A 72,089-nucleotide genomic window follows, 5' to 3' on the forward strand; every position below is an offset into this window, starting at 1 on the left:
GGTGAGGTCTCTAAATAATTAAACCCTCATTCCTTATTACAAATAAATTAAAAGAAGAATAGTGAGTGGGGCAATTAAACTAAAAATAAAGAAATATACCAACACCTCCTATGTAAACAGCTGATGGGGGGGGGGGGGGAGTAGGTGGGGATGTGTTGTGGCTCCTAGTATGAGACCTTTTTGTAGACCAATTTAACCAGCTGTCTGTGGGTTCATGTGAGTTTGATGATAGGATTTCTTATTACTACAAACTACATGAATTGTTGTTCATATTATCCATGTAAATCTGTTGCTCCTAAGCTTCTTCTGGAATCCTCTTCCATGTCTCTCATTTGATGCATGGGTTGCATGTTGAGCCTGTTGACACCTCTGGGGCTCCATTTATACATTTACAGAGGGTAGGATGGTGGCATGTGGCACAGAGACAGCAGGAGGAGGAAAATACACTCCAAAAAGCAAAGGGTCTTGAATCTGGACATCTGGTGAGGTGTTTTGTATGATCAAAATGATCATCTTTTTTAAGTCTTTTTGAGGTTTGTTGTGACATAATATTCCTGGACGGATTATCTTTCCTCCCCATGTTCTGATTTTTCAAGAGAACACATACAGGTGATACTCGAAAAATTTGAATATCGTGCAAAAGTTCATTTATTTCAGTAATGCAACGTAAAAGGGGAAACTAATATATGAGATAGACACATTACATGCAAAGCAAGATAGTTCAAGCCGTGATTCATCATAAGTGCGATGATTATGGCTTACAGCTCATGAAAACCCCAAATCCACAATCTCAGTAAATTAGAATATTGTAAAAAGGTGCAATATTCTGGGGGCGGGGCCTGACTGGCAAACTAACAAGACGCACTCAGCACGAGCTCCTGCTGTTTGGGCTCGAATTCTGCTGAAATCCTGGGGTACAGTGACGAAAGTTGCCCACTAAACAACCCACTGGACTGGGGAAGCAAGCACTAACCTGCTGACACCTCACTCGACAACCAGCATGACCGGGAACCGCAGCTACAGAATGAGGCTTACCAGAGGAGACAGGGAGGAAGGACGGCCGCCTTCCTACCCAAGGCTGAATGTCTCTAGTAAACGCAAACCACCTCCCCCCCCCTATGGACCGGCGGGGGTTATCCCGGTCCCCGCCAGGCGGAGTGCCCCATACACCACACTACATGACGGGCCCTGCAACTGCACTGAGCAATGTGGAACCGAGGGCCTCCAAGATGGCAGATTTACACGCGGCAATGCAAAACAAGCGGCAACAGCAAAATGCTACAGTATATACCTGTGGACGTACAGTGGACCTCCTGGCAGCAATCTTCGACTGCTTTTGGGCCAAGCTGATGCTGAGCTTACAGCCAGTAGCACCTCGCCGCGAACTACCCAAGTGGGATGATTCCGAAGGCGAAAGGAGGTTTGGAACTCCTCTTCAGGGCACCACTAAGCCCCACGCTACCGTATCCCACATTACACGCCTTCCCGGGCCGAGAGGAACAGGGCACAAAACCCAAAGGTGGGGGGCAGCGAAACGAAGACCCAGCTCGACTACCAAGACTCACCGCACCACCGCACCATCCCGAAAGGGACGACCCTTGACCAAGACAGTTCCCAGGCTCGTGGCAGGAGGGCACCAGCTCTCGCAAGGCTCAGGGGCAGGAGAGGAGACCCGCCGCCAAGACACCACGCATCTCCACAGCTGGGTTTGAATTCCGGCGTACGTCCCAAGCCTGGCAGACACCATGTACATGGCAGGGAAGTAACAACTCCGGTGCAAACTAAGGACCGTAGCATCAATATACACCACACCGGGGTTGCCCGCCTCCATGGCCTGGGCCCACAGGAAAGCTTTGATCACTCCCCCGAGCATGCAGACCGGGCCTCCAGAGCAGGGATCGGTTGACACAGCCTGGACTAGCACGACGAGGGGCCCATGGCCGAAGACCCAGCTCACAATACCTGGACTCTCGTTCCACACCCAGGTGGCAATGAAAAATACTGGTTTATAATTAAAAACTGAGCATACATCAAGCTACACAGCCGACATATTGTTCGCTGCAGCTTATCTTTCACCAATCTTTTATTTTATATATTTTTTTCTCATTTTTATAATTTTCCCATTTATGTCCATGATTTGTCTGCCCACGCTCTCATCTATTGATGCTTAGACCATAACCTAACACGTAAAATGTGCATGTAAAATGTAAATACTCCTGCCTTGTTTAACCCCTTAATGACCAAACTTCTGGAATAAAAGGGAATCATGACATGTCACACATGTCATGTGTCCTTAAGGGGTTAAATTGCCACTCATGTCATCAGGTCTACAACCAAGTTTAGCAACTTCCCTTCACTAGTTACTCCAGACTTATACTGTCTAGCCTGCATGATATATAAATTAGCAATGTGCCCCTATTTTAACCAACTACTTTATCTTGACTAACTCATGTTTTTTCTACAAAAATGTTGTTAGGCTTAATCGTTATTACTAATTTACTAATATGTCTCACGAATGCCGAGATCATTTTTTACTTGCGGTGTATTTCAATCTATTTCTTATTTTTTTGCTATAATTTACTTTCAGTCTAGACAGAACATCCAATGGTAAATATGCAATATATGCGCAATCTAGACATATATTTCCAGCTAATAAAATAGTATCTAGATGTCATTATGTCAAATATCATTAATTACATCTAGATACTATCATTACAACGGAGAGTAATAATGTTTGCTGAGGTTTGTTTACTAATATCATTTGGTTTATGTGAATATTCCATTGCCTTGCCACAAGGGTAAGCACCTGTGGCTTAAAAAGGCTTTTAATTAGATTGGAATTCCTTCATTTAATCAATTTATATTGGATCTTTCTTGTGTATAATAAATCTATTAAAGAGTTGTGGGCTCGTTGATTAAAAAATTGTAAATTAATTGGCTGTGCTCATCCAGGCTCCTTGACATCCCTGATTTAGAAGTTGATGATTGGTGAGACAATTGTATTTTACTCAGATGTTTAACTTTGATGTTATCAATCAATTATTGTATCACATGTGTATTCACTGATTTAATATGTTATGCACCTATATATTGCATTATTTGTGTGTGCTTCAGTAGCTTGATAAAGACCCTTAGGGGTTGAAACGTCGCTTTGTAGCTGCTGGTTCCAATAAATTGCCTTTCTCTTGGAATTCATTTGGAGTGCCTGGATTCATTTTCTATTTTTTATAATCAGAAGTAATGACCTAAACAAATCACAATGCTTTCCCATAGGAAAGCATTGAATTGGTTGAGATTACAAACTAGGTGGGCCAGGGGGCGGAGGGAAAACACCACCCTGGCCAAAACTGCGCAGCATATTCGAGGTGTGATCTTACCATGAATTTATAAAGAGGCAGAATTATATTTTCATCCAGGAAATGAATGCCGCTTGTTATACATAACAGTACCTTACTTGACTTCGCAACTGCTGATTGACATTGCACTTTTTTACCTAGTTTGTTGTCTATAAAAATGTACAAATCCTTCTTGAGTGTTGTTATCCCTCATTCACTACCATTTAGGGTGCAAGTTGCTTGTGCATTATTTACCACAAAGTGCATAACTTTAAATTTAAACTGCCATTTGAGTGCCCAGTCTCACAATCTAAATCCCTCTGCAGCATAGTAATATCCTGCTCACATTATATTACTGTGACAGACAGCCTTGCACCCCGAACGGGTACCTCCGTCAATTGCTGCTTCCTAGTACTTGCGAGCACCATAAGCACTGTACTGGAACACCATAACCACCATAAACCCCACAAACCTCCAGAGCTTGGTTGGGATCTTGCTGTCCTCAACCCACCCTGGACCCAAGACTAGGATCCTGCTTCCAGTGGGTACACCTCTCCTAGTGCAGAGAGCGTAGCAGGAAAAGCTCTTATAAGAGCTAGTGATTATACTCAGAGGAGTATTGTGGTATAGCAATCCCCAGGGAAATGTTGTTCTCCAATCCCCCAAACATGAGCAAATACTTTATGAATGGGTAAACAAATCTCTCTTTAATGGGAGCCACACTTGGCCTTTTATGACAATTCCCATGCAAGGGGTACACCCTCATGAACCTTGTTGGGCACTCCAACACAAAGACACAGACCAATAAGAGCAGTGATTAAATGCACGACACTCCCATACACAGCACACAATCCCTCCCCTCTGCTTGGGAGATAATTGAATCAGTAACTGTACTAATTAAAGTTTTATGTCATCTACATACCATGAAACATGAGTTTTGATGCTTATTTCAAGATTCTTTATACATATGTTAAATAGAAGCTCTCCCACTGATGATGACTACTGTACCATTTATGTTAACTGCCCAGTCATGTTTCTCATAATTTTCACCATATTATAATTGTGTCTATTATGTCATGTTGCTTAGTGTATGCTATTGCCTCTAGTTCCCTCATTTGTTAAGCTCCTTAAATTAGTAAGCATGCATTTAATATTATCATGATTCCGTTATACTATATGTGAATTTGTATTACTATCACATACCTTCTCTGCTCTCATCTTGCAGCTCCCCTATCTTGACTTCCCTTGCGCAGAGTTAAAGCTCATCTCCTTTCTGTCCTACCTCCATTTTGTAGATTTCTGTGTCCCATGCCCCAACTACTAGTTTAATAGCAAAACAAAAACCTGAGCCTATCCTATAGGGCTCTACTACATCTGAGTGAGACCATATGGAACATTCACTCACTGTATTTATTACAAATGTTACTTGCACTATTTACACTTATATCTGTTTCAGATACACTGTATTGTGATACGTTCCCCATACATATGAATGTCAACCCATATGGGTGAGTCTGTATATACCTAAGCGCTCCACATACACACTAGTGGTGGTTTTTATTATTAATCTCCTACACTGTGTTTACACTTGGTTTTTGTATTGATTTATTGATTTTTCAGTGGTAGCTGCTACTATTGTTTATTTTATTATTGACCGTAAGCGCCTTGAATACACACGTCTCCAATAGCTTTTGTTAACTAATTTAATATCGTCTCCAACCAGTCATTGCACCACATAATGTCACATGTAATATGTAAGGCTATGTCTTGCCACCCCAGAGTCAATCATTTAATATCTAGAGTTTGTAAAGATCTTAACTTGAAAGAGTCTTCTAAAGAAGAACCTTCCACCTCCAGTCGCCATTTCTCTGACCTCAGGAGAAAAAGGACTACTTTCCCAGTACACTAAACTATAAGAGACCTTATTAAAGAGGAATGGTCCAGATAAGACAGAAAATCCTCTGCTAAAGGAAAATTTTCACAACTTTATCCAACAAGAACAAGAATTCTGAAACATGGGATTTTGCCCCCAAGGTAGATGCAGCGGTGGCTATACGTACCACTTTACCGGTAAATAATGTGGAGTCCTTTAAAGATCAGATGGATAAAAAGATGGACTTCAATCTTTCTAAAGCATATGATGCATCAGGAACATACTTTCATCCATCAGTAGCCCTTACGTCGGTGGCCAGAGCACTGAAAGTATAGATAGAGAATTTAGAGGAGGACATTAAAAATGCCAAAAGCAGATCTTCCCTATTGGACAGCTTGAAATACATGAAATTGGCTATTGATTTCTCATCAGAAGCAGCAGTAGATCTAGTCAGAACCCTAGCCAGGAATATGGCCTTTTTAATTTCTGCTAGAAGAGCAATATGGCTCAGTTTATGGGCCGCTGATGCTTCCTCCAAAATCATTTTGTGCTCCCTTCCATTCCATGGTGACATGTTATTTGGCAAAAACCTGGATGACTGTATCAAATGAGCTGCCGAAGATAAAAGAGGTTTTTTGCCTCAAGACCGTAGAGCCAAAGGACCCATGGGTGCAAAAAGAGAGTACTGTCCATTTCAAGATAGCAGATCCTATAGACCAGGAAGGGAGTATGGAAGAAATCAATCCTGGAGAACTGGGCAGTCTGGCACTAGTGGGGGGAAATCCTAGGGTCAGTGGCGTAGCGTGGGTTGTCAGCACCCGGGGCAAGGCAAGTCATTTGCGCCCCCTAACCCGTGGATTTTAGCATAGTGTGTGGAGAGAGTGCCGTTTGTGCGTGGAGAGAGTGCCGTTTGTGCGTGGAGGGGTGCTGTGTGCGTGGGGGGGTTCTGTGTGCGTGAAGGGATTCTGTGTGCGTGGAGGGGATCTGTGTGCGTGAAGGGGTTCTGTGTGCGTGGGGGGTTCTGCGTGCATGGGGGGTTCTGTGTGCGTGGACAGGTTCTGTGTGCGTGGACGGGTTCTGTGTGTGTGGAGGGGTGCTGTTTATGTGTGGAGGGGTGCTGTTTATGTGTGGAGGGGTTTTGTGTGCGTGGAGGGGTTTTGTGTGCGAAGGGGTTCTGTGTGTGTGGAGGGGTTCTGTTTATGTGTGGAGGGGTTCTGTGTGCGTGAAGGGGTTCTGTGTGTGGGGGGGTTCTATGTGTGTGAAGGGGTTGTGTGCGTGGAGGAATTCTGTGTGCGTGGGGGGTTCTGTGTGCGGGGGGGTTCTGTGTGCGGGGGGGTTCTGTGTGCGGGGGGAGTTCTGTGTGTGTGGGGGGTTCTGTGTGTGTGTGTGGGTTCTGTGTGTGTGGGGGGTCTGTGTGTGGGGGGGTTCTGTGTGTGTGGGGGGTTCTGTGTGTGGTGGGGGTTCTGTGTGTGGGGGGGTTCTGTGTGTGTGGGGGGGTGCTGTTGGTGAGGGGGAGGAGTGTAGTGTGTGTATGGGGGGTTAAAGCATTGACTGGTCAGGGTCCAGGGGAGAGGGGGAACAGCTTCAATTCAATCCCTGGTGGTCCAGTGGTGGCGCGTGCTGTTCAGCCTGCAGCTCCTCTGGCTGCAGGCTGACTTCGCTCTCCTCCCGCAAGAACAGCAGGCAGGTCGGAGCGTTGCCATGGTAACGCACGGCAACGCTCCAACCTGCCTGCTCGCGGGAGGAGCATTCTTGGCTCGCTTACTGCTTCCTGTTACACCGGGTAGGGGATCAGAAGCTCCCCTACCCGGTCTGCCTGCTCGGCCACGCTACATTCTGTGACCGGCAGGAGGGGAGCGCTTCCCCTCCTCCCGGTCACCCTGTAATTGCTGCCGGGGCTGGTGCACACTAGGCGGCCGCGCACCGGCCCCCTAGTGTGTCGGCCCACCGGGAAATTTCCCGGTTTCCCGGTGGGCCAGTCCGCGCCCCCCCAGATGTTGCGCCCGGTGCGGCCGGCCCCCCTGCACCCCCCACGCTACGCCTCTGCCTGAGGTACTTCATCCTCCAAAAACTTCAGGAATTTGTGATGGGATTATTTCTCAGTCAGAAGGAGTAGGAGCCCATTTACTTCAATTGCAAATGGCATGGGAGGAATTCACAAGCAACAACTGGGTTCTAGAAATCATCAGGAGAGGATGTTTTCTGGAATTGTACAAGAAACCCACACTAAGATCTTTTCAAATCACAAGATGTCCAGGAGACAAAGAGAAAAGAATCACCCTTCAGGACTTCATTTCCTCTTTACAAAAAGAAGGACTTATAATAAAGGTCCCAGCATCAGAAAGAACTAATGGGTTCTATTCACACCTTTTCCTAACAAGGAAATCCTAAGGAGGGTGGAGACCCATTATAGACATACAGAGACTGAATCAACACTTGCACATCTGCAGGTCCCTGCGATCTCTCATAAAAAAGTCTTCCCCAATAAATGGATGGTGTCAATAGACTTATTGGATGCCTTTTTCCATATTCACAGTGGAAGAGGGTCATTTCCAATTGAGAGTACTACCCTTTGGACTCAGCACAGCTCCAAGGACTTTCACAAAAGTACTAGTAGTACTAATTACGGAACTGAGGAAACAGGGCAAATTCATCTTCCATTATTTGGACGACATCCTGATTGTGGCGGACAACAAAGACATCTTGTCTTCCCACACCTTCAATTGCCTTCAGTTCTTACAACATTCTGGCTGGAAGATTAATGTCAAAAAGAGCTTCCCCCCCGCTAGAGGTGATTCCCTCGGCGCGGTGGATGCCCACCCCCTATAGCTCCTGGCGAATCGTAAGACCCGGAAAAACCTAGTGAAGGACATACTATAGTGAGCATACTGTGGACCTTGATTGTCCACGGGTGTGTGCCCACAATTAGGTATTCCTTATTTCTTGTTATTGTTGTTTATTCTATTTTTGCTTTCTTTGTTTTTCTTTTTTTTTTATCCTTGTGTTTTCTCTAAAAATTGTGATTTGTTCGCACTTGTACAGATAACAAATATATCTGCTCTCTCTCAGGTTGTACATCCTCCACAACCTATATATCTACCACTACCTATACCCCCCCCCCCCACCCTCTCCCACACCCCCTACCCCCTCTACCTTCCCTGAAGTCCTTCCCTCCCCCTCCACCCCCAGACCTCGGCCAGAACTAGGTGTAAAGGTCACATGACCAGGGGCGGACGGTGGTGATCGGATGGCGGGGGGGGGGGGGGGGGAATCCGAACGGCCTACATCCAGGTGGGTAACCAGCAACCACCACCACACCACGGGACATGGATCTCAAAATCACCTCACTGAACGTAAACGGACTAAACGTCCCAAACAAACGCAGACTAATGTTAAGGGAAATAAGACGACATAAAGCTGACATCATGTTCGTACAAGAGACACATTTACCACGTAACTCACGAGTGAGCCTAACTGACCATGTGTACACGAGAGCATACGCATCACGGGCCCCCTATAAAAAGAATGGGGTAGAAATACTAATACACAAGAAATGCCCCATACAAGTCACGGGGACACACACGGACACAGACGGCCGGTACGTGGTGCTGACGGGCACACTTCCCACTACCACCTACCACTTCATCAATGTATATGCACCAAACACCCCTACACCAGAGTTCTGGTCGGCCCTAGAAACCACAGTACAGAACCTACCGAGGGGAATTCTGATACTGGGAGGGGACCTGAACGCGACGCCGTGCCCGGCTGCAGATAGGGGAGGAGGGCAACACCTCCCGCAATCTCAACACAGGGGGGGGCCAGGACAAACTCCTACATAACTTCATCCTTAACACTGGCCTGCTAAACCCATGGAGAATCCAACACCCCAGTGAGCGTGACTTCACGTTCTATTCGGCCCCCCACACCACATACTCCAGGATAGATCTATTCCTCACTAATAAGCTAGGTATGCAAACCATGTGGATAGCACCCGGTGGGTGCTCCTTACAGGGGGGGTATTGTCATGCCCCAGCTACCGGTAATTCCCTGTCTCTTCCAGGTTGACGGAGTTTAGCCACACCCCCTCTCTGACGCGGTCTCTCCACGCTACATAATGCGACCGCGCCAGATACAAGACGCTGGATTAATGAGCAGCGTTACCGCGATATCAACCCAGCTGAAAGTTTTCTCTGCAAACCTACCTGTGTACCGAACCGGAATTGAACTAACCTCCTTCTCCTCTCCTCGACCCGGAACCTAAATTCCACCCTCTTGAAGCTAAGTTAATCGTTTCATCTGTGATACGAACTTCTTTCTCTCAAGACTGCTGAGCATTCCTTCCATAGTCTGCTCTCAAGTTCTCCAATAATTTCTGCTGCAGCCTGCTCTCAAGCCCGTTAAGCATTCAGGCACCAGCTGCTCCCTAACCTGCTAACTTCAAACCTAAAATGAATCTCTGCTGTTACAACTTCATTATAGCTTCCTTCATTAACCTAAAACTTGCAAACACCAAATGTGCTAGACTGCATGTATATAGGAAGCTGCTTACCAACAGCGAAGTATTTAAAGATACAGTACCTGTATTTTCCTATATTGAATAGACAATTCCTATTTTATTCTCTAATTTTCTAATCATCAATTTAAATCCTAAGAAATCTGCAGTTGCGCTCCATCTCAATCTATGTAAACGTGACAGATTAATCCAGCCTCTGTAATGGATCCAGCAGATTTAGATTCAAAATTTACTATGCTGAATCAAAGAGTCGATACACTTGCCCAAGGCATGCAAGACCTCCAGGTTACAAATGAACAAATTCTTACTTATGTCAGAGACTTACAAACCCATACTCCTCATACTGTTATGCACTCAGCTAGTGACCCTGCTGTCTGTAATCCCGAAAAGTTTTCTGGAGTTTTCAGGGAGTTTCTTAATTCCTGCAAGTTATTAATTGCTCTAAAACCTAGTTTGTTCAGTTATCTCCTTCCTAAGAGGTGAACCTATGGCCTGGGCCCACTCCTTCTTGGAAAATGACGATCCCATCTTAGACTCATTGGATGAATATTTTGAAGCTATGTCTCTTCTTTATGAAGATCCTAACAAACAGTCTACAGCTGATTTAACCATCAGAACCCTTCAGCAAAAACATAGGCCTGTCGAAGATTACATTGCTGAGTTTAAAAGATGGGCAATAGAAACTCAATGGAATGACATAACCCTGCGCAACCAGTTTCGAATTGGGTTATCCGAAGCAGTAAAGGATGAACTTTCTAGAACTGAACTTCCTACTACATTAAACGCGCTGATTAAACTATCAATCAGCATTGACAGAAGGCTTAGAGAAAGAAAGGCCGAAAAAGCTCTCTCGGGTTCATCATGGAAAAAACCATTTGGTCCTTCAAAAACAACTGAAAAAACATCATTACCAAATGAACCTATGGAAATAGGCACTATAAGAAGTCCTCTCACACTAGAAGAAAAAACTAGAAGACGTCTACTAAACCTCTGCATGTATTGTGCCTCACAAGATCACTTGATCCCAGATTGCCCCTTATTGAAACGGCCAAAGGGCGGTAAGCATGCTCATACCACTTCTATACTAAGTGCACTTCCTTCTAAATCAACCACTCAATTTTCCTCAATTTCTCTCATATTACAGTGGGACAAAGAAAGAATTACGACTGAAGGCATCATTGATTCTGGGGCAAACGGGGTGTTCATCGATTCATCCTTTGTAACAAAAAATAAAATTCCTTGTGTTCGCAAAAGCACTTCTGTTTCTGTCAGAGTGATTGACGACTCCCTCATAGCCTCGGGCCCTATAATAAATGAAACTATTCCTCATACTTATATCTTATATTCGATATTATCTCTTCTCCTCTTTATCCGATCATACTAGGAATCAACTGGTTAAGGGACCACAACCCACAAATTACTTGGTCTCCCTTCTCTCTCACCTTTAACTCTGCGTACTGTAAGGAGACATGCTTACAACATATTCCAATTTTTCAGACTATTGAAGAACCAACTATACCTTCCTGTTATTCTGAGTTCTCAGATGTATTCAGTAAAAAGGAAGCTGAAACACTTCCACCTCATCGTCCCTACGATTGTCCCATAGACCTCATACCTAGTGCCCCCATACCTTTTGGGCACATCTACCCTCTCTCTGAATCTGAATTAAAAATCCTCAAGGAATACTTGGATGAAAACCTCCGTAAGGGGTTCATTAGACCTTCCAGCTCACCTGCTGCCTCCAGTATGTTTTTTGTGAGAAATAAAGACCAGACCATACGTCCCATCATAGATTACAGAGCCTTAAACAAAATAACAGTTAAAAATTGTTACCCTCTTCCCCTGATAAATGAATTGATTGAACGGTTAAAAACTGCTACTATCTACACCAAGCTTGACCTCCGTGGGGCATATAACCTCATTAGAATCAAGGCTAATGATGAATGGAAAACTGCTTTCCGAACAAGATATGGCCTCTACGAGTATCTTGTGATGCCTTTCGGCCTCTGCAATGCCCCTGCAACCTTTCAACATTTTATAAATGACATCTTCAGGGATCTTCTAGACGTCTGTGTTATCATTTATTTAGATGACATTCTTATATATTCTAATACTCCTGAGGAACACAAAAAACACGTGAGATGGGTGTTGTCCAGATTTAGAACTCATAAATTATACGCTAAACCAGAAAAATGTCTTTTTAACGTCAATGAAATAACCTTTTTAGGTTACGTTATTACTCCTCATTCAATAAGCATGGATAGTTCTAAAATCAATTGTATCCTCAACTGGCCCATTCCTTCTAATGTAAAAGAATTACAACGTTTTCTGGGGTTTGCCAACTTCTACAGGAAATTTATTAAAAATTACTCTGACGTAGCTCATTCACTTAATTCACTTAACAGCAAAAAACATCCTTTCAATTGGAATGAAAAGGCTCAAAAAGCTTTCGATGAATTAAAAAGAAGATTTACAACTGCTCCTATCCTTCAACTTCCAAACCCCACATGTCTTTATGTCCTTGAAACAGATGCTTCAGAAACAGCCATCGGAGCTGTCCTCTCCCAACACAAAACTCCTCAAGATCCTCTTCATCCAGTTGCCTTTTTCTCACGTTCAATGTCTCCTGACGAAAAAAATTACCCTATAGGAGAAAAAGAATTATTGAGTATAAAAGCAGCCTTAGAAACCTGGCGACATCTTCTTGAAGGAACACAAGCTCCTATAATAGTTTATACTGACCATAAAAACCTTGAATATCTTCACTCCAACAAAACTCTCTCTGCTAGGCAAGTAAGATGGAATCTCTTCTTCTCCCGGGTTAATTTTCAAATTGTTTTTAGACCTGGATCTAGGAACAAAAAGGCGGATGCCCTTTCCAGAATTCACCAAGACCTTGAATTGGAACCCCCACATACAGTCATCGTAGTCTTAACGTCCCTTATAGATGACATAAAAGGCCTAAGTCTGGATGCTCTTGAACTTCCTAAATCAATTAAGTTATCACTGAAAGATGGTCTCTATTATTTCAATGACAGGATTTACATTCCTCCCGCATTCAGAAATAAAATACTCAAATTCATTCATGATTCTCCTCTGGCTGGTCATCCTGGTATAAAAAAAGACCCTAGAATTATCCAAAAGATATTATTGGTGGCCTCGCCAGGACACCACCATCGAATCCTATGTCAAAACTTGTTCAACCTGCCAAAGATCCAAATCTGAAAATCATCAACCCTTTGGTCAATTGTTGAATCTACCGATTGCGGAAAGACCTTGGCAATCCATTTCCATGGACTTCTTGGTGGAACTTCCCCCTTCTCAACATCATACTACCATTTTAGTAGTAGTGAACCGCTTCACAAAAATGTCCCATTTTATCCCTTTGAAGAAATTACCCTCATCATCTGAACTTTCAAAAGTATTCCTCGATAATATAGTGAAACTTCATGGACTTCCAGACGAAATCATATCGGACTGTGGAACCCAGTTTACCTCCAAATTCTGGAACGCATTGTGTGCTTCTCTTCGTATTCAACGTAAACTATCTTCCGCTTATCATCCCCAAACCAATGGGCAAACTGAAAGAGTTAACCAATGCTTAGAACAATATTTACGATGCTATTGTTCCCACCTACAGGATGATTGGATGACATGGTTGCCCATGTCCGAATTTGCATGTAACAACTCAGTTCATACAAGCAGCAAAATGACTCCCTTCTTCTCCAATTATGGGTTTCATCCCTCTTCATTTCCTGCTCATATAATTCCTTCATCTAACCCCACCGTTTCAAATCAAATCTCTTAAATTACATGAAAATCTTGAATTAGCATCCTCCAACCAAAAGAAGTTTTTTGATACTAAGAGACAACTTCCTCCCGCTTATAAAATTGGTGATCTTGTCTGGCTCTCCTCAAAAAACATATCCACCAACCGTCCTTCAAAGAAACTAAGTTCCCTTTTTCTTGGTCCTTTTCAAATCTTCTCTATTATCAACCGTAACGTTGTGAAATTGAAGCTCCCACCTACTTTAAGACTTCATCCAGTCTTCCATGACTCCTTGCTCAAACCCCATCTTCCTGACCCTTTCCATAGAGATGTAATCACTACTCCTGATCCTATTTTGGTACAAGGTGAAGAAGAATACGAGGTCCAAAAAATTCTGGAGGTAGAATAATGGTTGTGCATCACTCATTTCTTCCAACTGATGTGTAAATAACTCCTCTGACATACCAAGTGAAGCGGCTGTGGTGCAAGTGTTGGTGGTGGCGGAGAGCGGGCGAGTGGTAACTTGAGAGGTGCCCGAAGCTAAGCTGGAGGAGGATGGTGTGTCGAGGTTCCGAGCGGAAGCTGTAGAAATTTGGGTGTCCTGTGTTAGCCAGTCAACTATGTCCTCAGACCTTTTCAAGTTCAGGGTACGTGGCCTGTGAACACTGGGCATTATTCTAGGGCCAAAGGGAATCACAGAACCACGACTACGATGGCCCCTGCGGGGTGGCCTGCTTCTGCCTGTCATTTTTTTTTTTCGATTAGTGGTACTATGCGTGCAAGCTACTGTGACAACAGATATGCGTGGCACTGGTGTGACACTGTGCCCTGGCAGGCCCTGAAACACACACTCGTGAAGGAAACTGACTGCTATTATATTACAGTCCAAAAAGTTTTTTTTTGTTTTTTTTAAATGCAAGCTATTGTGACACCAGTGAGAGAGTGGTGGCACTGGGCAGGCCCTGAAATGCACACTAGTGAAGGAAACTGACTGCTAGTATATTACAGTCCAAAAAGTAAAGTTTTTTTTTAAATGCAAGCTATTGGGACACCAGATATGAGTGGTGGCACTGGGCAAGTGGGCACAGTATTCGCTGCGTACCTGACACACACGCTGGCAGACAACTAACTGCTATTCAATCTATTACAGTTAAAATTGTATTTTTTTTTTTAAATGTACACTACTGTTACACCAGATATGAGTTGCACTGGTGTGACACTGTGCCCTGGCAGGCCCTGAAACGCACACTCGTGAAGGAAACTGACTGCTATTATATTACAGTCCAAAAAGTTTTTTTTTTTTTTAAATGCAAGCTATTGTGACACCAGTGAGTGAGTGGTGGCACTGGGCAGGCCCTGAAATGCACACTAGTGAAGGAAACTGACTGCTAGTATATTACAGTCCAAAAAGTAAAGTTTTTTTTTAAATGCAAGCTATTGGGACACCAGTGAGGGAGTGGTGGCACTGGGCAAGTGTGCACAGTATATGCTGCGAGCCTGACACATACGCTGGCAGACAACTAACTGCTATTCAATCTATTACAGTCAAAATTGTATTTTTTTTTTAAATGTACACTACTGTTACACCAGATATAAGTTGCACTGGCGTGACACTGTGCCCTGGCAGGCCCTGAAACGCACACTAGTGAAGGAAACTGACCGCTATTATATTACAGTCCAAAAAGTTTTTTTTTTTTTTAAATGCAAGCTATTGGGACACCAGATATGAGTGAGTGGTGGCACTGGGCAGGCCCTGAAACGCACACTAGTGAAGGAAACTGACTTCTATTATATTACAGTCCAAAAAGTTTTTTTGTTGTTAAATGCAAGCTATTGTGACACCAGATATGAGTGGTGGCACTGGGAAAGTGGGCACAGTATACGCTGCGAGCCTGACACACACATTGGCAGACAACTAACTGCTATTCAATCTATTACAGTCAACATTTTTTTTTTTTTTTTTAAATGTTGTGACGAAATGCCTTTTGTCACTTGGTTTATTGGTGACAAGCTGCCCTTTACCCCTGGCTGTTGGAGGAGCCTGATTGCCAGCCTCTTATCTGTTGACTATGGTCCCTGGGAGATTTGGCCCTTCAGGTGCAACATATGGGCATATTGGATTTGCATGGTGCTGCTGCTGGCCCTTTAAAAAACATCCGTGGACATATTATGACTTTTAGGAACAATGTCCCTTTAAGACTGTGTAGCAAATTGCATTAAGGCTGTCTTCAATATTATGTATGCTATTATGTGTTCGGTAAATTGTAAATGTGTAGGTTCTATGTGATAAATGTAACAGTATGTATTTTTATGTCTTTTATTGTCCTTTGTCTGCCATGTGGCTAATGGAGTTTTGCCTCTGTCCTTGGAGATAATTGGATTACTTCCCAATTATCTCCAGGATAGAGACTCTGTGGAACTTGTTTTGGGAAGAAAAGCCATGCTTCATTTGGTCACAAAGGACTTTCCCTTAACTTTTGAACCACTGGTCTGATTCGTGCCATTTTTTTAATATGTTGTTCCCCTGAATGGATTGATTGTGAATATGTAATTTTTATGGAGATTGGATATATGGCTTTAGAGTTATGAAAGTTGGGTAAAAAGTATGTTTTAACTGTATGTGTAATTGGGTTACCTCCCAGGATAAGGGGACGGAATCTGTGGGTTGTAACTGAGATGTTATTGGTTGTTTTATACCTCCCTGTGGGCGGTCCTATATTGGCAAAGATTGTAATAAAAACCAGACTGGGTGTGCCAGCACCTCAGATCATCTTGTACCTTCATGAAGTTTCAGCTCATGTTTGGGTGATTGGAAAACTACACTCTGGGGATTGCTATTATTATTATTATTATTATTGCAATTTATATAGCGCCAACAGATTCCGTATCGCTTTACAATATTATGAGAAGGGATTTAACTATAAATAGGACAATTACAAATAAACTTACAGGAACAATAGGTTGAAGAGGACCCTGCTCGATCGAGCTTACATTCTATAGGAGGTGGGTGTAAAACACATTAGGACAGGAATTTGCAATCAAATAAGGTGCCCTTTAGGAGAGGGCAAGAGACAGGTATGTGAGGTAGGGGTTAGTCCTGGAGGCCATATGCTTTCCTAAAGAGATGGGTTTTAAGGCACTTCTTAAAAGATGCAAGACTAGGGGAGAGTCTGATGGCGGTAGGCAGGCTATTCCATAGGAAGGGAGCCGCCCGCGAGAAGTCCTGCAAGCGCGAGTTGGCCGTACGAGTGCGGACAACGGACAGGAGGTGGTCACGGGCAGAGCAGAGAGACCGAGAAGGGACATACCTATGGATCTGTGAGGAGATATAAGAGGGGCTAGAGTTGTTCAGTGCTTTATAGGTGTGAGTTAGTACCCTGAATTGACTCCTATAGCATACAGGAAGCCAATGTAAGGACTGGCAGAGGGGTGAGGTGTGAGAGAAACGACTAGAGAGGAAAATCAGTCTAGCAGCAGCGTTCATTACGGACTGTAGGGGTGCAGTACGGCTTTTGGGAAGACCAATCAGGAGAGGGTTACAGTAATCCATGCGGGAAATTACCAGAGCATGGACAAGCTCCTTGGTAGTATCTGGTGCAAGAAAGGGGCGGATGCGGGCTATGTTTTTAAGATGGAATCTACAGGATTTGGCAACATGCTGGATGTGAGGCTCAAAGGTGAGACCAGAGTCAAGTATGACGCCAAGACAGCGTGCTTGCAAAGATGGACTGATGTTGGTACCACAAACTTGAAGGGAGAGTGAAAGAGGAGGATCAGTATTAGGAGGAGGAAAGACAAGGAGCTCAGTTTTTGAGAGATTGAGTTTCAGAAAGCGGGAGGACATCCAGTCAGAGATGGAAGAAAGGCAAGCAGTGACACGTTGCAGGACGGCAGGGGAGAGGTCCGGGGAGGAGAGATATAGGTGGGTGTCATCAGCGTACAGGTGGTAGTGGAATCCAAAAGAGGTAATAAGTTTGCCAAGAGAGGCAGTATAAAGAGAAAATAGAAGGGGACCAAGGACGGGGCCTTGGGGGACTCCAACCGAGACAGGGCGAGGGGAGGAGGTATCATTAGAAAAGGAGACACTGAATGAGCGTTGGGAGAGATAAGAGGAAAACCACGAGAGGACAGAGTCACAGAGACCAAGCGATTGAAGAGTTTGAAGAAGGAGAGCATGATCAATGGTGTCAAAGGCCGCTGAGAGGTCAAGAAGAATTAGTATGGAGTAGTGGCCTTTGGATTTAGCTGCGATTAGGTCGTTAGTGACTTTGATAAGGGCAGTCTCTGTAGAGTGGAGAGGGCGGAAGCCAGATTGAAGGGGGTCAAGGAGAGAGTTGGAATTGAGGAAATGAGACACATGGGTAAAGACAAGCCTTTCCAGAAGCTTTGAGGAAAAAGGGAGCAGGGATATGGGACGGTGGTTAGAGAGGGTGGATGAGTCGAGGGATGTTTTTTTTAGTATAGGTACTACAGTGGCATGTTTAAGGTCAGCAGGGACGATGCCAGAAGAGAGCGAGCAGTTGAAGATGTGTGTTAGAGAAGGCACGAGACAAGTGGAGAGAGATCTGATAAGGTGAGATGGGACAGGATCGAGCGGGCAAGTGGTGGGGCGAGAGGAGCAAAGAAGAGCAGCCACCTCTTGGTCAGTAGCTGGGGGGAATGTCTGAAGGGTAGGAAAGGCATGATCTATGTGTGATTGAGAAACAGAAAGGCAAGGAGGGGAGAATTCTTTCCTTAGCTGTTAATCTTGTCATTGAAGTAACATGCAAAGTTATCAGAAGTAAGGTTAGTTTTGGGGGTGGCCACAGCAGGGCGAAGAAGAGAATTAAAGGTGTCAAAGAGACGCCTGGGGTTAATTACTAAGCTCTGCTAAGAGCTTGTTCCTGTTCCTGCTCTCTGGAATTCGGAGAGGTCCACCTACTGGAAGCTGGACCCTGGTCTTGGGTCCAGAGTGGTTGGTGTCGACGAGACCCCAACCAAGCTGCGGCAATTTGTGGGTTCTGCAGTGGTTATGGTGTCAGGCAGAGTGCTGGGAGTTCTCGGAAAGCACTAGGAGCATCCATCAGCGGAGGGTACATGGTCGGGGTGCCAGCGGTTCCGTTACAAATGTACACTACTGTTACACCAGATATGAGTTGCACTGGTGTGACACTGTGCTCTGGCAGGCCCTGAAATGCACACTCGTGAAGGAAACTGACTGCTCTTATATTACAGTCCAAAAAGTTTTTTTTGTTTTTTTTTTAAATGCAAGCTATTGTGACACCAGTGAGTGATTGGTGGCACTGGGAAGGCCCTGAAACACACACTAGTGAAGGAAACTGACTGCTATTATATAACAGTCAAAAATGTTTTGTTTTTTTTAAATGCAAGCTATTGGAACACCAGTGAGTGAGTGGTGGCACTGGGCAGGCCCTGAAACGCACACTAGTGATGGAAACTGACTGCTATTATATTACAGTCAAAAAAGTTTTGTTTTTGTTAAATGCAAGCTATTGGAACACCAGTGAGTGAGTGGTGGCACTGGGCAGGCCCTGAAACGCACACTAGTGATGGAAACTGACTGCTATTATATTACAGTCAAAAAAGTTTTGTTTTTGTTAAATGCAAGCTATTGGGACACCAGTGAGTGAGTGGTGGCACTGGGCAAGTGGGCACAGTATACGCTGTGAGCCTGACACATACGCTGGCAGACAACTAACTGCTATTCAATCTATTACAGTAATTTTTTTTTTTTTTTAAATGTTCACTACTGTTACACCAGATATGAGTTGCACTGGTTTGACACTGTGCCTTGGCAGGCCCTGAAACGCACACTAGTGAAGGAAACTGACTGCTATTATATTACAGTCCAAAAAGTTTTGGTTTTTTTTAAATGCAAGCTATTGGGACACCAGATATGAGTGAATCGTGGCACTGGGCAGGCCCTGAAACGCACACTCGTGAAGGAAACTGACTGCTATTATATTACAGTCCAAAAAGTTTTGGTTTTTTTAAATGCAAGCTATTGGGACACCAGATATGAGTGAATCGTGGCACTGGGCAGGCCCTGAAACGCACACTAGTGATGGAAACTGACTGCTATTATATTACAGTCAAAAAAGTTTTGTTTTTGTTAAATGCAAGCTATTGGGACACCAGTGAGTGAGTGGTGGCACTGGGCAAGTGGGCACAGTATACGCTGTGAGCCTGACACACACGCTGGCAGACAACTAACTGCTATTCAATCTATTACAGTCAAAAATGTATTTTATTTTTAAAAATGTACACTACTGTTACACCAGATATGAGTTGCACTGGTGTGACACTGTGCCCTGGCAGGCCCTGAAATGCACACTCGTGAAGGAAACTGACTGCTATTATATTACAGTCCAAAAATATTTTTTGTTAAATGCAAGCTATTGTGACACCAGATATGAGTGGTGGCACTGGGCAAGTGGGCACAGTATACGCTGCGAGCCTGACACACACATTGGCAGACAACTAACTGCTATTCAATCTATTACAGTCAACATTTTTTATTTTTTTTTTAAATGTTGTGACGAAATGCCTTTTGTCACTTGGTTTATTGGTGACAAGCTGCCCTTTACCCCTGGCTGTTGGAGGAGCCTGATTGCCAGCCTCTTATCTGTTGACTATGGTCCCTGGGAGATTTGGCCCTTCAGGTGCAACATATGGGCATATTGGATTTGCATGGTGCTGCTGCTGGCCCTTTAAAAAACATCCGTGGACATATTATGACTTTTAGGAACAATGTCCCTTTAAGACTGTGTAGCAAATTGCATTAAGGCTGTCTTCAATATTATGTATGCTATTATGTGTTCGGTAAATTGTAAATGTGTAGGTTCTATGTGATAAATGTAACAGTATGTATTTTTATGTCTTTTATTGTCCTTTGTCTGCCATGTGGCTAATGGAGTTTTGCCTCTGTCCTTGGAGATAATTGGATTACTTCCCAATTATCTCCAGGATAGAGACTCTGTGGAACTTGTTTTGGGAAGAAAAGCCATGCTTCATTTGGTCACAAAGGACTTTCCCTTAACTTTTGAACCACTGGTCTGATTCGTGCCATTTTTTTAATATGTTGTTCCCCTGAATGGATTGATTGTGAATATGTAAGTTTTATGGAGATTGGATATATGGCTTTCGTGAAGGAAACTGACTGCTATTATATTACAGTCCAAAAAGTTTTTTTTTTTTTAAATGCAAGCTATTGTGACACCAGATATGAGTGGTGGCACTGGGCAAGTGGGCACAGTATTCGCTGCGTACCTGACACACACGCTGGCAGACAACTAACTGCTATTCAATCTATTACAGTTAAAATTGTATTTTTTTTTTTAAATGTACACTACTGTTACACCAGATATGAGTTGCACTGGTGTGACACTGTGCCCTGGCAGGCCCTGAAACGCACACTCGTGAAGGAAACTGACTGCTATTATATTACAGTCCAAAAAGTTTTTTTTTTTTTTAAATGCAAGCTATTGTGACACCAGTGAGTGATTGGTGGCACTGGGAAGGCCCTGAAACGCACACTAGTGAAGGAAACTGACTGCTATTATATAACAGTCAAAAAAGTTTTTTTTTTTTTAATGCAAGCTATTGGGACACCGGTGAGTGAGTGGTGGCACTGGGCAGGCCCTGAAAAGCATACTAGTGATGTAAACTGACTGCTATTATATTGCAGTCAAAAAAGTTTTGTTTTTGTTAAATGCAAGCTATTGGGACACCAGATATGAGTGGTGGCACTGGGCAAGTGGGCACAGTATTCGCTGCGTGCCTGACACACACGCTGGCAGACAACTAACTGCTATTCAATCTATTACAGTTAAAATTGTATTTAAAAAAAAAAAAAATGTACACTACTGTTACACCAGATATGAGTTGCACTGGTGTGACACTGTGCCCTGGCAGGCCCTGAACTGACTGCTATTATATTACAGTCCAAAAAGTTTTGTTTTTTTTTTATTCAAGCTATTGTGACACCAGTGAGTGAGTGGTGGCACTAGGCAGGCCCTGAAACGCACACTAGTGATGGAAACTGACTGCTATTATATTATAGTCAAAAAAGTTTTGTTTTTGTTAAATGCAAGCTATTGGGACACCAGTGAGTGAGTGGTGGCACTGGGCAAGTGGGCACAGTATACGCTGTGAGCCTGACACACACGCTGGCAGACAACTAACTGCTATTCAATCTATTACAGTCAAAATTTTATTTTATTTTTTTTAAATGTACACTACTGTTACACCAAATATGAGTTGCACTGGTGTGACACTGTGCCCTGGCAGGCCCTGAACTGACTGCTATTATTTTACAGTCCAAAAAGTTTTTTTTTTTTTTTAAATTCAAACTATTGTGACACCAGTGAGTTAGTGGTGGCACTGGGCAGGCCCTGAAACGCATACTAGTGATGGAAACTGACTGCTATTATATTACAGTCAAAAAAGTTTTGTTTTTGTTAAATGCAAGCTATTGGGACACCAGATATGAGTGGTGGCACTGGGCAAGTGGGCACAGTATTCGCTGCGTGCCTGACACACACGCTGGCAGACAACTAACTGCTATTCAATCTATTACAGTCAAAATTGTATTTTTTTTTTTTTTTAAATGTACACTACTGTTACACCAGATATGAGTTGCACTGGTGTGACACTGTGCCCTGGCAGGCCCTGAAACGCACACTAGTGAAGGAAACTGACTGCTATTATATTACAGTCCAAAAAGTTTTTTTTTGTTAAATGCAAGCTATTGTGACACCAGTGAGTGAGTGGTGGCACTGGGCAAGTGGGCACAGTATATGCTGTGAGCCTGACACACAGGCTGGCTGGCAGGCAGGCAACTGCAATTCCATTACACAGAAAAAAAAAAAGCAGACTGATGTTCTAGCCCTTTTTTTTTAGGGGGTTCTGTCCTTACAGCAGAGATCAGATGAGTCATTAAGGACTGTAGTGGACACTGAATACACTAGCCTAGCTATCAATTTCCCTATCAAATCAGCAGCAGCTACACTGTCCCTACTCTCACTAAGAATGCAGCTTCACAATGAATGTAAAATGGATGCTGTCCAGGAGGTGGGAGGGTCTGGGAGGGAGGGTCTGCTGCTGAATGGCTGGAATGTCTCTGCTGACTGTGAGGTACAGGCCAGGGTCAAAGTTTACTCAATGATGACAAATAGGGGGCATGTGATCGCCATCCGCAGGATACGGACGCAGTCTTTGAAACCAGCAACAAAGGGTTTTACATCTACCGAGAAAAAAAACATCCCAAGATCTGGGGACCGATCGGCCAGCAGCGTGCATCACTCAGAGTGAGGTCTGGGACGCACGCCAACCTCACAAACGGCCGACAGCTAGAGATTTCTGTTTTAGCAACAAACTATCTACATCAATCCTAGCCGGTCCCTGCGGTTAACTTGGAATAAGAACTGCATAACTGCTGGTAATAATCTTGCAAACCGTTCCTGGCTTATATTTTTAATATTTGTAGTGTTTTTATATATTTGATATGAGTATTATGCCTAATAAATTTTGTATTAATTTCATCCATTATCCTCAATTTATTTAATTTAAGTATTTTAAAGTATTTTAAAGTGATACCTAATTTTATTGCATTATAGAATACAGTTCCATATACTGTATTTCTATCCCATAAGGTTTATATATTTTTGCTACAAAGTATAACATCTGGTATATACTCCGTTTATTTTGCCTTTAACAGATTTAAAGACGTATATACCATATATAATTGTGATACTATATACCATCTATTTCATTATGCTATAGGAAACAGTTCCTTATACTGTCTTTCTATACCTTTTATGTGGTTTAAATCTTTTTGCACAAAGTATAGCAATTTCTGCCTGTATCCAGTTTTGAGCTATTCACTCTAAGTCAGACTCTCTCATCCCTGTGTGTTGCAGTAGGCATACCAGACCAACCTAGTATTACCAAATAGAGTCAAAGCCAGTCAATCAGACCAATTTGCAAAGAGTGTCCTTTCTGTTGATAACTGTTGATTCTTTGAATGTTTGTCACTTTGTTTTTTTCATGCTAATCCACTTTGCATTTCATATTCTGGAGTCTTTGTTTTTTTCTTTTCTCTTCCCTCCCTTACTTATTGCTTGGGTATTATCCATTGTTGTGCTGCCATGGATATAGCCAGGAAAAAGGAACATTTATTCATACTTACCTTAATTTTCTTTTACTGGTCATAGGCCATGGCAGCACAAAGATACCACCCTGGGATATTTCTACAGTAGTAACAAAATTACTTAATTAGGGGATAGGAGGTGGTACTTGTAGTGGACTCTGGGCAACCCGACAGGTTACCTCCGCTAGTCCCCTTCCTTCAGTCAGTCAGGAACCACTTATAAGGCAAAGAAACCAATTTGCCCCCAGTAACTGGACAACACCTAGTCCTGGAGGTACAACAACTTTATGGGCCACACATGACTTTTATGCAAAACCCTATGCAATCCCAGTGTCCCCTCCCAGGTTCCCCCCCTCCCAGGGGTCTTCAGAGTGACACTGGAGTCTCAGTCCCTTTGTCCCCTGTTCCTGCCACCCAAGCACGGGTTTCCCACTTCCGGTGACAGGGGTTCTTATTCCCAGGATTCCCTTGGTCCCCTCCCAGGGGTCCTGTCCCTCCCAGGAGTCTTCAGCGTGATACTGGAGTCCCAGTCCCTTGTCCCCTGTCTCCGCCACCCCAAGCACGTGGTTCCCACTTCCGGTGACAGGGGGTCTTCTTCCCAGGATTCCCTTGATCCCCTGTTCCCGCCACCAAAGTACAGGTTTCCCACTTTCGATGACTTTCGATTTCTGTTCCTGCCACCCAGATGTAGGGTCTCTCATTTCCGGTGATAGGGGGTCTTCTTCCCAGGACCCTCTGTGCCTGGGAGTCACAGTGTGGGGAAAGCTTCCAGCCTCCTTGCCTCCCAGTTACAGAAAGCCTGCCAAACCAGCCAATGTCCCCAAAGGGATATTCCCGAATTGACAGGGGATAGGGTACATGTAACCGGGGCAAAACACACAAACACAGCGGGGAAAAGTCACGAACGGGTAGGTGGTCTGTCACAGTACTTATACCTTTCATTTAATTAGTTACTGTCTAATTAGGGATAGGGATGAGCTACCCATTGTTGTGCTGTCATGGCCTATGACCAGGAAAAGAAAATTACAATAAGTATGAATACGTTTTCCTTTATATAGTGTATATAATATGTGTTTATATTACGCAGTCATCTTATTCCTTTCAGAGTAAAACATTTAATTATACAGTAAGCATACTCACATGCAGACACAGACAATCTCACTGACACACACAAGCTCATTGACATAAAAACCACAAGCTCACAGATGCACACAAATAGGCTTACTGACAGACAATCTCACTGACACACACAGACAAGTGTATTGGTATACACACACAAACATAGTACAGACAAACTCTGACATGCACAAGCTTACTTCAGACAAGCTTACTGTCACACACATGCTCACTAACACACATGCTCACTACAGACAAGCTCACTGACACACACAAGGTCACTCACTAGCAGCCACACACACACAAACTTTCTTAATAGCAGACACACACACACAAGCTCACTCACTAGCAGGCACACACACAAGCTCAATCACTAGCATACACACACAATCTCACTCACTAGAAGGCACACACAAGCTCACTCACTAGCATGCAAACACACAAGCTCACTGACTAGCAGACACACACACACAGATACACAAGCTCACTCACTAGCAGGCACACACACGATCTCTGTCATGGCTGAAGCTTATCTGGAACTGGTAGGTGAAGTTGCCATTTTGTGGCCTCTTCCTACCAGCGAGGTTTGCAACGTGCATTGGGGGGCTTGTGTGCAGGTGGTGGAGCTATGTTCAGTAGGTGGGGCTTACATGCAGGAGTGGGGCATGCAGCCAAAATTTTTGTAAATTTTGAAGGAAGACTGACAGGCCTCCCTCCGGCCGCCAGTAATTGTGGCCGCACCGGCCCCCAGCTCCTTCCTCTTTAATCCCCTCAGACTGACACAGTTCGAGAGGAAAATACTTAAATGACATTAGCCTAATGATAAGGGCTGTCTGCCCGGCCTCAGGTGCCACTGCCCACTGGAAAATTTCCCAGTATCCCGGTGGGCCAGTCCGGCCCTGTCTCCTACTCATAAAGAGCACTATATATAGCAATTTTGCCTCCCAGCACAGCAGACCTTCTACCATTGCTATAAAGTACTTAAGCTAAAGTTCCATGGCTATAAAGTACCTAAGCATAAAATGAGCCAAATCCCTCCTTCTTACACCTTGACTTTAGCCATGCATTAGCCTTCCTCTACTCCTGCCTTTCTACTGTAGAGCACGAAAGAGGTAATATTTCTGGAAATGCTACATTGGGAGACTTTTTCTTCAGTTTACGTCCTAATTCCCAAAACTTATTATTTTGGACCTTTTAGGGCCATCCTTAGCCTCTCCCAATAACTCATCCACTATGTCAGCCACATGCCGGACCCGGGCACCCTTGTGACAGCAAATTGTTCAATTGAGATGATCAGAGTGGCAGATTAACCTATCTGCTTTCTTAATAGAGTTCCCTACAACTATAAACTGTCTAACCTTTCGTACATTCTCAAACACACCCATGCTAAAGAGGCTGTTCTCTAAACTGTTAGAAAGAACAGCTTCCATAAGTACAGCTAGTCCTGAGCTGATGCCCTCAACTGCTCAGTGAGCAGTAGACCCCTTTCAAAATTGTCAATCTGTTTCAATGTTGCAATTTGCTTCTCCAGACCTCCAGTACAAGCTTTCAGACAAGCCCCACACTCACACCTGCCACAGAGGTATAGACCCTGGATGAACTCATCCAGGCATGCATACATGCAGTATGATGTGCACTGAGTTAGATCTTCAGTCTTATTAACACCCATTTCCACAGTTACCACAGTTACCAAAACCAAGTATTCCATACTGTAAAACAATAATTACCTTATTTGTTCAAACTCCTGGTTTTAGAACTTCTACTTATATGAGAATATTTTAGGCAACTCCATTTAAGACAGCTGTGGTTTTTATTGATATACAAAAGCCTACACAGGTGGAAATTAAGGGACAACTTCCATAATTAACTCAGTAGCAGTACACATTTGTTTGTTGAACAGGAAAAATGGTTCCTAGTTAGTATTAAGAGTAAAAGTCTAGTTACAAAGTTCATATCTGAGCAGAGCAGATCTAGACTTACAACCAAAGGTCCATGTATGCTCAACCCCTACCTCATGAAGGATTAAGCCATACAGAGACTCAACTTCCATGCTGAAGGGAATACATCTACAGGTAACATTAAAAAAATAGCTTACTGTTTAGTAGACATGCTCTCAGTAGAATGCAGCACAATCTCCAATGATGATATCACAGAGGTGTAACTTTGTTCTCCATACCAATCCACACTGGGATTCACACAGTGATTGGCTGAAAGTGTTTAACTGATGCTCTCAGCTAGTGATGGCCAACACTTGGTATGATGTGAAATAGTGCTTCGATCTGCCTCCATGATTTTGTTATTGGATTCCAAGCTGCAGACTACCAGTCATCAAGATTTTCTTATAAATGTTAATACATGATTTAGTAGCGATGCAGGACCCAGAGTCCATTGACACCAGGCACCATAATCACTTCTATATGTTGATTAAGGTGCCTACAGTTTCGCTATATGTATATTCCAGATTTGAATGTAGTTTTACTTTTTTCAGATCAGTTACGGAGCGACTGACCCACTACTCAGTGATAGAGCACTTTACCCATTTTTCTTCCGGACTGTTCAGGATGATCGGACTCGTTATGCAGTTATTTTAAAGTTTCTGCAACATTTTGGGTGGAACTGGGTTGGAATAATCACCTCAAAGGATGAAAGTGGAGAGAGAGAGCTCCAAGAACTGAGCCATGAGATGACCAGCCACGGCATCTGTATTGAGTTTATTGTTAAAATGTCTTCCATACAAAAAGAAAATGATAAGGATTTGGCTGTTATTAGAAAATCAACCACTCAAGTTCTAATAACCTGTGGGACATGTTCTGCGCCTTGTTTTCTTATTTTTCAAAATTCTGAATCAGTTTTACAAAATATAACAATTATCGTTAAAGCTTCATGGACATATGTTTTATATTTCAATATTAAGTCGGGGAAAACCTTCAATGGCAGTTTGAGTATTGCACCACCTACGAACCCTATCCCTGGTGTGAACACTTTAATACATAAATTCCATCCTTCTAATCGCCCAAATGATCCGTTACTTGAAGATATTTGGCTAATGAACTTAAATTGCTTATCACCAAACCTAGAAAAAAACAATTTCTTTCAATATCTGTATAAATTTACTGCAAACAACTGCACTGGGAAGGAACGTATTCAAGATAAAATATCTGTCCCGCAAAATCCTGTGTACAATGCAGTCTATATCCTGGCACACACTTTGCACAATATGCATTCATCCTTAGCTTCTCTTTATCCTGAAATAGACCTATTATCATATAAATACTTAAACCTGGTGAGCATTTAACAGAAATATGTTGAACACTTTGTACTGCAGTTTTGCATAATGTACAAGAGGAGCTCGGCCATGCTATAGGGACGTGGAGGTGACGAGAGAGGAGTACTGCAGCCGACTGAGGCTCTTTATAGAGCGCTTATAGTAAGCACCGGCTCTGCTTGGGGCCCTGGGCCAGCTCGGGGGGCCCCAAGCAATTGCTTGGTTTGCCTTCCCTGTAGCGACGGCCTGCATGGTGGAGTCTCTTGTGCTAACAAGGGACTCAAACCAGTTAGTGCTGCCAACACAGCCTGTTTACTGGTTTCTTCAGAGTGAGAGAGGCTTATATTAACCTATCTTAATTGTTTGATTAATTATTCCTGTCCTTACTGCTGGGGAGGAGCTAACCCATAATACTGCCATGTTTGGCCAGAAAAACAGCATAAATTGGGGAAACTGGTGACTCGTTGTGAATAAAAAGTAAAAAAAATATTGATGTTGTTAATCATTAAAACTCAAATTACCCCAGCCGAGTCCTGCCATGTTTCTTGTGGTTTTGTGTGTGTACTGGGACACAGAAAGTCACATGGTAATACAAAAACGTGAAAAATAGTGGAGCAGAGCAAAAGAAAGGGGTGGGTATATGAGGGAGGCAGCTAGTCCTATTAGGAAAATACCTCTTATAGAAATATGTTGGAAAATATACAGAGAAAGGGGGCTGAGCTTTCCCCTAAATAGGGATAACCTCGGTCAATAAATATGAGAACAACTAAGCTGCATACCACTACCACATACAAAAACTATACAATTTTATGTACAAAGATAACAACCAATCAATACAATTTAAAAATATAATTTATTGATCCTTGTATATATAAAAGGCTATTCTTTTTAGCAATGTTTGCAATTTCTGTTAATTTAGTTAAAAAAAAGAGAAATACATTTAAAACTGAAAAAAATTATATTTCCATATTAGAAAAAAAAATACTGAGCTTTGCACTTCCCTGTAATAATGTCCAGTTTCTGAGGTAGTTTAGTGAGAAGAATCATTTTTACTTCCTTTTGGTGAGTAAAGCAGGGTAGTGACAATGTGTTTTCCAGTAGCAACCTGACAGAGGACAGTGAGCATTATTAAGAGAGAAGTGCAAGTTCAAGTATTTATTTATGTTTTTTTTAACTACATTACCAGAAATCACAAACTTTGCTATAAAGAATAGCCTTTTGTATATACCAGATCAATAAATTAAATGTGTAACTTTGATTGGTTGGTTATTTTCTTTGTACAACAAAATTATATTTTTTGTATGGGGTTGTGGTACACAGCTCAGTTGTTCCCATATTTATTGACAGAGGGTATACCTATTTTAGGGAAAGCGCAGTCACATTTTTCTTTATTTAGTCATATGGTAATAATTATTCTTTTAGTCTTTGGTAGCATTTGTCTGTGCTTCCTTTTATATATGCTCACTGTGCCTTTTCATCAGCTCCTTATGGAAGAGTGGCCATTAATGCAGGTGTCACCCAAGTTGGGGATGTCCACAATAACAAGAGATAATGACTGATGACTAGAGGAAGAGGTAGGAATGGGTTTTCCAGTCAGATGTTTGTCCAGGTGGAGATATAGGCATATTCCACTGGCTTCCACCACTGTGTAGATATGATGGAACGAGATGAAAGAAGAAATAAAGATAAATAAAGAAGGTTCCTAGCAAGAAGAGATCATTGGATCATAGTACTGGCCCAGAGGAGCAAAATATTGAGTATGATCAGGTGCAGAATGTAAGCTGCCCCTGTGAGATGATGATGTGGAGTTGAGGTGGTAATTTCCCTGTTAACAGGTCTAATATGTTTTTGTCTTATAAAGCTCCATCACTATGTAAGAAGAGTGCATTACACAGATTTGTCAGGACAGAAAATCTTCTTTAATGAAAGAGGAGAAGTTCCGAGTAAATATTTTCTACTTAATATCAAGGTCATAGACAATAAGAAGAGTTTTAAAATAATACAGTATGATGTCGGTGTCTTAGACATGTCACTTGCTAACGATCAGCCACTTCATATTAAACAAGACAAAATTCTTTGGAAAAATGGCAAAGTAAGTAATTTATTAAGCATTCCCACTGAATAATAAACAGATGCAATGGATGATATTACCGGTTCATCTTATCGATTTGCCGTAATTATATACTATTATAGTATAATTACATAATTAGTCATAGAAATGTCACAGAATATTCCGGCATGGTTTATTTAAAACGCAAATAGAAATAAAAGCAATGAACCTATGATCAATCTGTGCGAATGCTGGGTAGGAGTCATATAAGATTGTATTATCCGTTTCAGCTGGAACAAAATGTTGAAAAGACTAATATTCTCGTAATTAGCCCAAGATTAGAAAAAAAAATGAATAAAAACAGTCACAGATGGGGCGGAGTTTTTGAACTCTCATGGCGTCGGATTTGTGAGCCATTAGATCTCTCTTCCCCGAGCTACTAATCCACCTCAATCAGCATTATTGGGGAAATTTTTCAGGCTCTCTTACCAGAGGCCTCCAAACAATAGAACAAGCCTATCGGGCTTTACGCTCCCCAGTGTCTAACACCTCCAACCCGAGAGATAGTGAAGCTACTTCACCAAAGAGAAACTGATGAAGATCGCGAGGGTCAACCCCCCAACCGTCCAAAGTCAGACTCTACAGTTCTATCAGGACATAGCTCATTCTACCCTCAGGAAGAGAAGGGAGCTCAAGCCATTTACCGTTGTTCTAGTCCAACAGGGCTGGCAATATATGTGGGGATAACCCTTTTTGACTCACTGCGCACAAGGACAATCAATCCTTTCCTCTCAAAAAAGTAGCTGATATGCAGGTCTTCGCTGACCACATGGAACCTACCCTCATCGTACCAAATGATGTAGTAGCTGTGGGAGCATGACTCCCACGACACAGCAAGCAATGTGAAGTGCCTCTACCTCCCAGCCAACAAAAATGTAAGCGGCCTACTCCTGCCACCAGAAGCAATTCAACGTCAAACACTTGACTCATATAGCCCACCAACAAGGGCTGGTATCTGGAATGATGGTTCCCATCAATCCTGATCCTCATCCCAAGATTATAGGGTTCAGACCTTTTGTTGTTCTGGTTTATTTTTATAATTGTTACATGCATATTATCCTTAATTGGTATCCCAAGTTAGCATTTCCTTCACTCATGTACAGACAGACAAACCGGTAAATTCCCTCTCTCCTCATTACAGCGGGCACCCGCAATAAAAGTGACTCCCTATGCACATACCCTAAACCTCACTAAATCACCTGGTTTCCCGGCTAGCAGAGGAGACTGGGAAGAAGCTCCTTGATGCAACCCTTTCCAGGTAAAAAAAAAGTGACTTCCGAGCCACACAACCCAAATGCAACACCAGGCCTAAATCCACCTTACAAGACAACGTCAGATGAAATTGGGCGTGAAGTTCGCAGTATCCTAGCCTTAACCCTGACAAAATGTTCTCCCCATCATGATACTGTTTATGCCCGTAATTCTGGCTAATATAACTGTTAGCATGTTTTGTGAAATTTCATTGTTACTTTTTTTTAAATCTTGTTTACATTTTTTTATGTCTATATGCAATGTAATGTGGTACACCCACACATTTGGGTCCCACACTTGAACTACAGGCCAGGCATCGGGCCTAAAACTTAATTACACCACAGCATTTGAAAAAAATGAAATGAGAACTGGTCTCAGACAAATAACTGGTACCAGGACTCACAATGCCTCTTAATAACGTCATACAGCCAGTCAGCATCAGCAGGAGTGGTTTTCAATTGCCAAGAATGATCTAAGATGCAATCTCGTTGGTAGGTTAACCTCAGCTTTGCCAGACATACTGGGTTTGCCGTTTTCAGTGGGTTAATCCCAACCTAGCCTCCCGAATTTGGAAAAGCTTATGAGCCCTTTTCAAAATCATACTGACCTTCAAATCCTATGAGAATATGTACAATAAAATACATATTTGTTTGGTATTAGAATCTGAACTTTTAAAATCTATGATCCTGTGAAAACTTTAAAGGAGAGCAGATTGGGCTTAAGGCAATTTTTTGTCATCAAAAAAGTGAATCAATTTTGTTGTTTAAGTTAGTAGTTAGAACTTGGACATAATATATGTCACGAATAAGATAAGTTTTGCAAAATAGGCAGTAGGGAGCATCAAGTTGTTTCAGGTAAAACACTAATTTAGTCCAGAATTTAAATCAGCTTCTAAATAGAAGTGTACCTCAAATTCCCCATCTTTAATAAATAGATAATCATTTTGTTTATCCCAGACTATTAACCCCATCAGAAGAAGCCAGAAATAATATTTATTTCGAGATAAAATATACATATCTCACTTAAAGGGTAATTCAGACAGTATTATATTAGTTTGATGCTTAACCTTCTGATATATTAATGGACTCATTTCATAAATAGACTAAGATCCACTTGCTACGTATTACATAGAATACATTTGATACGAAGTAAAAATCATATTGAGGAAAAATAAAGTATAGGCTAGATTAAAGGGGAAAAGGAGAGGCCTTCATTAAGTCCCTTTGGACTTAGGGATTTCAGTTTATATATCCACTGGCATTCCCTTGGTCTTAGGTGTCTATCATAGTCACCTCTTCTTAGATCTGTTTTGATGAGTTCAAGTCTGCAGGACCTCAGTCCCTTGAATCATTATTGAATTATTTATCTATATGTTTTGTGTATATTTAATTAAATACATGTTTAATTATACACACTTTTTTTTCCATCCTTACCCTTTCTTTCCTGCTGTTTCTTGTTTGTGTGTTTACATCCATGTTTTGGACCCCATTTTACATTGTACTGGAAGTGAACCTTGATCTGTTTGACATAATTATGTGCAATATTTTGTGTTATACAGGTATAGTTAGTGTTAAATAAATATTCTATCTGAATAATATTTGACCAGTATCTTGCAATATATGATTAGTATATCATCAAGTCTGTATTACATTCCTTATTCCAGATTCCCAGAGCACGATGTAATGACTTTTGCCCCGCTGGAACCAGGAAAGCCCCCAATGGGGGCTATCACTCCTGCTGCTATGCCTGTGTCTCATGTTCAGAGGGGGAAATATCTAAAAAAACAGGTACAATGGTGTAACATGAAGTCATGCCCTGGGTGTGCATAGACACATCTTAATTCAGGAAACATAAACAGAGAACATGAGAAGAGACAAAGTTTGGTTAGTGCCGCTTTCAGTTACAGAGAGAACCTATACCATTTGCATATCAAGCTAATCCCACCCACAATAGAGATACAAAAAGCCCGGACAATTGTGTTGGCTTTATTTGAGCCTCATCACGAAGATGTAGCTGATACCCCACAGTGAGCATGGTGTCCACATCTGTTTTATCCATTTAACTTATGCAGAGCCTGAGTAAATGCATTGCAGCAAAAACAAAGAATATGAGAACTCTGAGATTAAGCAAAAATTCAGTGATAGCAAGTCACAAATATCTTCACACTTTAGCATAACATTAATAAGAAAAACATTGTAAAATATATATTTTTTAAATATAACTATAAATTTTATATTTTTAACATATATTTGATGATTTAATAGATCGTCATTTAACTTATTGCTTTATTTTGTAAATTTCCCCCACATCATTCTTTATTCAAAAAAGCAAGATATATTAACCTTCAAAATTGTAAACTGTGAAGGTTTATTTCTTGACAAGATCCTTCCAAGTTTATTAAGGTGATATTATGTTACATATGGTCTATTTCTAAAAAAAAAAAAAAAAAAAAAAGTGTGTCAGTCAGTGAGATTGTGTGTCTGTCAGTATGTGTGTGTATATACAAATTTGAGTAAGGAGCACAGCCATAAAGGTTTATATATATATATATATAAATACTTTATTAAAGGGTTACACACTAATGGAATATCTCATTAAGTATTAAACCAAAGTACAAGGTCATATCATGTTGTAAAGCAAAGTATGTGTGTGTATGTCTGTCACTGAGTGTGCTTCAAATCAATGAGATGGGTGTGTGTTATTGAGAGTGTATCTGTCATTGAGAATTTGTGTCAATGTGTGTCTATCAGTTAGTGTGTCTGTCAGTGAGTGTTTTTCAAATCAGTGAAATTGTGTGTCTGTAACTGAGAGTGTGTGATTATCAGTGAGTGTGTGTCTGATTAGAAAAATGGATGTGGCTTATAGATGGAGAGGTGGAGTGATTGCCATAGAAACATGCATGTGCAAAGAGAGGAGTTAGTGAAATGACCACACCCACACGTGGGAAACAAAAAAAAATCTGCATCCAAGCATCTGTGGCCCTAGGATCGGCCATGTTGGATAGGATCAGTCTATTAAACAGATGGTTTAGGTTCTCTCTGCAAATGGCACGTGATAAGCTAAAAATCCACAGAAATATGTGGGGACACACCGAAGAGAAAACTATTTGAGTTGTTATCCAATGTCAGTATTCTTTTGTAACCTGTTTTAACTTGTTTGCTCTCCCAAAGGTAAAAGGGTAATCCAGGCTTGGACCCCTTACTCACAGTACCTAGAGGGGTACCTGATAAACCTCATTGAGGAGGTCTAACAAGTTTAAATTTTGAAGTGAAGGTCTTGTCCCTCCTGGAAACAAAACGGGTTTTATATGAATGTAGCAAAGGGAGTCTCAGTAGATCCAGTTCTGCACCTCAATTATCTTCCCCCTGGGATTAAAAAGTGCATCTGTGATAATATTTTGCTTGGTTGGGTAATATAAAGCTGGAAAAATTATGGCAATTTTTTTGCAATTGTACATGTGAGGCTAAATGTCCAAAATGTTTATCAAGACAAAATGAGAAATAATACTGGATGACCTTGTCCTTATCTTGTATATGTCACCAAGTACATGCACAACCACTTATGTGTCAGGATGTGGACATGCGAGGACCACCGCAGCACGTCTCTGGATCAACAGCAAAAAACAAATGTGAGGAAGGCTGAACTTGATGGACGCAAGTCTCTTTTCAGCTATGTAGCTATGTAGCTATGTAGCTACGTAGCTATGTAACTATGTCCTCAAGTATATTATAGCCATTGCATCCATTTGTTACAGTCATGGTGTCACGATTCGGGGAACCCAACACGCTAACACCCACACAGACACCCACACAGAAAGTGTGCAGTACCGGTCCTTAGAGTGGCCGGGCTAAGCACACACAGAATAGTCAGGAGACAAGCCGAGTAAGGGGAACCAGAAAACAGAATAACGAGAAACAAGCCGAGGTCAAAGGGTAGGAGAAAGTCACAAAGTCAGTATAACAAGCCAGAGAGTACGTAACCAGAAATCACACGTTCAGAATCAATACTATAAAGCAAAGACCACAACAGGGCAGGGAGGAACAGGAAAGGTAAGTATTTAAACCAGAATGTTAATTCTGATTGGCTAATTTCCAATCAGAATTAACAATCACACGTGGGAGATATCTAAACCTCCCACTGTGATTGAGGCACTGTGCCTTTAACGCCGGGTCAGGTGACTGACCCCGGCGTGTAACAAATTGGCCGGTCTCCCAGCGTGCAGCGTCATGCATGCTGCCGCCGGGGGACCCGGAAGAAGACGCGGGCGGCACCCGTGGCTGGGAGGATGCCGCCCGCCGAACACATGGCAGGAAGGGGACCGCGGACGGCTGGAGGGTGAGTGCCGCGAGCGGACAGCAGCCTCCCCTCGCAGCCGCCCGCGGGATCCTGACATTACCCCCCCCTCGAAGACCGCCCGGAGGGCGGGAAGCAGAAGGCTTCAAAGGAAACCGGGCATGAAAGGAGCGGACCAAAGAGGGAGCGTGCAAATCAGAGCTCGAAACCCAAGACCGCTCCTCAAGGCCGTACCCCTTCCAATCCACCAGATACTGTAACCGACCCCTAGAAACACGAGAGTCGAGAAGGGCAGCCACCTCGTATACGTCACTGGAGACCGCGCGAGGGGAAACGGGCCGCCCGAGGGGACGAGAGAACCGGTTACACAGCAAGGGTTTCAAAAGAGAGACGTGAAACGTGTTCGGAATACGCATGGAAGGAAGCAGGTCAAGGGAGTAGGAAACGGGGTTAACCCTACGCAACACCTTGTAGGGACCCAGAAATCTGGGAGCAAATTTCATCGAGGGAACCTTGAGACGGAGGTTCCTGGAGGATAACCATACCCTATCACCCGGAATATAAGAAGGGGCCGCAAACCTACGGCGATCAGCAAACCTCTTCTGAGCAGCAGCTGAACGAGACAGCGCAAGATGGACCTGATCCCACATCTTCCGCAAAGAGGCGAGGTGCTGGTCCAAGGCGGGCATTCCCTTGTCGGAGAATGCACCGGGAAGGACAGAAGGCCGAAACCCATAAGCAACCTCAAAAGGACTTAAGCCAGTAGACGAGTGAGACACCGTATTCCTGGCAAACTCAGCCCACGGAAGGAGGTGAGACCAGTCGTCCTGGTGCGCATTAGTGAAGCAGCGCAAATACAATTCCACAGACTGGTTAGCACGTTCGGCTGCACCATTAGATTGTGGGTGATAGGAGGAAGTGAACAACAAGGAGACCCCCATCTCAGCACAAAAGCCCCTCCAAAACCGAGAGACAAATTGAGGACCCCTGTCAGACACGATATCCTGAGGAACCCCATGCAAGCGGAACACTTCTTTGGCAAACACCTGAGCCAACTGACTCGCAGAAGGAAGCTTTCTAAGCGGAATGAAGTGCGCCATTTTAGAGAACCTATCCGTCACAGTCAAAATCACCGTCTGACCATCAGAAAGAGGAAGGTCTACAATGAAATCCATGGATAAGTGGGTCCATGGTTTCTTTGGTATAGACAGAGGCAAGAGTAGACCCTGGGGTCTCACATTAGGGGACTTACACTGCGTACAGACCCGACAAGCCTGTACAAAATCTACTACGTCCTGCTTAAGCGAAGGCCACCAGAACTGTTGAAGGAGGCCCTTATAGGTTTTGGCTACCCCCGGATGACCAGCGGTTTTGGCGGTGTGAAATAAAGTTAACAGCTTTTTTCTGTCCTTTGTTTTAACATATAGTTTACCAGCCGGCGTCTCAGGGGGTGCTTGGGTTTGGTATGTCTTAATACTATCAAGAAAAGGAGATGAAACAACCAAACGGGTAGCAGCTATTATCTGAGACGCAGGAACAATAGGTACAGGAGTCAGGTTAACAAATTCTAAAGGTTCATGCTGTCGGGAGATAGCGTCAGCTTTGGCATTACGGCAACCAGGTCTATAGGTAATAACGTATTGAAAACGTGAAAGAAATAGAGACCATCTAGCCTGCCGGGCAGATAACCTTCTAGCGTCAGCTATATAGGAGAGGTTTTTATGATCAGTAATAACCATGATTTTGTGTCTAGAACCCTCTAATAAGTACCTCCATTCCTTAAAAGCTAACACAATAGCTAATAGTTCCCTGTTCCCAACATCGTAATTCTTTTCTGAATCGGACAACCTTTTTGAAAAGAAACAACAGGGATGGAGGGGTTCGTCATGCGATAACCTCTGTGACAGTACTGCTCCCACACCTGATTCAGAAGCGTCTACTTCCATAACAAAGGGAAGAGAAGGATTAGGGTGGTGCAGTACTGGAGCAGAGGCAAATACCTTCTTGAGAGTTTCGAAGGCCTTAAGGGCTTCGGGAGTCCAAACCCTAGGGTGTAGACCTTTTTTAGTCAGCTTCGTTATAGGAGAGATAAGGGGTGAAAAGTTCTTTATAAATTTCCTATAGTAGTTGGCAAATCCTATAAAACGCTGGATAGCCTTAAGTTCTTGGGGAAGTGGCCAGGACAGTATGGCTTCCAATTTAGCAGGATCCATACTGAAACCCTGTTCAGTAATTATATAACCAAGGAATTGCACCGAGGTTTGATCGAACAAACATTTTTCTAACTTACAGTACAGTCCGTTCTGTAATAATTTATTGAGCACCATCCTAACATGATTATGGTGTGACTTCAAATCAGGGGAATACACAAGTATGTCGTCAAGGTACACCATGGCACAGACATGCAAAAGATCCCTAAGGACATCGTTTATGAGGTCCTGAAACACAGCAGGGGCATTACACAGTCCAAAAGGCTTGACCAGATATTCGTAATGCCCACTGCGCGTATTAAACGCTGTTTTCCACTCGTCATTCTCCTTTATACGGACGAGGTTATAAGCCCCCCTGAGGTCTAATTTGGTGAAGTACTTAGAACCTTTCACACGATCAAACAACTCAGTGATGAGGGGGATAGGGTAGGCGTTTTTAATCGTTATGTTGTTCAGACCCCTGTAGTCTATACATGGCCTCAAGTCGCCCTCCTTCTTTGCCACAAAAAAGAAACCAGCACCAGCAGGAGAAGAGGACCTTCTAATAAAACCTTTACTTAAGGATTCCCGTATGTACTCCTCCATGATCTGGTTTTCTTTCTCAGAAAGAGGGTAGACCTTACCCCTAGGAGGCATAGTACCCGGTAACAGGTTTATGGCACAGTCATACTCCCGATGTGGGGGTAGTTTATCTGCTTCCCTTTTTTCAAAAACCAATGCAAGGTCTGCATACACAGAAGGGACAGAAACAGAAAGTGGTTTAGCCGTGGGCACATTGAGTGAACAAACAGGACGTACATGAGCCATACAGTCTTGTTGACAAGATTCCCCCCAGGAGAGTATATCTAAACAACCCCAGTCAAGTACCGGGTTGTGCTTAACTAACCAGGGAAAACCCAGAACGATGGAAGCAGTAGGGGAGTCAATTATTTGAAAGGTTAACCTTTCCTTGTGCAAAGCACCCACAGACATAATGATTTCTTGGGTTTCATGGGTTACCAGAGGTTTCTCAAGCGGTCTACCATCTATGGCCTCAACGGCCAAGGGTGTGGTCTTTTGGATCAAAGTCAAGGCTGCGGTTTTGGCAAAGTTCTCATCCATAAGGTTGTCTGCCGCACCTGAATCGATCAAGGCTTTAGTTGTTATGGTGGTTTTATTGACCAAAAGAGAAACCGTAATAAATGGTCTGGAGATGGACACATGAGGGGACAAAGTCATAACACCCGAGGCCGACCCCTCTCTAGGCCTTAGGTGCTGTAGTTTCCCTGTACCTTAGGGCATGCATTACAGTGGTGCCCCCTCTTACCACAATAAAGGCATAACCCCTCCCTTCTACGGTACGCTCTTTCAGCCTCAGTTAACCCCGTAGCGCCTAATTGCATGGGTTCAGGGGATGGTGGCCTAGGAGCGGGTAGTGCTAGTAATGCAGTACTGGGTAGAGCAGGTAACACCCGTGTATCCAGCCGTCTTTCACTACGCCTCTCTCTAATACGGTTATCAATAAGGATCACATAGTCTATAACTTCATCCAAAAGAACAGGCAATTCCCTGGATGCTATTTCATCCAGTATGTAAGCGGCCAAACCCTCCTGAAAGGCTGTTACGAGGGCGTCATTGTTCCAAACCACTTCAGCTGCTAGAGTGCGGAATTCGATAGTGTAATCCGCTACAGATCTATTACCCTGTCGTACCCTAAGCAGAGCTTTGCCAGCAGAAGCAACCCTACCGGGTTGATCAAATGTGCGTTTGAAAGCGGTCAAAAAGTCTGCAAAGGACATTGGGGAAGCATTCTCCCACATGGGATTAGCCCATGCTAAAGCTCTCCCTGACAAGTGGTTTATCAAAAAGGCTATTTTAGATCTCTCAGTGGGATAGGAACGTGGATTCATCACCAAATGGATGTCAATTTGGTTGAGGAAACCACGACACAATGCCGGGTCACCGCTGTAGCGCTGTGGCGGCGTCATATGCACTACATGGGCAGGAACGGGTACCGGAGTGGGAATGGGCTCGGGCACAGCAGCAGCAGCCTCCTGAACGGCAGGCTGCAAGTGTGCAGTGCGAGCCAGTATGGTTTGCAAAGCTTGAGCAAACTGATCCATACGGTGGTCCAAGCCATCCATTCTAGCCTCCTGATTAACTAGGAGCTGTGGTATGTCAGCAGGTTCCATTATGGCCCTGTAGTAATGTCACGATTCGGGGAACCCAACACGCTAACACACACACAGACACCCACACAGAAAGTGTGCAGTACCGGTCCTTAGAGTGGCCGGGCTAAGCACACACAGAATAGTCAGGAGACAAGCCGAGTAAGGGGAACCAGAAAACAGAATAACGAGAAACAAGCCGAGGTCAAAGGGTAGGAGAAAGTCACAAAATCAGTATAACAAGCCAGAGAGTACGTAACCAGAAATCACACGTTCAGAATCAATACTATAAAGCAAAGACCACAACAGGGCAGGGAGGAACAGGAAAGGTAAGTATTTAAACCAGAAGGTTAATTCTGATTGGCTAATTTCCAATCAGAATTAACAATCACACGTGGGAGATATCTAAACCTCCCACTGTGATTGAGGCACTGTGCCTTTAACGCCGGGTCAGGTGACTGACCCCGGCGTGTAACAAATTGGCCGGTCTCCCAGCGTGCAGCGTCATGCATGCTGCCGCCGGGGGACCCGGAAGAAGACGCGGGCGGCACCCGTGGCTGGGAGGATGCCGCCCGCCGAACACATGGCAGGAAGGGGACCGCGGACGGCTGGAGGGTGAGTGCCGCGAGCGGACTGCAGCCTCCCCTCGCAGCCGCCCGCGGGATCCTGACACATGGGTGAGGATGTGGCGGAACAGTTGAATGTCCCCATGTATTATTATAGAGCTCACCACCTGCTGCCCATAGTTGACTGTGATATATCTTCTATGTCAACTATCTTCTCACCGGCTGCTAGTGCTCTCATTGGGAAAATAGCCAGGTATTTTTCAATTAATTTGCCAAAAGGCAAATGACTTGTAATGACCAAATGGACAAATAATAAATTAAATCAGTCCTGATTTTCTTTAAAACTGGTGCTCTGTAGAGTTGAGCGGACACCTGGATGTTCTGGTTCGCCGAGTTCGGCCAAACTTTGTCAAAAAGTTTCAATTCGGGCTCGAACGTGACCCGAACTTGACCCAGAACCCGAACCCCATTGAAGTCAATGGGGACCCGAACTTTTGAGCACTGAAATGCCTCTAAAAAAATTCTTAAAAGGGCTAGAGGGCTGCAAAAGGAAGTAAAATGGGGATAAGAGTAGGACAAGTGCCCTGCAAACAGATGTGGATAGGGAAATCACTTAAAATAACATAAAATACATATAAATTAAAAATACAACTGAGCCATAAAATAGCACTAGATGAAATCTTTGATTTTAGCTTTAGGAAGAACATAAATCAAAATCTAAAGCATGGCTGTCAGGAGGATCACCAGAATTATCCTTTTGAGAGAGGGTTGGAGGGCAGGGTATTCTCTTTCATTGTTCAAACTGAGCTCTACTCCTGATGCATGGAGAAAAGCCTCTGCTATTGTGTACATAGATTATACTAAGTGACCCATAGGTTGAGGAGGCGGTGACCGTGGCAGTGTAGGTGGAAGCGGCGGTGGAGGAGCAGTAGGTAGACAACACTGTTTTATTTTTTTTATTTATTGTTACAAAAGTGCTACAGACTGTTACAATATTACTCTTCTCTGTTTCCACACAGAACCTTGTTTCGGTATTTTAACAGTGTAACCCAATCCCCGAACCAATTTCCCGTTACCGATTCGTGTATACGAACAACGGGCCACCCGGGCCCCTGGCGTGTGCCACCACTTAATCCATGTCTCCTTTCTAATACCTGAACAGCTGACCACCCTACGAGCGGAACGTGTCTCTAATTCATCGCCAAGGGAGCTGCGGTCTGCGGTTAACCACAGCCATATTGACGGTCTCAGGGCATTCTCATTCGGGCCCTATTTCCCGAACCCAAACTACCAAAAGACTCACGAACAAGGACCACCTACAGCCTGGCGTATGGCCTCAATTAGAATGTTGGTTTTGCGGTTAACCGCAAGTTAAGTGCCCCTTCCTGGCGGTCTCCGTTCGTTTCCCGAACGGCTGGGACAACCATCAGGAGAGCGGGGACCCCTGGCCGCTACTCGTTCCATGAGTTTGGGGTTGAGGTCCTGCTGCCCATTAACTCACCTAAAAACATGGCCGCCATCTCTGGCTCGGGACAAAAGACACAAACAGACTTTATATTGATGAGACTAGCCATACCTTTCGTGAGTTCTGAGCGCTATTTGACTATCTGTTGCGCTCAGATCTGGGCTACATAATTAATGGTAGAATGCACGAATTGTATATTAAAATGTTAAAGTTATGTATTTTTATACTGTTTTGTGTGTGGCACGAAAACGTGGGATTTTGGGCGCTTGGAGATAATTACATTGCCATAACCATTGGATTCATTATCTCCAAGCTGGGCGGTAACAATTTCAAAAGATACATTGTGTTTCTATTGGTTAACTACTTGCATTGTCCCTGTATCCCATCAGGTCCAGAGGGGGCTGTCCCTGGACCTGAGATTTCGCATAAATAGTGATACCTGTGTGCCATTAAACCCAGTTCTTGCTTGACCTACAAATTGCAGTCTCGACTCATTTTATGGGTAAAAGGGTATCCTAGCTGTACCATAGCTAGTGGGATTATTCTACATTTACAGGATTCTTGTGGTATACTGGCTGGAGCGGCTCTTCTCTCTTTCTACATCAGAAAACCAGACTATCCAAGCGGTCCAGCTTCCAGCTAGCCTGGAGGTAACCGTAACATTCGGTGGCAGCGGCGGGATCGTTCTGGATTTCCTAGGAGAGATACCGAACGGATGGAGAGTGCTTATGACAAATTGGGAACGCAAGCAACCTGCCAAGGAGGGAGCTAATTGCAGAACTGACGGAACTGGACCAGAGCTTCACCATGGCCGAAACCCCAATGACAGCTGGTGACGAGAAGACCAGGATTGTTTCGGGAGAGGCTCTCACTGTATGGACCGAACCCCTCTATAGAACTGTATAGCAGCTGATGGCGGAAACAGATGAGGACATACAAAAAGCTAGAGCCCACAAGCTCAGCCTAGTGACCGCACACCGCAGTATCGACTCAACCTCGACCGTAATTCCTGCAGAGAGCACTGGGAGGTCAAAGATACCCTATGCGGCTTTTAGACCTTTTTTGGAGAACGAGAGAGGGATTGATGAATACTTGGTGAACTTTGAGCAGCTATGTGCACTGCACCAGATCCCCAACAAAGAGTGGCCCACAATATTGTCTGGAAAATTATTGGGGCGAGCCTTCCGGACCTTAAGCTCAGAGGAGGTGACCCAGTATATCCTGGTCAAGGACACACTCCTGCGGCGATACGCTGTAACCCCATACACGTATCGCCGACAATTTCGAAGAACTAAATTGAAACCCAATGACATGCACATGGAATGGGCACACCGAATGCGAAGGGTGGCAAGCCACTGGATTAACGGGAGTAAAGCTGTGGCCGCTGAAGAAATTCTGCAATTATTCCTGTTGGAGCATTTCTATAATGGCATAGAGCAACAGGGAAAAGAATGGCTGCGAGACCCTAGAGGAGGCAGCCAAGTTAGCCGATGAACATTATGACTCACGGCTTCACGAACCCTCAAACTACCGAACAACGGCACGAGTCGAATATAAGGACAACTACCGAATGTCCCCTCGTACCAACTTCAGAGCTCCAGTGCCCGCTGGGCCCATACGATACTCAGGACCACCCAGTAATAACACTCCTGACCGTCCTAGACCAACGTGCTTCCGATGCAAACAACCTGGGCATCTCATGGTAAGCTGTCCTCTCAACGCTCACCAGACCTCCCGGAATTATAATCCCTCTTCTGGTCCCTCTCGCCCTGCCAGAGCACTCTGTGTCAACCAGGAGACTCCCATGGAGAAATATTAGGGACCTCTCCACGAAGCAGACCCAGTATACGCCACTTCTGATAACCGCCAACACCATAAACAAAAGGTATGGCTCGAGGGCCACCCCACAGAGGGACTAAAGGAAACCGGTGCTACTATTACGCTGGTTCAGAGCCACTTAGTGCCGGAGCACAAGCGATCAGGACAGACTGTGGCTGTTAGAGTCGCGGGGGGGATGTATATAAAATTCCTACCGCTAAAGTGCATCTTGATTGGGGAGCGGGAAAAGGGGCTGTGAACGTGGGCATAATGGACAATTTGCCTGCCGAAGTACTACTGGACAACAATTTGGGCCCCATGACTTCTGCCTATGCTCCATCATATAACAATGAGGCTAACCCGGTGACTACTCGAGCGCAAGCCCGGACGCAGCAAGAACCCTCACCAGTGCGGGAGACACAGGTAAGACTCACCCCAACCTGGACATACCCCTTGGTACCCCCCACTGACCCCTTGGGTCCCATACCCTGGGACACCCCAGCCACTTTTGAGACTAAGTCTAAGTCCAACCCGACCTTACAAAAATACAGAGAAATGGCAGAAACTGGAGGGGGCGGGTTAGATAACGAAACATTTATATGGGAGAAAGGGAAGCTATATCGACTGAGAAAAAGGGACAACATAGACAACAGCTAGTAGTGCCCCACAAGTACCGACAGGAGATACTAAGAATAGGGCATGATATACCTTTAGCGGGCCACCTAGCTGTGACTCGCACCTTACACCGCATCACCCACACCTTCTTCTGGCCAGGGGTACACACGGATGTTAGGACATATTGCAACACCTGCGATGTGTGTCAGCGGGTTGGGAGGAGAGGCGACCATCCTAAGGCACACCTGGTGAATATGCCCATTGTAGAGGAGCCGCTCAGCAGGGTTGCCATAGACTTAGTGGGGCCACTGGCTACTCCTAGTCCCTCCGGTAAGCGCTATATTCTTACCATGGTGGACTACGCTACCAGGTACCCAGAAGCCGTGGCCCTATCTAACATTCAGGCAGACACGGTGGCCAATGCGTTAGTTCAGGTGTTCACTCAAGTGGGTATTCCCAAAGAGATCCTGTCTGACTGAGGCACCCAGTTTACAGCTGAGCTGACGCAGCAGCTATAGCAGGTCTGCAAGATCAAGTCTCTCCTTAGATCCCCCTACCACCCCCAGACTAATGGGCTCTGTGAGAGGTTCAACGGGACCCTCAAACAAATGTTCAAAACTTTTACACAGAGTGGGCTGTCCCTGGACCTGAGATTTCGCATAATTAGTGATACCTGTGTGCCATTAAACCCAGTTCTTGCTTGACCATCAAATCGCAGCCTCAACTCGTTTTATGGGTAAAAGGGTTTCCATAGCTAGTGGGATTATTCTACATTTACAGGATTCTTGTGGTATACTGGCTGGAGCGTCTCTTCTCTCTCTCTACACCGGGAAACCAGACTATCCAAGCAGTCCAGCTTCCAGCTAGCCTGGAGGTAACCGTAACATTTATTATTATTTTTTTTTAATTGGTGTAGCCCCTAAAATATTGGGACATATAAAAAAAGAAACATTTGCGGCCCGCGGTGCATTTCTTGCAGTCCAATAACGCCATCAGGTTTTTAAAACTGTACGTCTCCACCAGACGGAATGACAGCATTTCAAAGGCCACAAATGTTGGCCTCCACTGCAGCTCGTGCATGTAGATGCCTGGTCATGCAGGTTGTGCTCAGGTTTAGAATGTTTATGCCTCACTTCAGGCTCTGATTGCCCAGCATGCAAACAACTAGTGTCTTGTCGTCAGCACATCGTCTGAACCCTCTTATGCTGTGCTGGTGCCACTGTGCGACCACCGCCTCTTCCTCCAAACTGCACACGTCACTTGCATGACCCACTCCTCAACACTGCCCTCCTTGCCTGTCTGCACACTGCAGAAAGCCACAGCAGTTTGCACCTGTGTTTCATCATCATCAGAGATGTGCTGTGGTGGTCCTCGCATGTCCACATCCTGAAACATAAGTGGTTGTGCATCAGTGCACTCAATCTCTTCCACTTCTGGGGCAGGGCTAGGTGGATGGCCAATGGAAACCCCACCAGCAGAGTCATTAAAAAGCATAAGAGACTGCTTCATGACTTGTGGTTCAGACTGCTTGGCTGATTTGCAAGGGGGTGAGGTGAAAGACAGATGGCCATGGGCTGCAGGTGCCAACTCTGAGCTTTCAGCAGGAGACAATGTGAAGGAACTGGAGGCACTGTCAGCCACCCAATCTACTATCGCCTGTACTTGTTCTGACCTCACCATTCGTAGAGCGGCATTCGGGTCTACTAAATAACGCTGAAGGTTCTGTCGCGTACTCGCACCAGAGAAAGGTTTTTCACTTGTGTGTGCAGCTGGCACAGATCGACCACGTCTTCTCCCTGCAACAGGAGCTCCACCAACACCAGCAGCACCACGACCAGGGCCACGTCCCTTTTTTGACGCTCTCCTCATTCTTTGCGTTCACCCACCAAACTAACAGATGGTTTATGTCAGGCGACAATGTAACCGCCAATAGTCAACAATTTTTTTTTTTTTATTGGACTGCAGGAAATGCATCGCAGGACGCAAATGTACATTTTAGTACCAAAGAAATGTGAATTAGTCAAATTGCAATGTTACAGCAGTATTTGACGGTTCTATTTGACTCTCAGATATTAAGTGCAGGCTACAAGTGTACTATTTACAGGGCCGCCTGCATTCAGCAAAAAAATGAAAAATCGGAATACCCTGCTCCTTGCTGAGGACTCAGATTTTTCAACTCACCTCTCTCCCTGCAGCCTGCAGCCAGTGGAGTCGGCCGGCCTCTCCTGATGATGTCAGGAGGAGGGGGTGTGACTTTCACTGCTCATCTCACAGGACCGTTGGGGAGTCTGGGAGAAGAGCAGAGGAAGTCACGCCCCCTCCTCTTGACAACACCAGGAGAGGCTGACTTCACTGACTGCTGGCTGCTGCTCCTGGCTCCTGCCCACCACTCCCTGACCCAAGGTAAGACTCAGGAAGGGGGAATACACTTTAGTTTTTTTTATTCCCCTCCTCAGCCCCTGTCCCTTACCTCAGCCCCTGTCCCCTTAGTCAGCCCCTGTCCCCTCCTCAGCCCTGCCCCCTTAGTCAGCCCCTGTCCCCTACCTCAGCCCCTGTCCCCTTAGTCAGCCCCTGTCCTCTCCTCAGCCCTGTTTCCCCTCCTCAGTCCCTGTCCCCTTAGTCAGCCCCTGTCCCCTACCTCAGCCCTGTTCCCCCTCCTCAGCCATGTCCCCTTAGTCAGCCCCTGTCCCCTCCTCAGCCCTGTCCCCTCCTCAGCCCTGTCCCCTCCTCAGCCAGCCCCTGTCCCCTTAGTCAGCTCCTGTCCCCTCCTCAGCCCCTGCCCCCTACCTCAGCCCCTGTCGCCTTAGTCAGCCCCTGTCACCCCTCCTCAGCCCCTTTACCAAATTGTAGCCATCAACCTACTTCGGCCCATATCCCCCCCTACATTTTTGAAACCCCCAATTACAGCGTATACCCTCCACTACAGCCCCTGTCCCCCCACTACAGCCCTGTCCCCTTACTCAGCCCCTGTCTACTGGTTTTAAAAGTGTAAAGTTTGGGTGTATGTGTATGTATGAGTATGTCTGTATGTGTGTGTGTGTGTCAGTATGTCTGTGTGTGTGTCAGTATGTCTGTGTGTGTGCCAGTATGTCTGTCTATGTGTGTGCAAGTATGTCTGTCTATGTGTGTGCCAGTTTGTCTGAGTGTGTGTGTCAGCCAGTATGCCTGTGTGTGTGTGTGTCAGTATGTATGTCTGTGTGTGTTTCAGTATGTCTTTCTGTGTGTGCAAGTATGTCTCTGTGTGTGTGCCAGTTTGTCCGTGTGTGTGTGTGCCAGTTTGTGTGTGTGTGTGTGTCAGCCAGTATGCCTGTGTGTGTGTGTGTGTCAGTATGTCTGTCTGTCTGAGTCAGTATGCCTGTAACAGTGTCTTTCTGTGTGTCTGTGTGTGTGTGTCAGTATGTCTGTGTGTGCAAGTATGTCTCTGTGTGTATGTGTGCCAGTTTGTGTGTGTGTGTGTGTGTGTGAGCCAGTATGCCTGTGTGTGTGTGAGCCAGTATGCCTGTGTGTGTGTGTGTGTGTCAGTATGTCTGTCTGAGTCAGTATGCCTGTAACAGTGTGTCTTTCTGTGTGTGCGTGTGCCTGTCAGTGAGTGTGTTTTTTTTTGTGTGTGCCAAATCAGCAAGTGTATGTGTGCTTGTCATTGAGTGTCTGTTTAGGTGACGGCCCCCCTCCTGCCTCCCCCCACCTTTCAATCACATGGGAAAGGTGTTTACTCTCCTCTCGGTGCAGTGGGCCACTTGACTGGATTTTCCCCCAAAGGCCTAAGGCTGCCAGCCCTCCCCTGACTATTTAGCACCTAAAAAATTATTTGAGAGGACGTGGCCTGACCGCGGAGCTGAATGGCTGTGCACTAATTTGGCTCCCAACAACCCGATAGACAATCCACCGCAATCAGGCTAAAAACGAAAATGGGAAACCCCAAAAAGCACAATAACCCCCAACGTACACCAGGGAAGACAACCATGCAAAAATACGGAACTTTAAATGGCTATTTTAAAGATCCGATGGTTTGCGAGGCGGAGGCCGCAAACCGCAACATGGTGCCAGCAGACCAAAAAAATTGAATTTTTAAAACTGCGCTGTAACCACATTATTTGATGGTTCTATTTGACTCTTAGATATGAAGTGCACTCACTAAATTTACTTTTTAGCACCAAAGAAATTTGCATTTTTCAAAGTGCGATGTAACCACAGTATTTGACAGTTCTATTTGACTCTCAGATATGAAATGCACCGCAGGCCGCAAGTGTACTATTTAGCACAAAAAAGTGTGATTTTTTTAAACCAACAATGTAACAGTAGTATTTAAGGGTTTTATTAGACTGCAAGAAATGCAGTACGCAAATGTACTATTTAGAACCAAAAAAATTGCAGTATTTAAAAATGCCTAGATGTTGCCCACTGAGCTACCAGAACAGGATTAATGTAATGTGCCTGGCACACATGCAGTTGCATGTGCACTGCACTCTCTCTAGCACTGGGCTCAGGGCAGGGTACAAAAATGTAGTATAGCACCCACAAAAATAATCGCTGTAGTTTGCAGATTCAATACCAGAATTCTTTCCTAATCTGTCCCTCACAGCTGCAGCATCCTCTCCCTACACTAATAAGAGCTCATGTGACGTGCAGCAATACGTGACTTGTATATAGAGGCTGGGTCACATGCTGCACTGGCCAATCACATGGGTCACATGCTGCACTGGCCTTTTAAAACGCGCCATTAAATCGCAGAACACCGAACTCCAGACCGAACATACACTGAAATGTCCGTGTTCGGGTCCGGGGTCCAAAAACCGTAATGTTCTGTACGAACCCGAACTTTAAAGTTCGGGTTCGCTCAACTCTAGTGCTCTGTAAATGCTTTGTAAATGTCTGTATCCTATAGATTACATAGGCTTTGCATGTGTAAAGCACGAATTTGAAAACTGATGCATTCGGCTGAATGGGTAAAATTCTGTGAAAATCTAAGAATGTTGATGAAATTAGGCTTTAGTAAATAGGAGATATGCCAATATGTTTGGAATCTGGCCATTATTAAAAAAAAAATTGTAATGAGTGAATAACTTCAACTGTGTACAATCACCAGTAAAGCCTAGCGGGGAGGTTGCTGGTGGCTTGGGGAATACTAGCTATAGCAGGTTGGAGTGCATTTGGTTTTACTTAACATGTCACTCAAAGGACTGGGCACCTGTGGTCCAATAATTAAAATGCTGAGAGGTTTTAGGCATCCTCTGGTCCTTTACTTTGCTACATGAAATCTGATTTATGTAGGACTGTTTTCCCCAAAAAAATGTTATAGAAAGGAACATGCACGCATACTGCATACATATGATTAGAAAATTAAATAATATCAACATTAATCTAATATTGATTTCAATCAAAGCAAATGTGTTTCTTAGTTTAATATTCTGAGCTAAGAGCCCAAAATATTCTTCACCCACCCTTATAGCCAAAATTCCAAATATGCAAACATTACATTGGAAATTAGACATGTGGTGGAATTCACCAATTTGAAAGTGACAGAAACTGAAAAAAAAAATTAAAAGCGATTCATACAGAATGAATCAAAATAAATTGTTTCAGATCTGTTTGTTTTAACAAGGATAGCAAATTAGAGCATTATCTACTACACAAATGAAAAAAACAAAAATAAGGAAAGGGCCCAGTCTGTGATATCTCTGGCTGATTAAATGACATATCCCAGTCTGTGATATCTCTGGCTGATTAAATGACATATCCCAGTCTGTGATATCTCTGGCTGATTAAATGACATATCCCAGTCTGTGATATCTCTGGCTGATTAAATGACATATCCCAGTCTGTGATATCTCTGGCTGATTAAATGACATATCCCAGTCTGTGATATCACTGGCTGATTAAATGACATATCCCAGTCTGTGATATCTCTGGCTGATTAAATGACATATCCCAGTCTGTGATATCACTGGCTGATTAAATGACATATCCCAGTCTGTGATATCTCTGGCTGATTAAATGACATATCCCAGTCTGTGATATCACTGGCTGATTAAATGACATATCCCAGTCTGTGATATCTCTGGCTGATTAAATGACATATCCCAGTCTGTGATATCACTGGCTGATTAAATGACATATCCCAGTCTGTGATATCTCTGGCTGATTAAATGACATATCCCAGTCTGTGATATCACTGGCTGATTAAATGACATATCCCAGTCTGTGATATCACTGGCTGATTAAATGACATATCCCAGTCTGTGATATCTCTGGCTGATTAAATGACATATCCCAGTCTGTTATATCACTGGCTGGATCGATGATATATTCCCAGTCTTTGAAATATGTTTATGATATGTTGTGTAACTTTGCGACCGACTGTCAGCTTTACTCATTCACCCTTAGGGAATAAAGGGCTTCTGAATTTCAGAAATGAATCAAATTTTTGGACAAAATTCAGTCATTCCAAATCAACATTTTCCAAATTTTGAACAAACCTAACTTAAATGCATACATAGGTTGTTATCATATCTAGATATCTGAAATTCTAAATGCTATCTTTTCTATGGTATAATATTCTGAATTTCTCTTTGCTTTATTAACACAGATAGTAATTGCCAGAAGTGTCCTGATAATGAATGGCCAGATGAGAGAAAAGCGAAGTGTATTTCCAAAACAAATGAATTTTTATCATATGAAAAGGAAATCATGGGACCACTTTTTAGTTCCATATCTATATTATGTTCAGTCATAACAATCCAGATATTAGGAATCTTCATATGTTTTCGGGACACTCCCATTGTCAGGGCTAATAACTGTATCCTCAGTTTTCTCCTCCTGGTTGCCATTATGCTGAGCTTCCTCTGTGTGTTTCTGTTCCTTGGTCGTCCTGTGGATATTACCTGCATATTGCGCCAGGTCTCCTTTGGAATAATCTTCTCAGTCGCCGTATCTTCTATTCTGGCCAAGACTGTCATGGTTTGTATTGCCTTCAAAGCCACCAAACCAGGCAGCTTCTGGAGAAAGTGTGCAGGAATGGGTGTGTCTAATTGTATAGTCTTGATATGCTCCTCCATCCAAGTTCTGATTAATGTCATCTGGCTGTCTATTTCTCCCCCTTTCCTGGAGTTTGACATGATCTCTTACCCTGGGAAGATCATTATCCAGTGTAATGAAGGTTCAGTTATTGCTTTCTATTTGGTATTAGGATACTTGGGGATCCTGGCAGCTGTTAGTTTTGTTCTAGCTTTCATGGTGAGGACATTGCCGGACAGTTTTAATGAAGCCAAATACATCACCTTCAGCATGCTGGTATTCTGCAGTGTTTGGATTGCAATGATCCCGGCCTATTTGAGCACCAGAGGGAAATACATGGTGGCTGTAGAGATATTTGCCATATTGGCTTCCAGCGCTGGGATACTGGGATGTATATTTTTCCCCAAATGTTACATTTTGGTGATAAGACCAGAAACAAATACCAGGAAACATATATTTGGGAAAAAATAAGTCATAATAAAGATGTTTTTTTCAGCAAATTTACTGCAAGGTACATACAGAATAACATATGTATTTATGTACTAGGCAAACTATTCTCCATATTAATGTGATTTTTGAAGACAAATATGTTAGTACCCAAACCCTAAATAAAATTAAATAAATAACCTAAAGAAAAACACTAAAAAAGGACACTAACTTTGATACTACATAATTAATGTGAAAACTTTCCTTGTATACTTGGATTGCTTTGTGTGTGTGACCAGATCTCTCATGTGTCCACAATAGCAATATGTTCACTCACCTGACCTCAAAGTAGGATGATTCATGGTGCAAGAGCAGATCCTCCAAAGCACTTGAGATTTTTGTTTATAAAAAGACTTCTATGTGGTTAAAATATTGTTCTCTACCAAATTTTGTTGGGAGAATATAATTCTTCTGACATCCATAGTCTACCAGTTTTATTTTTTTCCATAAATTAAGGTTGTATTGTCATTCAGCAACAATAGTAATAAGCAGTGAAAAAAAGACACAAAGGTCCCCAAAAATAAAAGTTTTCCTTTTTTTTTTTATATGGCCACACGGTGCTGTTTAAGAATGGACAAGTGTAAGCTTAGATGTGACTGTTTGAGAGAAGACTTCTAGACATTGTATGCAGTCAGACCCTGATCACCTCTGTTACATAAGTCAATAAGCAGCTGGCTAATATTGGTATTCCCCAACACCTTCCCCACAAGGCATGAACACTCTCCAGTACTGGAAGCATGGAATCCTTCCCGAAGGATGATATGGAGAAAAGCAACAAGCAAACTAAGAGAATGGAATCTTAGCCCCCAAACAGGCCGGACCGGTAACCCGAGACCAAACAAAGCCTGCATCCCCCGGTTGTTAATCTTCCTGCCCTTCAACTTGACATCCTGTCTGGAGTCGATATGTCAAAAGTCTCTGAAAGTCTGCATAGTAAAAAGCTATCATCCTGTCCATTTGTCCATATAAGTCTGAGAGCGTCCCTGTGCCAAAAATTTCAGTCCATCTAATCATCGTAGGCCCTCCATCTTGTCAAACCACACTGTTAAGAAAGGGGGTATGCATTTTTTAGTTTTTCGAACTTGTTATGCAGTATTCAATATTCTAACAGGAATCTTTCGTACGCAGCTGTTGGTATGGTGGTGTGATGTAAGGTTTGGGTCTGTTTGTCTACCAGATTTTACTTGTAATATTATTATTTATTTTGTTAAGGAACTTGTAGGATACAGACGGCTTCCAGACTATCTATATTCTGGAATTTAAAACCATAATGTACTAATGTCATGGTCAGAAGTTTGCAATTATTCTCAAACATAAACCATGGTGATTGATTGGCTGTAGACAATAAAAGGCTACTTTTGTAGAGCTTGATTCATCTTAACTGGCAGGGCCAGGCCTATCATAGCTAAAACCTATCAAACCAGTAAGAAGTAGCATAGAAGCAATTTTAAAAATAAATAAATAAAACTTCTATCAATTCCATAATGGTCAGTTGGTTTCCTTCATCAACAAAGAGAATCCACTTCAATGGCTGGAAAGATGGTTCACAGATAATTCTAGAGAAGCAACATTTTAATTTGTCCATAAACACATTTCTGGTAGGACAGCCACTAGAGGTATGCTCATGAAGCCCTTTGAAAATCAAGGCTATTTACACAGGTCATATGAACATTGTAAAGTATAATCACGCACATTTTATTTTTATTTATTTTTTTAAGTTTAAATTTAAGCTATATTGCCTTGTAGTTTATAAAGATGTGCATTGGGTGTGTCCAGCGCCGGATTAAGAACCCATTGGGCCTGGTGCTAACAATTTTGATGGGCCTAATTACAGAATCTTATCGGCAGCAAACACTATCTGATTGTGTCTGGTGGAGGTAGTGCTGGAGGGAAACTCACAGGATAAAGCTATCAGAAAGCACACACCCTATGCTAATCTCTCGCATTCATCTTTCATGTAAATCACTACTTCCAAACTGCAGAGTCAGTGGGTGAAGTAAAAGGATGGGCCACTTATGTGAATCACGTAACCAGAACCACCCAAAGGGACAAACATGACCAAAAAGGAGCACTCACTTGTCCTCTCCTCTCCTTACCTTCTTACTAGCAGTTATATAGTCTTGGAAGAGAAAAAGTGTAAATAGTGAGTGTAAAAGAAAGGGAATATGCCACAGTGTTAGAGAGACTGAAGAAGCAAGAGCATTTGCATAGTGTGCAAAGTCAGCTTTACCCAACTAATTACATTAGTGTAGGTTTAGTCTTCACATTTTCTTTGGGAGAACATTTTAAGTTTCCTTTTATGTCGGAGAAGGGCGTATAGGCGTATAGGTTTTATTTGATTAACGCCTGAGGAGAAAAAGGCGGGTAGGCTTAGAGTAAAAAGTGTGTTTTAAGTTTAATTTGGTTAACGTCATCGGAGGACTTCGTGTTTTTATTTGAATTAGTTGATCCGAGCTCGAAGGGATTTATGTAATGATCTTTTGTGGTGTGTTATTGTGTTGTAATTCCCGTGAATATGATTTATGAGTGTGTGTAATCTGGCGCGCTTTTGGTTGAAAGTTGAGTCTTTTGTTTGTCTGTACTCTTTGTTAGTTCTTCTTATACTGACACCTCTTTCTTTCTTTCTTTTGTTTGAATATATTGAAGAACTATTCTTTATTTGATTTTAAATTATAACTGTGTTAGGTGACAGAGTTAATCAGATTAGTATTTTAGATAGTTGTATGTTAGTTTAGATCACGTATAGAATATATATATATATATATATATATATATATATATGTATATATATATATATATATATAGTATTGGCAGATTCCTGTCCCATTCTCTGAAAATTTTACTATCAGGTGATGACTCGTGTAGTAGAAATGGGACAGGAGTTTGTTAAGCCCTCTAAGGGCCAGTTAGCCTGTGAGATTGTGAGGGAAAGAGCTGGCGAGGAGACAATGAACAAGATAAAGAAAATTGTAAAAATATGTGGTGGTGATATGCCTCTTAGCGGGCGGCTACAACCAGAATGTTGGAGGGTAATGTTGATGGAAAAAGAGGGGCTGTTACACGATAAGGGGTTAATGAAAGCGGCAGAAGGCTTGGTACAAAGTAGCAAAGTGAGTTAAACATGAGGGATGGACAGAGGAAGAACTGGAAATGGAGGGACAGAAAGTTTATGTGTATCACAGAATTGTTTGTGATGACGATGTGGATGAGGAGACTGTTAGTTCGCCACCGCCTTATGATGGCGGATGGAAGAAAGGTAAGTAAGATGCCTTACCCTCTGTTGTTCCCGTTCAAACTTCCTCGACCGTTACACAAGTAACACCAGTACCCGCCTAATTGTATCCCATCCTTGGGACAGATGGTTCCTTTTATTTCTCAGCCTCCTTTCCTTCTCCCGCGCCTACACAGGCCTCACCTACTTTTCCTGTTTCTGCTACTCAGTCCGCCATGTTTCCCTCGCTTTCTTTGTCTCAGCCTCCCGCCGTTTCTACAGTTCCGGCTCAGGCCACACCTCCTTTTCCTGTTTCCTCCCCCCAAGCCTCCATCTTTCCTTCCTTTCCTTTGTCTACTCCAGTAACACAATTTCCCGCCTTATCCTCCCTTCTGGTTCTGGCTACCTCTGACTTTACTATGTCTAATGTTTCTACCCAACTCCATGCATTTACTCCTACTTCTGTTCCTACTTCCCTGTCCTCTGATACCTCTATTCCGATTACTCTAAGATCTTCCCTCCCATAGCGGTCCTTATACCCCCCTCCCTCCCATAGTGGTCCTTAACCCACCCCCTCCCTCCCATAGTGGTCCTTATACCCCCCCCCCCCCATAGTGGTCCTTATACCCCTTTTTTTTATTATTAATTTTTTTTTTATTATTTTATTTCTTATTTTATTTATTTTATTTTTTTTCGTCCCCCCTCCCTGCTTGATATATGGCAGGGAGGGGGGCTCTCCTTCCCTGGTGGTCCAGTGGCAGTGGTCCAGTGGCAGTTCAGAAAGAAACATCCTGAAAACTAAGTGTATTGAAGAAGATCTCATTGACAAAATTGTATCGATAAAGGGGAAAGATAAGTTAATTTCAAAAATAAATAAAATATTATATGAATATACTCCTAGGAATAAATTAAATAAAATCAGTAGTTGGGAACAAGAAATAAAAAAAAGTTTTCACTGAAGAAGATTGGGCAAAGGCATTTAAATTAACAAAAAAAACAATACATAATATTATTATTTATTTATGAGAATTATATTACAATTCTACATGGGTGGTACATGGTACCAGTAAAACTTTTTAAATTTCAAACAGGTTCAAGCGATATTTGTTGGCGATGTAATATGTTTACGGGCACCCATTTACATATATGGTGGGATTGCCCAAAGCTTCAATTAGTGAAAAACAAATTGGAATTAGTAATAGGTAGAATCTATGGAATGAATATTCAATTAACCTCCTACTCATTTCTATTTCATTTAGATTTACCAGACAGCAACATCTATTTTCATAGACTGACAAAACAGATTTTAATGCCATTAAAAATCTGTTTAACTAGGAGATGGAAAACTAGTATAATCCCATCATGGTCGGAGATACAAGTACAGATAAGTTTTCAATAAACGATGGAAAAAGCAGTGTATGTCAATATGGGGAAAAAAGAGGATTATTATAGAATATGGAACCCCTGGGAGATTGTTACGGGCATCTCAGAGGTGGCCTAGAAGGCAGATCCCCTCTCCCTCCGATGGCACTCAAGAATGTATGAGTTTAGTGTGAATGGAAGTCTAATTGAGGTGGACTGCAGCTACGTCACCACGTTTAAATTTAAATTTAAAAAAAGAATGAAATCATAAAATAATTGTTTTAACAAATGATGATAGGGTATCTGATATTAAAGCATATTATTATAAAAAAATGTTATGAATCAAATACCATTATCTGATGTTAAAATATATATATATATATATATATATATATATATATATATATATATATATATATAATACATAGTTGTCAGGATCGGGACAGGGATCCAACACGCAGAGTACAAACAGGTGGTAGGTACGTATACCGGACCTTAGAATGGCCGGACTTAACGTAAGGAGTAAGTAGAGAATGGTCTAAGAACAAGCCGAGGTCGAGGGAACGAGAGGACAGGTAAGCGAGAGACAAGCCGAGTCAAAGGGTAACAGAGGTAAACAGGGTAGTACAAACAAGCCGGGTCAGAACCAAAGAGACAACTAGAATACAAGAGCACTGAGTGACTAGACAGGCTAGAACCACGACAGGGCAATGAGCAGATGCCGAAAGCCTTACTTTATACCTTGATTCTAGAGGGTAATCACGCCCCCGACGAGTCCTGATTAGTGCTCGGGACTTGACTGACAGGTCGACCCGGGTTGGCGTCATGACGTCGACTACTGAGCGTCGCGTCATTTAAGGAAGTGGATCCCTCGCGGTCGGCTTGTAAATGGCCGAGAGAACCGCGAGGAACGAAAGAAACAACCCCTCTGGGAGGATAAACGTCTAAGTCTCTCACCTCCTCTGAGGTAGAGACTACAGGTACCCTGACAATAGTGCAAGAAGTAAGCCCCTATATAGGATAAGACACACAGAATGTAGAGTCAACCCAGGCTCTATTTGATGAGCAGGAGGGTGCCTAAACAGGCTTATTCAACATCCTGGATGGAGAGCAGCACAGGCATCAGATATGGTAAAACAAAAATGTATTGGGCATACAAATTAAAATAAGGGAAAATTAAGCAGTGTCAAATATACAGATAAGTATAACAATGTAAAATAAATAAAAAAAAAAAAAAGTCCCAAAGAGCAATAAACAAAAGATGCTCCAGCTAAGGGTCATCGAACCATCCACGAGTCCTTGGGCCTCCCCCGTAGCCCTGATACTGAAGCAAGATGGAGCCACAAGGCTTTGTGTAGACTGCAGGAGGCTCAACGACAAGAAGGGATCGCTTGCATACCCCATGCCCCGTATAGATGAGTTGCTGGATAGGATGGCTCGTGGCCGGTACCTCACCATGATCAGGCCAGATTAAGAGCCCAGTGGGCCTGGTGCTGACAATTATGATGGGCCTATTTACAGAATCTTATCAACCAAAAACACAAACAATCATACCTCCCAAGCATCATGTATCTGATGGAGATGGTGTTGGAGGGAAACTCAAAGGATGCAGCTATACGAAAACACATACTCTATGCTAATCTCTCTCTAATTTATGCTTTCATCTTTCAAGTAAATCCATATCCCCTAACAGCAGTGTCCAGTGAAGCAGGAAGTCAATGTGCAGGCAGGGCCGGTGCATCCATTAGGCGGCACAGGCGGCCGCCTTAGGGCGCACGGGCTCTGGGGGCGCAAGATTTCAGTGACCATTTCAGCCATCATCTCGACCCCCGGCGCAGCGTGCGGTATTGCTGTGCTGAGATCAGACGCGGCGAGGGAGCTCTAATCTCACCGCTCTGCTCCCTCGCGCGCTGTCTAGTGATGCCGCGGGAGCCGGAATATGACGTCATATTCCGGCTCCAGCGGCATCAGCAGACAGCGCGCAAGGGAGCAGAGCGGTGAGATTAGAGCTCCCTCGCCGTGTCTGATCACAGCACTACCGCACGCCGCCCAGCAGCCACACTGGACCCCAGGGCATGATTCATCATCCACACCAGCTCTCCAGGTAGGGAGGCTGGGTGGAAAATGTCTATTTATTAAAATAATTAGTGAATGTATGTGATGTGTGTCTGTGTGTGAGTGTCTGTGTGTGAGTGTGTGTGTCTGTGAGTGACAGAGTGTGTGTCTGTGAGTGACAGTGTGTGTGTCTGTGAGTGACAGAGTGTGTGTCTGTGAGTGACAGTGTGCGTCTGTGAGTGACAGCGTGTGCGTCTGTGAGTGACAGCGTGTGCGTCTGTGAGTGACAGAGCGTGCGTCTGTGAGTGACAGAGCGTGTGTGTCTGTGAGTGACAGAGCGTGTGCGTCTGTGAGTGACAGAGTGTGCGTCTGTGAGTGACAGCGTGCGCGTCTGTGAGTGACAGAGTGTGCGTCTGTGAGTGACAGCATGTGGGTCTGTGAGTGACAGTGTGTGCGTCTGTGAGTGACAGCATGTGGGTCTGTGAGTGACAGCGTGTGTCTGTGAGTGACAGTGTACGTCTGTGAGTGACAGCGTGTGCGTCTGTGAGTGACAGAGCGTGTGCATCTGTGAGTGACAGAGCGTGTGCGTCTGTGAGTGACAGTGTGTGCGTCTGTGAGTGACAGAGTGTGCGTCTGTGAGTGACAGCGTATGCGTCTGTGAGTGACAGAGTGTGCGTCTGTGCGTGACAGCGTGTGCGTCTGTGAGTGACAGCATGTGGGTCTGTGAGTGACAGTGTGTATCTGTGATTGACAGCGTGTGTGTGAGTGAGTGCGTCTGTGTGTGTGCATGTGAGTGTATGAGTGTGTCTGTCAGTGTATGATGAGTGTGTTTGTCAGTGTATGAGTGTGTGTCTGTCAAATCAGTGAGAGTATGTTTGTCATTGAGTCTGTGTGTGACTATCAGTGTGTCTGTCAATGAATGTCAATGAGTCTGTGTCTGTCAGGGACATCTGTGTGTTTGTCATTGAGTGTGTGACTGTCAGTGTGTACAGAGTGGAGCGCAGTACAGGAGCTTCTGTTTCCTGTACCTGGCCAGACTGACAGGAGGTGCTCACAGAAAGAGCACTCCTTGTCAGTTCGGCCGGGTACAGAAAACTGAAACTCCTTTAGGGGATCTGCTCCGCTAGGCAATGCAACTATAGGTAGGAGGTAGGAGGCACACCAGGAAGGGGAGTGTGATCACTAAAGGGGTGTGGGGTGCACCAAGGGACAGGGAGGGAATGGGAGAGAAACACCAAGAGACAGGGAAAAGAGGGGGGAGGGGAGAAGAACACAAAGGGACAGAGAAGGGACCATTAATGGTCGGGGAGGGGAGAGGGGCTGGTTAAGAGGGGGGGGGAGAGACGGGGGTGGCGGAAAAATGCCAGTCTGGCATGAATGCATGTCAGGCTGCCTGCCAATCATGCAGGCAGCACCCTGAGCTTGACATAAATGCATCAAATGATGTGCCTATTCCATGCTTTCTAAGGTCTGTCCCCTAGCACTCACATGTCCACTTGTCTCTTTATCATCTTATTAGCAGGCAGACGTTCCTGGTATATACCAAGAAAACAAAAAAAAAAAAAAAAAGAAATGCACCTTATACACACACTTATATACAAGGATACTTATCAGTGGTAGGTAAATGCAGCCTCCCTCAGATCGCTCCCAGCTAGCAATCAACTTGAACACAAGAATATACAAAACACAACGAGGGAACCGGCTGATTGTCTAAATGAAGATAAATAAAAAGAGATATAGTGTAATACAGTTTTACAATATTAACACTGCGCAATGGGAGCCATGGGGAGACTGAGACACTAGGGACACGTCCCCATGTGTCCCTTAGTGTCTGTGTCCCCTAGTGTCTGTGTCCCCATGTGTCCCCTAGTTTCTCAGTGTCCCCTAGTGTCTTAGTGTCACCATGTCTCCCTGCTGCCTTTCCCCCCATCCTTCACTTACCTGAGCTGTACAGCTGTTGTGTGGACTCTCTGTGCTGTGTAGTTGCTCCCCCAGGGATCAGTGAGTAGAGAGAGGCAGGGAGGGATATGCTGATACTTCCTATCCCTGCCTATCTCCACACACAGTGACCCCTACTGGCCGGTGCTGGTATTGCAGAGTAATTTCCATTTATACTGAGAAAAATACCTGCGTTTGTATTGCCGGTATTACTGCAATACTGGCACTGGCCAGGCAGTCTCAAATACCAGCTGTGCCAGTAAAATACCAGTCAGGTGGAAAACCTAAGAGTAGTGTGTGAATTTTTTTTTTTTTTTTTTTTTTAAATGTTTTATTTATTTTTAAATGGGCCTATTCCATGGGCCTCGGCATGGAGCTGCAGCTCCATCAGACCCTATGTTAATCCGACCCTGTGTCTCCAGCTTGCAAGGAGATGCAACAGGGAAAGTCCTTGTAAGGACTAAGAGAGCTAATTCCCCATCCGTTTCCCCTGTTAGAGCTAGGAAACAACCCCTCTGTTGGAGGTACAGGGAGCTTCGCTACACTCTCCCTGAGTAGTGGTATGATCCTTGTTCAATTTCTATGGCTAGTCGATGGTTAATATTCCCTAGAGCAGGACTGACCTCCATAGGCCAGGCTAGAGATACATATCCTTGTGTTAGGTAGGCCCTGAATTTGCCTTGTACCATTCTTTCATTCGTTCCCAGGATTATTGGGCACATATTTTTTTTAGACACAGGGCATACAAAAGCTTCTAATTCCATAGGAAAGATCATTCCTGTGTTTAGCTGGGGACTGGTTATAGTCACTCTTATGCATCCCTCCACCGGTTGGCCTGAAATTCCACTCCCCATAACTGCAACTCTTCTGCAGGCTGTGTTTTAGATAACAGTCATAGAAGTCTCTATAGATGATAATGACCTGGAACTCAGTATCTAACAATGCTGAAGCATGAATCCCCTCCACTTGTAAGTGTACCCATGATTTAGGCCCAATCATGGCCCCCACTGATAAACTGTGTGTCGTTTCTTCCTTTTCTTGGGGGAACTTGGAATTTGGGCTTCCTCCAGCTCAGTAACTAGTACTTCCACATCTCTCTGGTGAATTGGTGGGACACTCCCACTTGAAATGTACAGTCTTTTATAAGGCAGTATAGGGGATTCTGATGTCACACCCAAGGCCGGTTCCCTGAGTGACCTTAGGTGGAACAGTTTACTGGCAGTTTACTGACCTTATGAATATACTGGGTAGAATTAACTAACCCTGGGGAGTGGAGACAGTGGAATAAAACAGGAATAGGAATAAGTTAAGGGTCTCTACTAGTAAAGACAAGCCCCCATAAAAGCTCTTAAAATAAGTGAATAAAAATAAGTGTAAGAACCTACACGTACCAGGAGATCCCTAAACCAATAAAAAATGAAGTCTTCATATAAATAGCTCTAAACCATAGAGTGCAAAATAAAACCAGTACAATTGGAAGAATTTCAAATGACAGTAGCAAACATATAAACAGTGGAATGCAATCTGAAAAACGAACACTAGATGTCAGCCAAGTGCTAAGTAGTCTCACATAGAAGGGGAATGTTAACTAAACAATCAATGTTCAGCAGACATAAACTGGCAATGAAAAAACAAATATGACTTAAATGGTCTGTGACTTGAATGTAGATCTGCACAGTCTCATCTATAGCACTCAATAGTCCAAAACTTTGTAGAGCGAGTGCAGATGTTTGAAAGAACAGTAAAAGTCAGTAACTGTTGTTCTGGATACCAAAGTTTGTTTGATGTAGAAAACTAACCTAATGGGAAATAATTTCACTGTCACAGTCAACACACTATGTAGCTATCCATCAAAAAAGATAGTAACATTCATGTATTAGACTGCAGATACAGTATAACCAGTATTGGTAAAATAAAATAGGATGGAAACAAAATGTATCAAAATGTTGCATAAAGGATACTATTACTCACATACCACTATAGCAGGTAAATGGTAATAATGGTTGCTTCAAGGTACAAGCTAAAAAAGAGAGAGAGGTAGCAGTGCGTCTCAATTAAAAGCTTCAAATTTATTTATCAAAATTAAAAATTTAAATCCACTCACGAACATGAAGTGTAATAAAGCAGCAAAATAGTCCTGGGGGTCTGCAAGAGCGGGTAGTGTTGGAAAAGTATTGTGGAAGATCCTGACCCCGGCCGGTGAGGTGATCTCGCTGTGCTGGGAGAGATGGAACCCTCCTCACGTGCGTTCCACTTAGTGTGTCCGCTCTGTGTGCCACAGTTGCTCGGTAGCTGCAGTTGTTTCAGTATACGGCTGTCTGCCTGAATGCCTTACGCGTTTCGTGAAGATCCAAAGTCACTTCCTCAGAGGCTGATGGATTAGCACTGCTCCTACTGCTCCTAATATAGTAATGGCTAACTGACCAGATAATTGACAGTTCAAAAGTCCATTGCATAAAGTTAGTCTTCAATCAGAACTTTAAAGCATAAATGCAATAAATTAATTCAAATAAAATCAAATAAGAAGCACTCAGCCACCTCACCCTGTCACCCCCTTCACCCTGTCACCCCCCCTCACCCTGCCACTTCACCCTGTCACCCCCTCACACTGCCACTTCACCCTGTCACCCCCCCCACCATGCCACTTCACCCTGTCACCCCTCCTCACCCTATCTCACCCTGTCACCCCCTTCATCCTGTCACCCCCCTCACCCTGCCACTTCACCCTGTCACCCCCCTCACCCTGCCACTTCACCCTGTCACCCCCTCCTCACCCTGCCACTTCACCCTGCCACCCCCTCCTCACCCTATCTCACCCTGTCACCCCCCTGTTACTCCCCCTCTCCCTGCCACTTCACCCTGTCACCCCTCCTCACCCTATCTCACCCTGTCAACCCCCCTCACCCTGCCACCCCACCTGTCACCCCCATCTCAAGCTGCCCCCCCACATGTCACCCCCTGTCACCCTGCCACCCCACCTGTCACCCCCTCTCACCCTATCTCACCATGCCACCCCATCTGTCACCCCCTCACCCTGCCACCCCACTTGTCACCACCATCTCACCCTGCCACCCCACCTGTCACCCCCTCACCCTGCCACCCCACCTGTCATCCCCTCACCCTGCCACTTCACCTTGTCACCCCCCCTCACCCTGCCACTTCACCCTGTAACCCCTCTCTCACACTGCCACCCCACCTGTCACCCTGCCACCCCACCTGTCACCCCATCTCACCCTGCCACCCCACCTGTCACCCCTCCTCACCCTGCCACTTCACCCTGTCACCTCCTTCTCACCCTGTCACCCCCCTTCACCCTGTCACCCCCTTCACCCTGTCACCCCCTCCTCACCCTGCCACTTCACCCTGTCACCCCCCCTCACACTGCCACTTCACCCTGTCACCCCCTCCTCACCCTGCCACTTCACCCTGTCACCCCCCACACTGCCCCATTCACCCTGTCACCCCCTCCTCACCCTACCTCACCCTGTCACCCCCTTCACCCTGTCACCCCCTCCTCACCCTGTCACCCCTTCACCCTGTCACCCCCTCCTCACCCTGCCACTTCACCCTGTCACCCCCCCTCACCATGCCACTTCACCCTGTCACCCCTCCTCACCCTATCTCACCCTGTCACCCCCTTCACCCTGTCACCCCCCTCACCCTGCCACTTCACCCTGTCACCCCCCCTCATCCTGCTACTTCACCCTGTCACCCCCTCCTCACCCTATCTCACCCTGTCACCCCCTTCACTCTGTAACCCCCTTCACCCTGTCACCCCCACCTCACCCTGTCACCCCCTTCACCCTGTCACCCCCTCACCCTGCCACTTCACCCTGTCTCCCCCTCACACTGCCACTTCACCCTGTCACCCCCCCTCACCATGCCACTTCACCCTGTCACCCCCTCCTCACCCTATCTCACCCTGTCACCCCCTTCATCCTGTCACCCCCTCACCCTGCCACTTCACCCTGTCACCCCCCCTCACCCTGCCACTTCACCCTGTCACCCCCTCCTCACCCTATCTCACCCTGTCACCCCCTTGTTACTCCCCCTCTCCCTGCCACTTCACCCTGTCACCCCCTCCTCACCCTATCTCACCCTGTCAACCCCCCTCACCCTGCCACCCCACCTGTCACTCCCATCTCAAGCTGCCATCCCACCTGTCACTCCCATCTCAAGCTGCCACCCCACCTGTCACCCCCTGTCACCCTGCCACCCCACCTGTCACCCCCTCTCACCCTATCTCACCATGCCACCCCATCTGTCACCCCCCCTCACCCTGCCACCCCACTTGTCACCACCATCTCACCCTGCCACTTCACCTTGTCACCCCCCTCACCCTGCCACTTCACCCTGTCACCCCTCTCTCACACTGCCACCCTCCCTGTCACCCTGCCACCCCACCTGTCACCCCCATCTCACCCTGCCACCCCACCTGTCACCCCCCACTCACCCTGTCACCTTGCCACCCCACCAGTCACCATGCCACCCCACCTGTCACCCCCTAATACTGTCACCCCCTCTCACCCTGCCACCCCACATGTCACCCCCCTCACCCTGCCTCCCCTCTCACACCACATCTGACCCTGTCACTCACCCTGCCACCCCACCTGTCACCCTGCCACCCCACCTGTCACCCCCTCACCCTGCCACCTCACCTGTCACCCCCTCACCCTGTCACCCCACCTCTTACTCTGTCATCCACCCTGTGACCTCCCACACTATGTCACCCCTTTTACTCTGTCACCTTACCCTGTCACTCCCCACACACCGTCACCCCACCTCACACTGTCACCCTCTCTCATTCTGTCACCCTCTCTCACTCTGTCACCTCCTCTCACTCCGTCACCTCCTCTCACCCTGTCACCCCCTCTCACCCTGTCACCCCCCTCTCACCCTGTCACCCCCCTAACACTACGTCACCCTCCCTCTCACACTAACACTAGGTCCCCCCCCCCCACACTAGGTCTCCACCCCTCACACTCGGTTTCCCCCTCACATTAGGTCTCCCCATTCTCACCCTGTCACCCCCTATTACTCTGTCATCCCCCTCTCTCTGTCACCCTCCCTCTCATGCTGTCACTCTTCCTCTCACGCTGTCACCCCCTCTCACTCTGTCACCCCCCTCTGTCTCTTCCCTCTTACTCTGTCACACCCTTACACGAATGTAACCCTCTCACACTAATGTCACCCCCTTACACTAATGTCACCCAATCTTACTCTGTCACACCCCTTACACTAATGTAACCCTCCCACACTAATGTCACCCCCTTCTTACTCTGTCACCCTCTCACACTATGCCACCCCCTCACACTATGCCACCTCCCTACACTATGTCATTTTCCCCACACACTCTGTCACCTCTCTCCGCACACACTGTCACCTACCTCCATACACACTATCTCTCCCTCTAAACAAACAGGCACCACTCTCCGCACTCTGGCACCCTCCTGCTCTTTTACACTCACCCTGCCACAGTTACTCCTTTACTCACCCTGTCACCCCCTAAAGGCAATCATTCTACACACTGTCATAAAACATAGCGCCGCCATGAACTTAATGCCAAAGGCCACAGGCAGTACACAAACATACACATGCTCAGAGAAACATACATACATGTACAAAGATACTCACTGCCAGACACACACAGGTAGACAATGCAACGATGTATACAAATACTAGTTCTCTATATCCAGTACTGCAAGCTTCCCCTTCAATATATCTACAGCTTCTTATACACACACAAGTCAACTGCAATTTCTTTCCAATAATGGTGTTAGTGGGGGCCTCATGTATGAGTTTCGCCTAAGGCCTCGCCAAGTCTAGAGCCGCCACTGAGTGCACGGTATATCGGGTCTGTAAGGTTTTGTTTGTGTGTCTCCTCTGTCGTCTGAATCTTCTTCAATAAATCTGAGATTCGCTTTTGTTTTTATTTTTTGGTTTGGGCGCCCCATTTTATTAGTTCTCCCCTAATCACTGCTTTGTGAGCTTCCCATTGAGTGAAGGCTGCTGTATAAGAAATTTTATTTTCTTTGAAATAATATTTGATGGATGCTGCCACTGCTTGTTTTATGTGTTCCGAGTTAAGCAAGTTTGGGCTCAGGTTCCATTGCCCTTTTGCGCGGGGAAGAGAGGGAATGGTCAGGGAGACAGAGATTGGTGCATGATCCGACCATGTAGCATTTCCTATGGACGAGTCTGTTATTAATCCTAAATCTCTGTGTTGTCAAAAAGATATCTATGCGTGAGTACATATTGTTCGGGATTGAAAAATGGGTGTAATCCTTTGTTGTCGGGTGTAAGGCCCTCCAACAGTCTATTAGTTGGTTAGTATGAAGAATATGTTGCATTTGGTGCCTTGCCGACGCCATGTGTTGAGTTTTGGTTGAAGTGCTGTCTTTGGAGGCATCTAGGGAGATGTTAAAGTCCCCCCAATTATTAGAATTCCCTTTGAGTTTTGATTAATTTTTGTCAATATTCTCCGAAAGGCACCACATTGGCGTCTTTTCGGAAGATAGATCCCAGCCAGAGTGACTGGAGAGGTTCCTATCAAGCCTTGTAATATTATGTAGCGGCCTGAATCGTCTTTAACATGGTTAGAGTAAGTGAAAGGGACCCCGGATCGTATTAAAATCGCAACTCCCCTGGACTTGCTTTTGCTATAGTTATTGTAATGTACATGCGAGAATTTGGGGTGTTTAAGTAATGGGGCGGTCTGGCCCCGTAGATGTGTTTCTTGTAAAAAGATGACATCTGCTCTTGTTTTAGCCAGCTCAGTGAGCACCATCTTTCTCTTCTCTGGAGAATTTAGACCCCTTACATTTTGGGATATAATTTGGATTTTGCCCATTGCAAGTTCTAGATATCTATGATCCTAGTAAACTATGCCTTGGGGTATTCTCCGTTAAGTTAAAGGTATCTGGGATTTTTATCTGAGTCGGATGTAGTGTCCTTGGTGTAGAATGCCCTATGTCTCTGATTTCTTGTCCTTGTTCCAATTGTAGTAGTCTATCTAAAATTTGGTCTCTGTCCTCTTCTAGGTGTCCTACCCTGTTGCTGATCTGTTTGACCTCCGACGTCAGTGTGGAAAGTTTATCCTGCACTGAGGATTCAAGTTTGGGCAGCATTGCTGCTATTTCTTCTTTTGAAGGTAAGTTTTGCAGTATTTCTTTAATTTCAGCCATCCTGGGTTCCGTCCCTTGTTCAGATGGTGAGAGAGCCGCGTGTCCAAGATGGCGTCGCCAGGCTGTCTCCTGATTCAGTGCCCAGTATTTTGACGGTATCTCTAAAATACTTGTCTAATCCTCCGTTTTTTTTGTTGCCCATTTGATATTTTGGAGTATGAGAATTCGGCTATTCAGATTCCGCTTTGGGGAGCTCCGTTCAAGTGCGTCCGTTCACATTGGTAGTCAAGCCACGCCCCCCGCAGCCACAGCTCTTTTAACCCTCGGTCAGGCTCAACTGATCCAACAGGCACAGCCAATGTTTGTTGTTTTGCCCTACCAAAGCGAGCGCTCGTTACAGCCCGGCCGCCTCAGTAGCTTGTTGTTTTTAAATTCTGCAGCGATCTATAATGCGCAGCACACATTTGAACGTTGTGTGTGCGAGTCGCAGCACTTTGTTTCTCTTAGGCACATTGCGCCCAATTGCAGTATATATTGTATGTCTATAATTACATTGGTAAGCATTTTTTCTAATTAATTCAAGCATATTAATGCCATACCAGATTGTTTTTCAATGTTATAATGTTCAACTCCATAATGAGGCACTATGTTCCTCTCAGGCACATTGCGCCCGATGATGCTATTTTTGTTATTTCTTTGTAGATACGGCAATAAAAATGGACAACTCAAAGAGAATTTTCCATTTCAATAATCCGAATGATGTAGCGGATATGATGAACGTGCTAGAGGATGAATCAGATGATGAAAATATTCAGATGAAAGTGATGATAGCGTGACTGAAGATAACATGGAAGCACACATTGAGAGTTCTGAATCAGAACAAAACGATGAAGAATTCAGCAATGACGACAGCACAGATAAGGCTTCATATTTTCTCGGAAAAGACAAGTCCGGTAAATGGTATTGAGATATTCCCGACAAGAAAAATGCTCCTAGCGCTTCCTGAGGACTCCAAGCACTGCAGCAGACACCACAACCACCGAACCGGAGAAGCATACAAATGCTCTCAAGCATATGAATGCTGTAAACAGCTGAACAGGAAAAGCATACAATCAGCTTACACTCCTGGCAATCAGCATACAATCCAATTCCCCCAATAACGAGACAACACTTCTGTGACGAAACCAATCTCGCCACATTGTATTGGAGGAGCCTGGTTGCCCGCCTGCTGCCTCTGGACTATGGACCGGCAGCTAAAGGGTTAATTTTACTGTGCAGAAGGATTTATTTCTCCCTTTCTGCACAGCAGTTCGGTAGATTTCATCTACCGAACAAACAGCCGTTCACCAACCTCCCCAGAGCCGTGGGAAGCCGGCCGGCGTTGTTAATTGGCCACCCAGAAGCTGGAGTGTGCTGCCAATTTACCTCCCTGAAGCTGCGGTTAATTGCCTGTTAACTGTGTGGCCGCTGTTACACTTAGCGGCCGCTAGGTGGCGCTGTTCTGGAGCTCCCCGGGCAGCCAACACTTTTCTGCCCGGCTTTCATGCACCAAAATCGGACACTTTTACGTGCAGGCACCGCTGAACCTCCAGCCCCTGGTTCTCATTTGTATGAATTTGGTGAATGCAGGGAAATTCGGTAGTTTGTTTTATGTGAACTGTAGTAACCCAGATAGCCTGCCATGGAGCCTGTTCGTATAATTAAAGACTTTGGCTTCATGGCAATTAAAATGTATTTGTGTGATCTGGGTGCCATTCACCTAATGTGCACCCAGACCTGAGCTATCTGGGGATATGTTACATGTCTGTGTTTTATGTATAAAATGTGTCTGTATGTATTTTAAAGTGATAGTCTGTTTCTGTGTCACCATGTGCATAATGGAGTCTGGCCTTTGTCTTAGGAGATAATTGAATTACTTCATTAATTATCTCCAGGGCAGGGAGGAGGAAACCAAGATGCATGGTGGGAAAGTATTGTGGCTGTGTGTACGAAAATGATACATGTCTGTCTGCTGTTTCAGTCTTCCATCTGGTCCCCTAGGGGAGTGTCCACCAGGTGGGAGACCTGCATAAATACAGGGGCAGGTAGCCCTGAATAAACAGACCACTGCTTGACCTTCAACACGGAGCCTTGTCTCGTTCTTGGGGGGATTCACTGTATGCTGTTGGAGATTTGACTGCTAGGAGTGTAAGCTGATGTCTGCTTTTCCTATTCATCTGCTAGCAGCTATTTGTGAGGTTCCAGCTTGGAGTGCTATCTTATTCCCTGGTATACAGTTCGGGAGTTTGATGCATTCGCCTAAATCCAAATTCGTGAGTTTTGGTGCTTTTACAGTAGCTGTGCCTTTTTGTGAAAAGGGGATTATCGCCTAAACGGATTTTTCCCCTTTTATGCTGAAACGGTCCGTTACAACTTCGTTTTGGGGTCAAGCAGAACTGACTGTACTGGCACATACAGCCTCTTTTATTCACATTCTACAAACATAGTACTGCCCACAGGGTTTTGAAACACAACCAATCAATCCATACAACACTGATGACATTGAAATAAACGTGTTCATAGGTATGTTATATTTGGCTGGAGCTTATAGAGCCCTGGATTTAGTGGAAGAACTGAAAGAGATGAAACTTTCCTATGTTGGCACAGTAAAGAAAAACAAAAGAGAGCTGGCCCCCGAAATTTGTCACAACGAAATCTAGGGAAGTGTATTCAAGTAGCTTTGGATTCAATCACTGTACTACATTAGTATCATACGTACCGAAGAAGAACAAAACTGTTATCCTTGTGTCCAGCTTTCATCACGATAAATCTCTTGATTCAGAAACAGGCGAGAAAAAGAAACCATCGATAATTACATTTTACAATTCCACAAATGAAGGAGTAGACAATGTTGACAAAATGTGTGCTACATTCAGCGTTGCAAGGAATATAAAATGTTGGCCTATGAATATATTCTTCACCATGTTGAATGTTGCTGGCATAAATTTGCAGATAATTTATCTGTGAAATTATTTGAACCAATAAAGAGGCGTCTATTTCTGAAGCAGCTTTCTCACGAACTTACGTTAGATGAACTTCAAAGACGAAGTGAAAAAACTATCGTCATTCAGCTGCATATTCAATCAAAACTGAAACGATTTCTGTAGCGGAGCTGCAATATGAAATCCCAATATCTCCGCTTGTTAAGAAAGTAATCCAAAGTAAGCGCTGGAAATGAAGGCAATATCCCAAATCCTCCAGTAACCGGAGGATATATTTGTGTGATTAATATGAATGACCGTTCGGTAGATAGCTGGGGTCTGAGCGCATACTTCGTGCAAGTACCGCTCAGATCCCAGCTTAAATAACCGAACGGCACACGAAAACATATTTTATATTGCATTCACCTAAAAGTACTGAACACCGATTAGAGAACCCAACACTAAAAGACCGGAGCTCCCGAATGGCCTGGAAGTCCAGCGGTGTTCGCGCTGTTGAGTAGACGATTTTAGTTCTAGGCGCTCGACGACCAAACACAGCTGGGCTAACAAAGGATCCAAGATGGCCACCTGCCGCTTGGTCGGTAGTCGAACGACGGCCACCCAGGAAAGCACTTAACTACCGATTGCAACAATGTTGCAATCCGTTAATTGGAGCCACACGACCCTCTGTCTGTGGGCTCTTGTTCGGTACTTTGTTCGTTTCACGAACAGCCGGTAAAGTTGCTGTTAGTGAAACGACCATGTGAACGCTAGCGACTTTCGGCTGCTAGCATACGAATGCTCTATGTTATACAGACAAGCATACATTTCAACACAGTAAGCAGAATACATTTAAACATAGTATTACAGCAGTTTTCCGGACAACCTTTAAAGTCACAGCCATATAATCTGAAATGGCTAGGTTTGCCACAATTTCGTAATTGTGAAAATGTAGAAGAAGATAAAGAGGAAACTTTGAAAATGCCTAGCAAGAAGAGAAGGTGCATTACATGCACGATGTCGCTTATCAAGATATGAGCGGAGCAAGTGTAAACTTGCATCATGTATGGAACATGCTACTTTTTATTGTAATAAATGCTCAGAAATTGCTTTCGCCAGTGTTGTAGAGCAAATGGAATAATAAACATGTTTTTATTTGAGTAAAAAGTTTGTTTTTGTAAAAGTGGCCTATTACGCACAATGCGCCCGATCCTGTTCTTACTCACAATGCGCTTGACCGAGGGTTAAGGCTTTGCAACATCATCTTAGGAGGCCTTGTGGTCCAGAGGACTAGTCAAGTGCTTGTGCACTCTAAGTTTGCCTTCAAGTATCAGAAACTTTGATGATTTTCCCTGGGACTTTTTGCTTTCTAGGGCTATCATAAAATTGGCCACAATAGCCTCTGTGAGCTACGTTAGGTCCTGCTATTCTTTGTGGAAA

The 72,089-nt window shown here is 44.3% G+C and overlaps 1 protein-coding gene across 1 annotated transcript; it reads left to right on the forward strand.

Annotated features, from left to right (window-relative positions):
* The first annotated feature begins 1,178 nt into the window (after positions 1–1,178).
* On the forward strand, positions 1,179–51,984 carry LOC134566003 (vomeronasal type-2 receptor 26-like). The gene is made up of 7 exons (XM_063425718.1): positions 1,179–1,420; positions 5,115–5,235; positions 5,334–5,537; positions 27,248–28,042; positions 29,886–30,116; positions 33,049–33,172; positions 51,086–51,984. The coding sequence occupies exons 1-7, from the start codon at positions 1,179–1,181 to the stop codon at positions 51,982–51,984; spliced, it is 2,616 nt and encodes an 871-aa protein (XP_063281788.1).
* The last annotated feature ends 20,105 nt before the right edge of the window (positions 51,985–72,089 follow it).

Source organism: Pelobates fuscus, chromosome 6 (assembly GCF_036172605.1).
Source record: "Pelobates fuscus isolate aPelFus1 chromosome 6, aPelFus1.pri, whole genome shotgun sequence".
Taxonomy (NCBI): domain Eukaryota; kingdom Metazoa; phylum Chordata; class Amphibia; order Anura; family Pelobatidae; genus Pelobates; species Pelobates fuscus.

Coding starts and splice junctions, on each gene's coding strand:
- LOC134566003 (XM_063425718.1), top strand. CDS start 1,179: ATGACGGGCCCTGCAACTGCACTGAGCAATGTGGAACCGAGGGCCTCC. Junction 1,421..5,114: donor GATTCCGAAGGCGAAAGGAG/GTTTGGAACTCC, acceptor TTGCCACCCCAG/AGTCAATCATTTAATATCTA. Junction 28,043..29,885: donor CATATAAATACTTAAACCTG/GTGAGCATTTAA, acceptor TGTCTTATAAAG/CTCCATCACTATGTAAGAAG.